This window comes from Mobula hypostoma, chromosome 3, assembly GCF_963921235.1.
Source record: "Mobula hypostoma chromosome 3, sMobHyp1.1, whole genome shotgun sequence".
NCBI classification, from domain to species: Eukaryota; Metazoa; Chordata; class Chondrichthyes; order Myliobatiformes; family Myliobatidae; genus Mobula; species Mobula hypostoma.
Genome location: NC_086099.1, coordinates 131,839,901 through 131,911,989, shown reverse-complemented (window position 1 = coordinate 131,911,989; position 72,089 = coordinate 131,839,901).

Sequence of the window (72,089 nt, the reverse complement as noted above, 5' to 3'; positions counted from 1 at the left end):
TGGTTTTTGAACTTTCTCACTATTTAGAAAATAGTCTATGCTTTTCCTCTTCTACCAAAGTGCATGACCATACACTTCCCGACACTATTCCATCAGCCACATTTTTGCCCATTCTCCTAATCTGTCTAAGTCCTTCTGTAGCCTCTGTGCTTCCTCAACACTACTTGCTCCTCCACCTATCTTCATATCATTCACAAACTTGGCCACAAAGCCATCAATTCCATCATCCAAATCATTAACATATAACATTAAAAATATACCTAACATATCATTACTTTCGTGGAACTATGTAATTGGAACCTAAGGTCTTGCTGTTCCATAACACTCCCTAGGTGCCCTGCATTCACTGTGTATGTGCTAGCTTGGTTTAACTTTCCAAAGTGCATCATGGTGCCCTCCTGAGAGATAATCAGGCATTCCCTTGCCACTTTTCCCAGTTGACCTAAATCTGGGTAACATGATGATGTGGATTAGCTTTGGTTATTGAAAAGAATAAATGGATTTTCCTTCAATTGGCAAAATGTCAGGCAATGCAGGGATCAGTACTCGCACCCCAGCAATGTTGTGTTTCTCTTGTGACCTACGGTGCCACCTTACAGTCAAAACTGTAATTATACCTCAGTGACTGGTACTTTATTTTCATTGGGACTACTTTATTTTGCTTAATGTAGTAGACTTTTTACCATAACAAATTTAATATTCCCAGTTTAAAAGCCAAAGTTTTATGTTAAACTGAAGAAAAGACATTTTCTAATTATTGCTAATCTGTACTATTTTATCATCTGGTACATGTGAATCTTGTTACTTCAAAGACTAATGTTAAAACATTTTTTAAAAATTAGATACTTCTGGCAAACAAACACTTTCAAACAAAAAGCCAAAAGATATATTTGATCATCAGATTCGAATTAGAGTCTCGATGTTGTGAGCTTAATAAGAACTAGGAGCAGGAGTAGGCAATCTGGCCTGTGAAGCATGCTCCACCATTCAACATCATGTCTGATCTGGCCATGGACTAAGCTCAACCTGTCTTTTCCTCATAACCCTTAGTTCCTCTGCCATGCAAAAATCTATCTAATTGTTTTAAACATGTTTAATATCATAGCCTCTACTGCTTATTTGGATAGGGTCGAGAATTCCAAAGATTTACTACTCTCGGAGAAAAGAAGTTTCTCCTCATCTCTGCCCTAGATCTTGATTCTGTGTTCCCTTGACCTCCGGTAAGATGGACTGCGCACTTGGTCGCAGCAGCTTTTCCGGGTCCAACAAATGGCGCAAAGTTTTGTCTGATGAGTTTCTCTTGTCATTGAAAGACCCTGTTGGACACTGTAATTCAAAATACTGGAAGTCTGGTTCATTGCTTCATTGGCAAGACCAACAATGGGGGAGTTGCATGGCCTTGGGTTGTTATATGGGCCAGGAACTCATGCTGCAGCATCACGCAGGGGAGGAGGCAGTGTGAGAGTGAAAGGAGATGCAGCCGGTGCATTGAAATCTGTGCTTTGTTGGGGCTGGCCCCTGCAGGCCATCTCTTCTGTCATTGTTGCTCTTCAGTCTTCACTCCCTGGAAAACAAGCTGGACTGCCTTTGTCTACAACTGACCCAGCACAAGATGAGGAACTGCTGCGTGCTTGTTCATGCAGAAGCATGGCTCCAAAGCAAGATCCCATGAACCATCAATATTTAGGCCATGCCATTGAGAGACTTGTGCTAATATTATTTTGTGACTGTATGTGCGACCGTAGCTGTGTGCTGAGGATGACTGTATGTACTGTGTTTTGTACCTTGGCCCTGAAGGAACACTGTTTGTTTTGCTGTATACATGCATATGGTTGAATGACAAGTAAAGTTGGACTTTAACTTGTTCTAGCTTTACTTACCAGTGGAAGCCACTTTCCTGCCTCTATCTTATCTATTATTTTCATAACTCTATATGTTTCTATAAGATTCCCTCTCAGTCTTCAGAACTCCTGTGAGTATAGTCCCAGAAAACTCAGTCTCTCCTCATAGGTTAAACCCATCTTCTGAGGAATCAACCTTGCGAACCTCCTCTGCACTGACTCCAAAGACAGTATGTTTTTCCTCGAGTAAGGAGACCAGAGCTGCACGCCGTACTCTAAATATGGCCTCTCTGGTGTCCTGTAGAGTTGCATCATAACCTCCCTGCTCCTAAATTCAATCCCTCTGGCAATGAAGACAGACATTTTATTTGCCTTCTTGAGAAGCTGTTGTACCTGCAAACCAACCTTTTGCAATTCATTCACAACAGCATGCTGCAATCTTTCACTATTTAAACAATAATCTGATCTTTTATTTTTTTCTTCCAAAGTGGAAGACCTCCCTTTTACCAGCATTGTACCCCATCTTCCAACGTCTTGCCCACTCACTTAATCTATCTATATCTCTCTCCAGGTGCTATATATTCCACACAATTCTTTTTTTCCATTCAATTCAGTTTTGTCAGCAACGTTAGATAACACTACACTCAGTCCCCTTTTCCAAATCATTAATGTATATTGTAAACAGTTGAAGACCCAGCAATAACGCTGCAGCACTACACTTACTGCTGACTTCCATTCTTTCTCTGCCTTCTAATGGTCAACCAATCGTCTATCCATGTCCCCAACCCCATGCCTTATCTCATATATGCAGCACCTATCTGGAAATCCAAGTATACAACATCCACCTTGTTCCTCTGCATCCACTGCGCTCACTATATCCTCAAAGAACTCCCATAAGTTTGTCAAACAGGACTTGCCTTTTAGGAATCCATGCTGTGTCTGACAGATGGAAACACTTAGAAACATAGAAACATAAAAAACCTACAGCACAATACAGACCCTTTGGCCCACAAAGCTGTGCCGAACATGCCCCTGCCTCAGAACCACCGAGGCTTTACCCATAACCCTCTATTTTTCTAAGCTCCATGTACCCATCCAGGAGTCTCTTAAAAGACCCTATCATTTCCGCCTCCCCCACCGCCGCCGGCAGCCCATTCCATGCACTCACCACTCTCTGCGTAAAAAAAACTTACCCCTCACATCTCCTCTGTCCCTACTTCCAAGCACCTTAAAATTATGCCCTCTTGTGCTAGCCATTTCAGCCCTGGGAAAAAGCCTCTGACTATCCACATGATCAATGCCTCTCATTATCTTGTACATCTCTATCAGGTCACATCTCATCCTCCATCGCTCCAAGGAGAAAAGGCCGAGTTCACTCAACCTATTCTCATAAGGCATGCTCCCCATTCCAGGCAACATCCTTGTAAATCTCCTGTGCACCCTTTCTATGGTTTCCACATCCTTCCTGTAGTAAGGCGACCAGAATTGAGCACTTCTATCCAGATTTTCGAAAGCTAGTACTGTACACCAAAAGAAAGAGAACTTTGACATGCTTTATATCATTTGGTTTGGGAATTGACAGAATCATCATGAAACTGATTAAAATACTGTTGTTGCAATAGAATTAACCTCATTATTATCTTTAGTCCAAACTAATAATGAATGAGAGTATTGGGGAAGAGATGATGACCACTGCCAATGGAGAAGAATGACACTGATGAAGTACAGCTGGAAAAAATAATCACTGCCCTTGGATAGTGAAGACTAGATATATTGAGGAAGACCTGAGTGGATTATTAAACTTAGTAGTCAGTGAAGAGACCAATGAAGAGACCAAAATTTCATGTAGAAAATCTGGTATACATGAATGTTGAATAAATAATAATTTGGAGTTAAAGGGAAATTATCTATAAGACACTAAGAGTGAAGATGAGACAGCCAAAGTCCACTATCTGAAATGGATTATCATTAGTGCAGTAAGTGCCTTTCTCTGCTTGAGATACAGCTTAACATGTCTGAGTTTGTGAAGCGGCAGGAATTACTGAATGACATAAAGGAGCCTTGAAAGTTGTGGGTATATATTATAGAAAGTTTGGAAGTGTTCTGGATAAGTAGTGGTAGTCCATGGGAAGGAGCTGGGGAATGAAGAAACTCTGCAACATGACACACAAACTGATTTCAGTATTAAATTGATTTGCAGCAACTTCTCTGGGTCCCAACAAAGGTGAATCGTTCATCTTTTATGTCTTTTTTATGATTGTAAGATATTGCTGGATATTAAGAACATCAGGTACTGCAGGTCTGCCCCATAAACGAATTGTTGGACGGCGGTGAAGCTAGATATGTTGTTTACACTCTTGCTGTCTGCTACAGTCACCCAAGGAGGAAGGCGTCTGATGCAGTGCATAGCTCTAATAGACAGTGCAAGTGGTTGCTTTGTGACTGCAGACCCTGATGGACATCGGTAATGTAGAATATTGCAATTCTGGTTCATTGGCGAGATCAATGGCGGGGATGCTGTGCGACCTCTGTTGCACCGACCAGGGCCTTGTGCCGCCAAATAGCCTGTTGCAGCTGCCCAGGCGAGAAAATGCCAGAGGTGAGTGTGGGAGAGAGCAGGGGCGTGGCGGGCACGATGGAGCCATGTTGGGCTGGGGGCTGGCTCTTGCTGTCTATGCTGTTCTCCAGTACTCGCTCGGTGGGAGACAAACTGGACTGCGCTTATTTGCGGCTGCACTAGCTCGTGATGAGGAATGCTGCATACTTGTTTTTGCAGAAATGTGCCTCCAGGACAACATCAGTCTGTAGGCCTTGTCACTCAGGGACTTGGCTATATGTTTTTTGTGACGGTATGTTTACTGCCATTGTAATTATATGTGCCGTACGCAGTGTGTGACTGTTGGTACCCAGAGGAACGCTGTTTCATTTGGCTATTTTCATGTGTATGGTTGAATGACAATTAAACTTGAACTTGATCTTGAATTGTGGTGAGAATGACAACTTGGAGACATGCATTCTGAAGTCTAATATTGTAAATTAAAATCTGTATGTATGGTGGATAGAAGTAGGAGTAAGAATGCAATAAATATTGGCAATTCCACACTCATGGAAAAGAATAAATGCTTATCCATCTATCACCAACATGTATACTGACGGTTACGCTGCCTCACTGATTACAATGCAAACAACATCATCAAGAGAGTGCGGATCCATTTAAAAGTACAAAGTGTAAAAGTGAAGCAAATCAAAAGTTATCATTTCAATTGGGATTCCATTAAGCCTTTGAAAGTGTACCGTGATGTACCTTGACTGGTCAAATTCCCATGGGATCCAGAATATTTGACTTAGGAAGAGGATGTCTGAGGTTCTGCATTTGGAGTTCAAAAGCTGGGATGAAGTTAAACATCTTTGGGTTCCTTTAAAGGACTGAAAAATATTATGAATTTGTTCCAATCAATGTTTTCAAGGAAGAGATGCATCTAGTTCTGGGAAACAAAGTGGGGGAATTACATCACTTTGAGATAGTTGACATTTGGAGAACAAAGTGATCAAGATTTCATGAAGTCCTGTCTGTGATGCATTGCACTTCTGGCATTTCTCACTACGGATACTAATAAGTCTCAGGACTTGTACTCACGCAGAAGTTCCAAGATTGTTCTTTGAGTTCCATCAGCTGTTTGTTCAGAAGAACAGCTGGATCATGCTGAGATTCCTCATTGTTTTCATTGGGAGTTTCTCTTGGATCCTGTGCCAAATTAGTGAATGCACTGATCTGAATTGGGATTGTTGGGTTGCTGGGAAGAGAAACAATAGGGTATATGAAGCAACAAACACAAAACACTGGAGGAACTCTGCAGGCCAGGCAGCATCGATTTGCTTTTGTTTTCAGTTATTTCCTGCATACTTAATGTTTCAATTCTTTACCTTTTTAACTAATATTTTACTTATAATTGTATTTTTACTTTTCAAATCTTCAGAAAAGGCTCTTTATTCCTGAAGGACTGTGAATATTGAATCTTCACTCATAAAAAAAGGTCAGCAGAGATTCACCAACTAATTACAGACCGGGGAATCTAGCATCTGCAACATGGAAATTATTGGAAAAAAATTCTAAAGGAGTCATCTGTATTTGAAGAGGCAGGGATAGGCAGCATAGATTTGTTAAAGGGAGCTCTTGTATGATTTTATTGAAATTTTTGTAGAAGTGACTCATTTTTACCTAGTTCATGCGGACTCCATTAGGTACCTTAACTTTTCTAAAATCCCATGGGATCCAGAATAATTGGAGAAATTGGATCCTAAATTAGGTTAGTAATAGGAGGCAAGGGGTGATAGTTTAGGGTTGTTTTTGCAGTTAGAAACCTGTGACTACTGGTGTCTGCAATGATCAGTGTTTTAACCCAGACTATTACATACATTCACAATTCTGATATCAAGGTAAGGAATGTGTTTGGTAAGTTCACAAGTGACACAAAAATTAGAGGAGTTGTTAGTGGTGAGGAGTGCAGTCTTTACCTACATGATGATGTTGATTAGATGAGCAGTGAAATGGCAGCTAGGTTTCAATACTTCTGGTAAGATGGGAGCGCGTGTAAATTCAGCGGCCTCTTGGGGGCCAACCAAAGGTGCTTTATTTCTTTGTTAAATTTGTTTTTTTTTATTATTGTAAGTCTATGCTGAACTCCAATAGCTACCTGTGCAGGAGGTCTACTGCATTACTGAGCTGCTGGTTGTTCGGAGAAGCCAGCTGGTGGTTCAGAGAAGGGGAGGCTGGCCGGCGGGCTGCCGGAGGAAAGACGGGCTGCTGGACCATGACAGGAGTGTCAGGTTGCCAGGCTGTGGGAAGTGCCGGATTGGGTTTGGGGGAGCTGACTTGGATGCAGACCGTGCTGCTGGCTGCTGCTCAAAGGCACCGGAGTTGGTGCGCAAAGGCGGCGTGCAGAGAAACTGTGATTGACTGCCTTGGACGTTCCTTTTGCAATCACAGGACCCTGTTGGACATTGATTGCCGCAGGCCTGTTTCCCTTGGTTGGTGGGGAGACCAGAGGCAAAGCAGCAGTGTCACCTCTGTTGTGGCAAGGACTAGGCCTCAAGCCATGGGCTTGCCCGCTGCTGGAGTCTAGGTGAGGGGGAGATGCCAGAGGCTGTGTAGCATGGTGTCCATGCTCAGTTGGGGCAGCCTCTTCCATTGGTGCTGCCCTCCGCTATTGGATCGGTGGAATCACAGGCTGGACTGCCAGGAACCATCAATTTGCAGGACTTGTCACTCAGGGTCTTGGACTCAAGAGGTGTCTTTTTTTTACTTGACTATGCTCTTTTTTTCCCTCTCATTATTTTGAATCTGTATACCTTGGCCCCAGAGGAAGACTGCCACGTTCAGCTGTATCCATGTATGGCTTGAAGGAAAATTAAATATGATTTGATTGAATTCTAAAAAAAATGTGAGGAGACACAGTTTGGGAAGACTTCCTCGAAGGCCTAGAATTTAGTGTGTATATCTATAGTCTTATTAGAGGGCCTTGGTGTACATATCTATGAAGACAATTGTCTTCTACACAAATACTGTAGATGCATTGGTTAAGTTACTTGCTTTCAATGTGTGATTGTCTTTGAGTTTCGAATAGTACTAGAAAAGGACAGGGATGTATCTGAAAAATTATAGAAAAGTGTTGATTTAAGTAAGTTGATAAGGCAGCTGGCCTAATTAGATTGGAATTAAAATTTTATAAATAAGTAATTTTCCTCCAGGGAGTAGAAAAAAATTTACAGAACATACAAATACTCTGAAACAAAGGGCATTCAAAGGTAATGCACACAGCAGATAATATCAAGTAGTAAACTGAAGTGTATGAAAATATCAAGTTCATAATATGGTAGCAAAGGGTAATGCAATTGATGGAAATGTACATAATTCACAACCACCGAGTTGGTGTTCACTTTAAAAGGCTAGTCTGATGTGATGACCAGCTTATGTAAAGGACAGTGACCGTGCTTTGTGTTCAGTGTTTGGATTACAATGCGTGAGCTGTTACTGATTTTCTTAAACATAAAACACCTCTGCAGTTTTATTTGCAAAACCCTACGTTGGTGACCCCGGTGCTCTAGGATGATTCCAGAGTCATTAAGCACATGGGCCAACATAGTCTCTTTGAAACTGAGGGAGTTTTCGCAGCAAAATGCTTTTGCTTGGTTTGTATAAGCCGAGGCCCCAATTCGTGCTGCAAGAAATCACTGCTGATGACACCAAATTCTACTATGTGGTATCATCGCTAGGCAACTCCACAGCTGCAAGAACAGTGAGTCTATTAGAACACCCACCTGAACATGATAAATACCGATCGTTGAACTCTCACGTTTTTCAGACTTTTGGACTATCGGGGTCTGACTGAACCAAACAGTTGCTTTCCTTGCCTGGCGTCAATGATGCTAAGCCATCAGAGCTAATGGACCACATGCTGTCTCTCCTGGGAAATCACCATCCTTGTTTTATTTTTAAAGAACTCTTCATGTAGCAAGTGCCTGATCAAGTTCATATAGCCGACACTAATGAACCCATGAAGGACTATAGGGAGCTTCCTAAAATGGCTGATAGTCTACACTCAGCATTATTCCTCCTTTCTCTGCTTCAATAAACCCAGTCAACAAGGCCTCCAATACAGGGAAGCATCAGAACATCAAAGGTCTGTGAACACTGTGGGTTCAAGCTGCCAGGACCGTCTACTGTGCATTACAGACACCATTTCAGGGCAATGCTTCCTGCGTGACAGGGGTGCTCAAATGAGTGTGCTGCCAGCATTGCCTATTGATGAGAAGACAAAGAGGGACAAAACCTCACTGGAGGCTGCCAATGGCAGCAGGATCCAGACTTACTGGACACGATGGGTGACACTCGGCTTCAGTGGGCGACGTCACACATGGGGCTTCATCCTGGCTAAAGTGGCTGGACTTCTGCTTGGTGCAGATTTCCTGTGTGCCCAAGGAGTATTAATCGATCTTAAGAACTGCCGCTTGTGGATGTCAAGGATTTTGGCTTGTTACCCTGCTCCCCAGGTTAGTTCCCCACAACGACTCTGTCAAGTGCATACAACATCGCATGTGAGTTTACTTGACTGCTGGGCGAATTCCCAAACTTCACCAAGCCCACATTCTCCAGTACAGTCCCAAAACATGGTGTTGAGCATATAATTTCTACAACTGGTCCTCAAGTCCATGCCTGTATGCATAGATTAGAGATAGAAAAGCTGGCAATCACAAAGGCTGAGTTTTCCAACACAGAAAGCCTTGGAATTATATGCCAATTGAATAGCCTTTGGGCTTTGCCCCTTCATGTGGTTTCCTTGTCTGATGGTGGTTACTGCCCATGTGGCGATTACTGAAACCTTAATGAGGCTAACACCTGATCATTACCACATCCAACACACATCAAATTTGCTGGTGAACGTAGCAGACCAGGCAGCATCTCTAGGAAGAGGTACGGTCGACGTTTCGGGCCAAGACCCTTCGTCGCCAGTAGAGTTGCATGGGAAAAAGCTCGTTTGGTATCATCAAATATCCTGGGCATGTCTGCTGACAAGCACGTGATTAGAGGCATTGGCTTTAAGTGCACTATATAAGGGGAGCATAAGTTCAGTAGCTCGCAGAATGAAGTGGTGATAGAAATTCACCGTGCCCAGAAACTCCTATAGTATTTTAGTAGTATGGGGCGGCGGGAAATCGATAATAGCAACTACTTTCGATGGAAAGGGTTTCACACCTTCTATGGAGATGTGATAGCCGAGATAGTCAATGCTACCATCAGGTGCTTGTGTGCCTGGAGTACATACCCAGAATGGTTGTGATAACCCCATTTGGTCTCTTTGAGTTTCTGCACATGCCGTTTGGGTGAAAACATGCAGCACAGACTTTAGAATGGCTGATGGACTCTGTATTAAAAGGTTTAGATTTTCTTTCTGTTTACCTGGATGACATACTTTTCGCCAGTGCAAAAATCCAAACATGTATCTCATCTCCACATGTGCATAAGCCACCATGGGTTGATTATTAACCCTGCTAAATGCCAATCTGGGTTGTCAACCATTGACTATCTTGGCTATCGCATTTCCATAGAAGGTGTGAAACCCTTCCCATCGAAAGTAGCTGCTATTATCGATTTCCCGCGGCCCCATACTATTAAAATACCACAGGAGTTTCTGGGCATGGTGAATTTCTATCACCGCTTCATTCTGCAAGCTACTGAACTTATGCTCCCCCTGTATAGTGCACTTAAAGCCAATGCCCCTAATCACGTGCTTGACTGGTCAGCGGACATGACCAGGACATTTGCTGATACCAAATGAGCTTTTTCCCATGCAACTCTACTGGCGTACCCCCTCCCTAATGCACCCACAGCCATTACCACTGACGCTTCAGACTATACTGTGGGTGCTGTGCACGAGCAGTTGATCAGAGGTGTTTGGCAGCCGCTCACCTTCTTCAGCTGGCAGCTTTGTCCCCCCGAAAGGAAATACAGCAAGTTTGACTGTCAGCTTCTCGGTCTCTACCTGGCTGTCCACCATTTTCATTTTCTTCTAGAGGATCGCCATTTCACAGCGTTCATTGACCAGAAAGCCCTCGTGCACATGATGGCCAAAATATCAGACTCTTGGTCTACATGGCAGCAATAAGAGCTAGCTCACATATCCGACATACAGCACATCAAGGGAAAACAATGCCGTGGCCAATTTCCTCTCATTGCCAGCTGTGAAGTCATACATATAGGGATTGACTATCCTGGCATGGCAACTAACCAAGTTACTTACCGAGAGGTCCAGGCTTACCGAACAGCCGTCACGGGCCTGCAGCTGGCTGACATTAAGTTCAGGGAATCTGGGGCTTCTCTCCTGTGTGATGTCTCAACCGTTCATCCTCGCCTCATTGTGCCCGCAAACTGGAAACAGACTGCTTTTGACTCCATACATGGCCTCTCACCGCTCCTTAAAGGCTGCTCTGAGGGGTTCCCTAACCGATAAGTGTTGGCATGATTGTCTCCCATAGGTCCTACTGGAGCTCAGTACAGCTCCAAGTGAGGACCTTGAGTTGTCTGTGGCTTTGGCATACATGAAGCCATTATGAATGCCAGGTGATTTTATTCCTGACCTCACGACTGCCTGGTTGTCTTCTCAACAGCATTTCACCCTCCTCAGTAAATTTAATTTCTTTTCACCTATTCCTACCTCGCATCATGGTGTGCAGAACTCTTGGGTTGCTGTTGACCTACATTCTGCCTCATTTGTTTTCATCTGCCATGATGCACACCAACTTCCCCTTAGGCCCCCTTAAGATGGCCTGTTCTGTATTTTGGAATGGTGTCTTTTGACATACATTAGAGGGGTAAGCCTGAATGTATTTTGGTAGATTGCCTCACACAGGCCCCACCAAGATTTAGAGGATTCCGCTACCACGCCTCTGTCGTCACAACGTGACTATGAGTGTGTCAACACACCTCTGGACAAGCCAGAGACACCTGCTCTTCCTCCACCCATGGAATATAGGACCCGAGCTGGGCAGCTCATCCTAGCTCTGGAATGGCTCACAATGCCCCTTTTAGTGAATTTAGCATAGGACAATGTAATTGGTGGAAACATACATAATTTGCAACCACCGACATTGAGTTGAGGTTCAGCTTAAGTGGCTGGTCTGAGATGATGACGTAATTATGTAAAGTACTTTCATTGCACTTTGTGTCAGTGTTACGAGTACAAGTGAGTTGTTACAATTTTTCTTAAACATAAAATGCCTTTGCTGTTTTATTTGAAGATTAGCTGTATAAACAAAGTACTTAGATTTATAATCAGGCGGAAGAACAGAAGGGATTAGATATGCCTTTTACATTAGAAGAGGTTGAAGAAGCTTTAGGATCACTCCAAAGTAATAAATCTCCAGGAGAAGATGGTTTTCCACCTGAATTTTATAAAAAGTTTGAAGATTTATTATTTCCTCCCTTTATGGAGTTAATACGTCAAGCAGAAAAAATACATAAACTTCCAGAATCTTTTTCAACAGTGATTGTAATAGTATTGCCAAAAAAAGACAGAGATCCTTTAAAACCAGCATCATACAGGCCTATTTCTTTGTTGAACACGGATTATAAAATAATAGCAAAAATTTTATCGAATAGATTATCTAAATATTCACCAAAATTAATACATATGGATCAAATGGGATTTATTAAAAATAGACAATTGGCAGATAATGTAATTCGGCTACTCAGTATAATTCATTTGGCACAGAAAAGGGAGGAGATGAGTATAGTAGCAGCCTTGGATGCAGAAAAAGCATTTGATAGATTGGAATGGGATTTTTTATTTAAAATATTAGAAAAATATGGGTTAGGAACATCTTTTATACACTGGATTAAAACTTTAAATACTAACCCTAATGCTAAAGTAGTGACAAATACTCAAATTTTAACACCATTCCAGTTAAAAAGGTCAACTGGACAGGGTTGTCCATTATCACCTGCTTTATTTGTGCTGGCGATAGAGCCATTAGCAACTAATTAGAATTGATCCAGATATTATGGGTTTTAGAGTTAATCAGGAGGAATATAAAATTAATCTTTTTGCTGATGATGTTTTGATTTACTTAACAAACCCACAGCATTCATTACCTAAATTATCTTCTAGATTGGATGAATATGGGCAAGTATCAGGGTATAAAATAAATTGGGATAAAACTGAAATTTTACCTCTTACTAAAGGAGACTATAGCCAATGTTGATTAGCAACCCAATTTAGATGGCTGGTAAATGGTATAAAGTATTTAGGTATAAGACTTGATAATGATGTAAAGAATTTATATAAATTTAATTATTTACCACTATTGAAAAAAATTCAAGAAGATCTTGACAAATGGATGATACTACCAATAACATTAGTGGGTAGAGTCAATGTTGTAAAAATGAATATATTTCCTAGATTACAGTATTTGTTTCAAACATTACCAATACAATTGCCACAGAAATTTTTTCAAGAGTTAAATAAATGTGTGAGAAAATTTCTTTGGAAGGGTAAGATGTCAAGAATATCATTGGAAAAATTGACATGTAAATTTGGGTTAGGAGGGTTACAACTTCCAAACTTTAAAAACTATTATAAAGCAAATCAACTTAGATTTATTGCATCTTTCTTTGATGAACAAAAACCGACATGGATTAGAATAGAATTAGATAAGATAGGAGAAAATATACCTGAAGATTTTATATATAAATGGGAATCTAAATGGATATGGGAAAAGAAAGAATCTCCTATATTAAAACATTTGATTGTTCTATGGAATAAGATAAATGTTGATAATGAAATAAAGAAATCTTTATTAGCAATGAGACCTTTGTCCCAAAACAGACTTATTCCTTTTACAATGGATAATCAACTTTTATATAATTGGTACCAAAAAGGGATTAGTTCTATAGGAGACTGTTATGAACGGGGTATATTGATGTCATTTGAACAACTAAAGAATAAATATAAAATATCAGATAACACTTTCTTTTGTTACCTTCAATTAAGGACTTACTTAAAAGGCAAACTGGGTCAAACAATGTTTTTGCCAAAACCCAATGAAATTGAAATTTTAATTCAAAAAGGAAATATTAAAACATTTATTTCTTGTATGTATAATTTGATTCAAAATCAGATGATTAAACAAGGAATCCACAAGTCAAAACAAAAATAGGAAACGGATCTGAATATTAATATTGATGAAACAAATTGGTCAAGACTGTAAACAACAGGAGTTCTACAGATGCTGGAAATTCAAGCAACACACATCAAAGTTGCTGGTGAACGCAGCAGGCCAGGCAGCATCTCGAGGAAGAGGTGCAGTGGACGTTTCAGGCCGAGACCCTTCGTCAGGACTAACTGAAGGAAGAGTGAGTAAGGGATTTGAAAGCTGGAGGGGGAGGGGGAGATGCAAAATGATAGGAGAAGACAGGAGGGGGAGGGATGGAGCCGAGAGCTGGACAGGTGATAGGCAAAAGGGGATACGAGAGGATCATGGGACAGGAGGTCCGGGAAGAAAGACAAGGAGGGGGGGGGTGACCCAGAGGATGGGCAAGAGGTATATTCAGAGGGACAGAGGGAGAAAAAGGAGAGTGAGAGAAAGAATGTGTGCATAAAAATGAGTAACAGATGGGGTACGAGGGGGAGGTGGGGCATTAGCGGAAGTTAGAGAAGTTGATGTTCATGCCATCAGGTTGGAGGCTACCCAGACGGAATATAAGGTGTTGTTCCTCCAACCTGAGTGTGGCTTCATCTTTACAGTAGAGGAGGCCGTGGATAGACATGTCAGAATGGGAATGGGATGTGGAATTAAAATGTGTGGCCACTGGGAGATCCTGCTTTCTCTGGCAGACAGAGCGTAGATGTTCAGCAAAGCGGTCTCCCAGTCTGCGTCGGGTCTCACCAATATATAAAAGGCCACATCGGGAGCACCGGACGCAGTATATCACCCCAGCCGACTAACAGGTGAAGTGTTGCCTCACCTGGAAGGACTGTTTGGGGCCCTGAATGGTGGTAAGGGAGGAAGTGTAAGGGCATGTGTAGCACTTGTTCTGCTTACACGGATAAGTGCCAGGAGGGAGATCAGTAGGGAGGGATGGGGGGGGGCAAATGGACAAGGGAGTCGCGTAGGGAGCGATCCCTGTGGAATGCAGAGAGAGCAGGGGAGGGAAAGATGTGCTTAGTGGTGGGATCCCGTTGGAAGTGGCGGAAGTTACGGAGAATAATATGTTTGGACCCGAAGGCTGGTGGGGTGGTAGGTGAGGACCAGGGGAACCCTATTCCTAGTGGGGTGGCAGGAGGATGGAGTGAGAGCAGATGTACGTGAAATGGGGGAGATGCGTTTAAGAGCAGAGTTGTTAGTGGAGGAAGGGAAGCCCCTTTCTTTAAAAAAGGAAGACATCTCCCTCATCCTAGAGTGAAAAGCCTCATCCTGAGAGCAGATGCGGTGGAGACGGAGGAATTGCGAGAAGGGGATGGCGTTTTTGCGAGAGACAGGGTGAGAAGAAGAATAGTCCAGATAGCTGTGAGAGTCAGTAGGCTTATAGTAGACATCAGTGGATAAGCTGTCTCCAGAGACAGAGACAGAAAGATCTAGAAAGGGGAGGGAGGTGTCGGAAATGGACCAGGTAAACTTGAGGGCAGAGTGAAAGTTGGAGGCAAAGTTAATAAAGTCAATGAGTTCTGCATGCGTGCAGGAAGCAGTACCAATGCAGTCGTCGATGTAGCGAAGGAAAAGTGGGGGACAGATACCAGAATAGGCACGGAACATAGATTGTTCCACAAAGCCCACAAAAAGGCAGGCATAGCTAGGACCCATATGGGTGCCCATAGCTACACCTTTAGTTTGGAGGAAGTGGGAGGAGCCAAAGGAGAAATTATTAAGAGTAAGGACTAATTCCGCTAGACGGAGCAGAGTGGTGGTAGAGGGGAACTGATTAGGTCAAGACTGTGTCTTGACGGTATGACAAATACAATAAACGTTCGACTTAGATTAGTACAATATAATTTTTTACACCAATTATATATCACCCCACAAAAAATAAATAGACTAAATTCAAATTTATCTGATCAATGCTTTCGGTGTAATCAAGAAATTGGTACTTTCTTACATTCTACTTGGTCTTGTTCTAAAATTCAACCTTTTTGGATAAATTTAAGAGTCTTATTGGAACAAATTACTGGAACTCAACTTCCACATAACCCTGTATTATTTCTATTGGGTGATATTGAAGGGATAAAACCGAAACTTAAATTGAATAAATATCAGAAAGAATTTATAAAAATTGCATTGGCAGTAGCCAAGAAGGCTATAGCAGTTACTTGGAAATCCGATTCGAATTTAAGTATGAATCGTTGGAACAATGAAATGGCTAGTTCTATTCCACTCGAAAAAATTACTTATAATTTAAGAGATAAATATGAAACATTTTTGAATATTTGGCGCCCATATTTACAAAAGATAGGATGGCATATTTAGTTGCTCCGATGATGAAGAACTTGGTCCCTTGGGGAAAGTAATAAATAAATATACTAAATTTATTTTGAATCCCATGGAACATGTGGAAACCTTCCAATATCCAGGCAGTTCTTTTTTTTTCTTCTTTCTTTCTTTCTTCTTTTTTAGGTAGGAGTATATATCGGGGGGAAGGGTTAAGGGGAGGGGTGAGGGTAGACATCATCTTTTCATGTATTCACTTTGAAAACTCAATAAAAATTATATTAAAAAATTTAAACAAAGATTTATAATCAGGAATAGGATGACAATTATCATATCTTTGGAGGTGGTATGTAAGGTAGTCTTGTAATATTGGTAACTAATATCTAAAATAATCTCTAGGAGTCACCTAAAGTTTCAGAGCTTGGTTTATACACATTATTGCAAATAAATAAATGAGTTCAAGTGGCATTTATGATGATGTCATTTTGTCACATATATTTGTGCTTGATTGACATGCAAATAAGCTTATTTGCAACAGAATCTTTGGAACTCACACAAAACCTGTTTGTCTCCTCAGAAACTATTTAAGTCAAATAATCCTTGTCCTCTGTGTTCTGCTTAATAAAGGAGCAAGCATGTTTGATGAAGCTGACTAAATTTTTTTAAGTAAGTAATGGATAGGGGTAATGTGAATAACTGCAGATGGTATTTAGTAATGACTGCCCTAGAGGGTTGCGTGCTCAAGGTAAAGCTTATTGAACTGAATTCAAATTATTGTCCTGGTTAGAAAATAGCTTGAAGAGTTAGAGACTGTTATAATTGGCAGTGTTTGCGATTATATCTATTCACTGTGTTTATTAATAGCTTAGATTGTGATATATTAATTCATTGGTCCAGTTTGCAGTTGACAATAAACAGCATTACCTAGAAGAATTAAATTACAATGATATATTAATTCATTCAGCAAACTAAGTTAATTTCAGTGAAGAAAAGCATGTTATCTAATTCGAATATGAAAATAATTACTTAGTAAATATTGAGATAAAGCTACAAAGGTAAGTTTTATTCCATCTACGTAGACATCAAGTGTATTAAAATAATCAAAAAGGCCAAAGATTTTCTGTCTGGTATATTCCAGACTTATTGTATAGTCATGATACTTTAAGTAGTTATGAAGTCTATTCCTTTAGATAGGGACATTGGCATTGGCTGGAGATTGATTAGGTTAATCCAACCCAGGATTGTGTGTTGTCATTGATACCAGCAGTTCTAAGCTATTCCTGATAAATGCTTAGGAGAAAGTGGTGGTAAACTACTTTATTGAATTACTGCTGTCTTTCTGGTAGAGGTATTCCCACAATTCCTTTAGATGGTGGTGGTGGTGGGGGGAGTGGGGTGGAGTAGTTCCAGATTTTAGACTCTGCAGCTATGAAGGATCAATGATATATTTCCATATGAGGATGGTGTATAACCTGAGATGTTCTCATCTAGTTGCCATCCTTGTATTCGTTAGTAGAGGTCATTTGTTTGCGGGATGGTCTTGGATTACCTGGACCAAGTAATTAAAGTGTATTTTAGATATGATAGGATGATAATCAGTTACGTTGCTCTTTCCTGGATAGTGTCAACTCTCTAGAGCATTGTTGAGCTACAGTCATCCACCCCTGACTTGTAGCCTGTTGATTGTGGAATAAATTTGGGATATTCAGATGTGAGTGACTTACCAGAGGATACCCAGGCTTTGTGGTGCTCTTGTGGCCACAAACTTTATATGGTTGGTCCAGGTGAGTTTCTGGTTGGTGGTGACACCCAGGAATGTTGGTGAAAGGGGGATTGGTAGTGAGGGGAAGTCTTCAGTAAGGAAGAATCTAGTCATTGAATTTCAAGGGTAGACTGCTAGACTCTTTCTTAGTGGAGATGATTATGGCTCATGACTTTGTGACTTAAATGTTAGTTGCCACTTATCAACCCCTGTTTGAGAATTCTTCAGGTCTTGCTGGATAGAATTTGCTGAGTAGTTGCAATGTGGACTTACCAGCAAACAATCCCACTTCTAACATAATGAAAGAAGGAAAGTAATTTCATCATCAATTCAGTGTTTTAGTCTACATTTGAACTAATGCTGTAATGAAGATAATTATCTCTTTCCAAAGTTTGAAATGTCAAATACCAGAAGGCCTGCATTTAAGGTGAGAGGGGGTCATTTCAAAGAAGATGCGAGGGGCAAGTTTTCACACGGAGAGTGGTGGGTGTCTGGAATGCACTACCTGGGGTGGTGGTAGAGACAAATACATCAGAATCTTGAGAGACCATTAGCAATGCCCATGTATGTGAGGAAAATTGACGGATATGGCTATTGTGTAGGCAGAAGAGATTAGTTTTGTTGGCCAACTAATTACCAACTTAATTGGTTGGTACAACATTGTGGGCTGAATGGCCTGTTCTTGTGCTGTACTGTTCTATGTTCTATGAAGTCTGAATGAGTGTGGTCCCAGTAAAACACAAAGAAGGTAATTTTATTAAGTTTGCCTCTAACATCCCCTTGGCCTTAAATTCATTATGTCTATTTCTGATAACTCTCTCCTCTTTCTCAATCTCTCTCTTTCTCCACCTCTGGAGGCAAACTGTCAACCGACAGCTTTTATAAACATACTCATTCTCATGATTATCTTGACAATACCTCTTTCCACCATGTCTCCAGTAAAGATGCTATTCCCTTTTCTCAGTTCCTTTGTCTCCACCCCATCTGTTCCTAGGATGCAGTTTTCCTTTTCAGGACATCAGAGATGTCCTCCTTCTTCGAAGAAAAAGATTTCCCTTCCTTCACCATTGATGCTGCCCTCACCCATATCTCCTCCATTACCTGAACATCCACACTCACCCCATCTTCCCGCAGCATTAATAGTGATAGAGTTCCTCTTATCTTTACCTACCACCCCATGAGCCTCCACATCCAGCATATCATCTTCTGCAATTTGCACCCTCTCCAAAGGGACTCTCCCACTAAACATATCTTTATCTCCCCACTTCTCTCCACTTTCCACAAGGATCGCTCCCTTTGTGATTCCCTTGTCCATTCATCTCTCCTCACTAATCTCCCTCCGGTACTTAACCCTTCAAGTGGCCTAAGTGATACACCTGCCCATACACCTTCTCCCTCACCTCCATTCAGGGCCCGAAATAGTCCTTCCAGTTGAAGGAACAATTCACTCGCAAACCTGCTGGAGTTGTCTATTGTGTCTGGTGCTCAAGATGTAGCGTCCTCTATGTAGTGAGACCCATCGTAAGTTGGGGGACCTCTTCATCGAGTACCTCCGCTACATCCCCCAAAAGCAGAACTAACCAGTGGCGGAACAGTTTAATTCAGATTCTCATTCCCATTCCAACTTGTCAGTCCATGGCCTCCTTTTGTGCCAGGGTGGAGGAGCAACACCTTTTCTTCTGTCTGGGGGTAGCATCCAACCTGATGGCATGAATACCAATTTCTCCTCATGGTAAAATAAATGTTTCCCTTCCCCTCTGCTCTTCTTCTATTCTCCACTCTGGCTTCTTACCTCTTCCCACCTGCCTATCACCTCCCCCTGTGTCCCCTCTTCTTTCCCTTTCTCGTGTGGAACACTCTGCTCTCCTATCAGGTTCCTTCTTCTCCAGCCCTTTACCTTTCCCACCTTCCTGGCTTCAACTGGCATCTTCTAGCTATCCTCCTTCTCCTCTCCCCACCTTTTCATTCTGGTGTCCCCCCCTTCCTTTTCAGCCTTGAATAAGGGTCTCAGTTCAAACATTGACTGTTTATTCATTTCCATAAATGCTACCCAAACTGTTCCCCAGCATTTTATGTGTGTTGCTTTTGCTGTATAAATTATTGATGAATTAGTGCCACTTGATGGCACTATTGACAATAGCTTCAAGCACTTTGCTGATAATTGACAGGGAAGTTTTAGCCAGATTGAATTTGTCCTGTTTTCACTGTGAACAAGACAGTTTTTCAGATAGTGCTCAATAGATTCCAGTACTGTAACTGAACTAGAGGTACAGAACAGACTGGAGACACTGAGGCGGCAATAGAGTCGCCAGGATTCTGTGTTGCCTTCCTGGTGCTAAGGTCGAGGATGTCTCAGAGCAGCAGCAGAATATTCTCAAGAGGGAGGGTGAGCAAAGGGTGGCACAAATGTCATAGGTAGAAAGGAGGAAGAGGTCCTGTGCAGTGCATGGGAAGTTTGGGAAGAGGCTAAAGTGCAGGAACTCCAAGGTAGTCGTCTTTGGATGACTCCCAGTACCACATACGCTCAGAACAGGAACAGGATGATAGTACAAATGAAAGGGAAGTCTGAGGGAGTGGCACAGGAGGCAGGGTGTCAGATTTCTGGATCACTTGGATCTCTTCTGAGGAAGGCACGACCTGTATAAAAAAGACCCGTTACATCTGAAGCAACACACATAAAAGTTGCTGGTGAACGCAGCAGGCCAGGCAGCATCTACAGGAAGAGGTACAGTCGACGTTTTGGGCCGAGACCCTTCGTCAGGACTAACTGAAAGCAGAGCTAGTTCGAGATTTGAAAGTGGGGGGGGGGAGATCCAAAATGATAGGAGAAGACAGGAGGGGGAGGGATGGAGCCAAGAGCTGGACAGTTGATTGGCAAAAGGGATATGAGAAGATCATGGGACGGGAGGCCTGGGGAGAGAGAAAGGGGGAGGGGTGAAGCTCAGAGGATGGGCAAGGGGTATAGTGAGTATATAAATAAATAAATAACCGATGGTTACATCTGAACTCAGGGACAAGTATCCTTTCGGGCAGACTTGCTAGAGCTGTTGGGGAGGGTTTAACCTATTTTGACAAGGGATGTGAACCAGAGCAATAGGGCGGAGGATGGGAGGTATATACAGGCCTCCAAATCGTAGCCAGAATGTGGAATACAAATTGCAATGGGAAGTAGAAAAGGCATGTAATAAGGGCAATGTTACAATCGTCATGGAGGATTTCAGTATGAGGGTAGATTGGGAAAATCAGGTTGGTGCTTTATCCCAAGAGAGGGAATTTATAGAATGCCTACTTTAGAGCAGCTTGTGGTTGAGCCCACCAGCGAAAGGCATTTTGGATTGGGTGCAGTGTAATGAACCAGACTTGATCAGGGAGCTGAAGGTAAAGGAACCCTAAGGAGACAGTGATCATACAAAGACCATAAAAGCGAAGGGAGAATCAGTGAATGTTCTGTACTTAGATTTTCAGAAGGCCTTTGACAAGGTGCTGTACATGAAGCTGCTTCACAAGGTAAGAGCCCATGGTATTACACCAAAGATACTAACATGGATAGAGCATTGGATGATCGGCAGAAGGCAAAGAGTGGGAATAAAACCTTTTCTGGTTGTTGCTGGTGACTAGTGGTGTTCGCAAGGGTTGGTGTAGGGATTGCTTCTTTATAGGTTATAGGTCAATGATTTAGATGACGGAATTGATGGCTTTGTTGCCAAGTTTGTGGATGATACAAAGATAGGTGGAGGGGCAATTAGTGTTGAGGAAATAGGGAGGCAACGGAGGGAATTAGACAAATTATGCCGATGGGCAAAAAAGGGACAAATGGAATACAGTGTTGGGAAGTGTATGGGCATACACTTTGGAAGAAGGAACAAAAGCATAGACTATTTTCTAAATGCGCAGAAAATTCAAAAATCCAAGGTGCAAAAGGACTTTGGTGTCTTCATGCAGGATTCCTGAAAGGTTAACTTGCAGGTTGAGTTGATGCAGTGTTAGCATTTATTTCTAGAGGAGTAGAGTATAAAGGCAAGGATGTAATAGTAATAGTTATGGTTTATAAGGCATTGGTGAGGCCTCACTTCGAGTACTGTGAACAGTTTTGGGCCCTTTATCTAAAAAAGAATGTGTTAACATTGGAGAGGGTTCAGAAGAGGTTCACAAGAATGATTCCAAAAATGAAAAGGTTATTGTATGAGAAGTGTTTGATAGCCCTGGGCCTCATTTACTGGAATTTAGAAAAATGTGTGCGGGGGGGAGAATCTCATTAAACCTATCAAATGCTGAACGACCTAGATGGAGTGGAAATGGAGAGGATGAGAGGATATCTCCTATAGTAAGGGTGTCTAGGAGCAGAGGCACATCCTCAGAATCAAGTGATGTCCATTTAGAAAGCAAATGAGGAGAATTTTCTTTAGCTAGAGGGCGGCGAATCTGTGGAATTCACTGCCACAGATGCATGTAGAGGCCAGGTCATTGGGTGTATTTAAGATATTGGTCTATAGCTTCCTGATTAGTCAGGGAGTGAAAGATTATGGAGAGTAATTGCCGTTGAGTGGGGAAATGGATCAGCCATGATGAAATGGCGGAGCAGACTCAAAGGGCCGAATGGCCTAAGTATGCTCCTAACACTGATTCACTAATTCACTGATTCTCCTTTGTCTATCCTGCTTGTTATTTCCTCAAACATATGATTGAATTCAGTTTGAGAGGGAGAAGATAAAGTTGTATGCATCAGTATTAAACTGGGGTAAAATGAATTACAAGAGCATGAGAGAGGAGTTGGCTAGAGTTGATTGGAAGGGGACGCTAGAAGGGATGATGGCAGAACAACAAAGCCTAGAGTTCCTGGAGGCAATTCGGAAGGTGCAAGATAATCAAATAAGTAACACAAATGCTTCATATAAATTACCCTCCCTGAAGCAATAGACTTCTAAACTTGCGTCAATCCATGAAAACAAGGAGACATAATGTATGAAATTGGTTTAGACATTTCTGGTTGACGTTAGATAAGAAGGGCTAATTATTGGTTGTTTTGTGTTGAGGTGTTGGATTATCCAAGTTGTGAGTTCATATCATTGTCGTGAATCTCAAAAACTGTGTTTGCAAGCTGTCAGAACTGGTGGCTAGAAATTTAGCTCCTGCCGTAAACCTGAAAAGTATCATAAAGCAATTAACTTGAGAACTTTCTTGTGCTATTAGAATTGGTCTACTGGTTCTACCTGGCCTTTTGATCTGTTCTCAGATGTTGAGCTGCTCTGTATTTCAGACAACCTTCTTTTTATCTGCCTGTGCTTCTAATATTTCCAGTTGGTTCTTCAGATGAAAATACTTCTGGAGATACTTATTTTCCCTCCTTTGTTTAGTCACCATATTGTTGGATTGCCTGAAGGCACTGTCCTCTAGAAGGTACCACAAAAACCCATCAGACTTTTCTATGTCAAAACGTACTCTGGGAGCTGGAAGTTTTGCATTTTAATTGTTAAATGAAGCAACAAAATGGGTCCTCACTCTCCTGATAATGAGCTTTAGGTATAATTATAAACACACAATGACTTGCAGCCCAGAATCTTAGTCTACCACTAGGGGTAGATTTTCTTTGTGCATTTAACCTAGTTTTGCTTTATAAGCAGTTGTGTTCTCACTACAGCTAATAAAAACAAAATTTTCACCCAGAAATGTGTTTTTAGAATAGTGGCCGCTCTATTTTGGAAAGAGCAAGAAATGAATATGAAATTAAAACATAAAATGCTGGTAATACTCAGCAAATCAGACAGCATTGTGGAGAGAAAGAAAACTAATTTTGCTCTGTGGTTTCAGCATTTTCTCTATACATTTCAGATTTCCTGTTGTTGTTTTATCAATATTCGCCATAGATTTATGAACATGAAATATGGTCTCGTCCTTGTCACGTATTTTTCCAATAATAAAGAAAAATCTATTCATGCTTGAAACCAAAGAGGAACATTTTCTAATTTACCTTTAGTCTTTGCACGTCTCAATATCCTTGCCTTCCTCAAGAACTTCCTCCAACCTCAAAACTGTCTGAGAATTACCTGTTTCCCTCACTTAGCCACTTGTAGCAAAGAAAAAATCAAGGTTATACATTACTGACCTTTTTTTATCTTTCCCTTAAACCATGGAACAACTTTCCCAAAACTTTCTTTCAATTCCCTCCTCTTCTGAAACAGATAAACATTAACCCCTGAACAAACATGTGGTTAGTTCTGTTATATATCCATCTGAAGACATAAAAGCTCTGCGACTCAGAAGGGAAGGGAGGATAAGAGGCAAACTGCAGTGATAGGAAATTCATTAATTAGGGGAACAGAAAGGAGGTTCGGAATGCTGGATTTTTGGATCATTGGACTCTCTTCAGCCATAAGACCATAAGATAAAGGAGCAAAAGTAGGATATTTGGCCCATTGAGTCTGCTCTGTCATTCAATCATGGGCTGATCCAATTCTTCCAGTCATCCCCACTTCCCTGCCTTCATCCCATAACCTTTGATGCCCTGGCTAATCAAGAACCTATCTATCTCTGCCCTAAATACACCCAAATACGTGGCCTCCACAGCCACTCATAGCAAAAAATTCCACAGATTTACCACCCCCTGACTAAAGTAATTTCTCCACATCTCAGTTCTAAAAGGACGACCTTCAATACTGAAGTCGTGCCCTCTTGTCCTAGAATCTCCTACCATGGGAAATAACTTTGCCATATCTAATCTGTTCAGGTTTTTAACATTCGGAATTTTTCTACGAGATCCCCCCTCATTCTCCTGAACTCCAGGGAATACAGCTCAAGAGCTGCCAGATGTTCCTCAAATGATAACCCTTTCATTCCTGGAACCATTCTTGTGGATCTTCTCTGAACCCTCTCCAATGTCAGTATATCCTTTCTAAAATAAGGAGCCCAAAACTGCACACAATACTCCAAGTGTGGTCTCACAAGTGCCTTATACAGCCTCAACATCACACTCCTGCTCTTATATTCTATGCCTCTAGAAGTAAATGTCAACATTGCAATCGCCTTCTTCACAACCAACTCAACCTGGAGGTTAATCTTTAGGGTATCTTGCATAAGGACTCCCAAGTCCCTTTCCATCTCTGCATCTTGAATTCTCTCCCCATCTAAATAATAGTCTGCCAGTTTATTTCTTCCACCAAAATGCATGGCCATAGTTTCCAACATTGAATTCATTTGCCACTTCTTTGCCCATTCCCCTAATCTATCTAAAACTCTCTGCAGGCTCTCTGTTTCCTCAACACTACCCGCTCCTCCACCTATTTTTGTATCATCGGCAAATTTAGCCACAAATCCATTAATACCGTAGTCTAAATCATTGATATATATTGTAAAAAGCAGCAGTACCAATACCGACCCCTGTGGAACTCCACTGGTAACCGGCAGCCAGCCAGAATAGGATCCCTTTATTCCCACTCTCTGTTTTCTGCCAACCAGCCAATGCTCCGCCCACGCTAGTAACTTCCCTGTAATTCCATGGGCTCTTATCTTGCTAAGCAGCCTCGTGCAGCAACTTGTCAAAGGCCTTCTGAAAATCCAAGTACACCATGTCTACTGCATCTCCTTTGTCTACCCTGCTTGTAATTTCCTCAAAGAATTGCAGTTGGTTTGTCAGGCTGGAAGGTGGGACCAGCACTGGAAGGAGACTAATATCCTGGCAGGAACATTTGCTAATGCCGCATGGTGGGGTTTAAACTAGAGTTGCGGGGGGGATGGAAACCAGAATGCCAGAACAGTTAGTGGAGATGTTGGTAAGACCTCAGACAAAGTCAGGAATCAAAAGGTTCAGCACGTTGCGACTAACATCCTGAGCTGCATATACTTCAATCCAAATAGTATTGTGGAAAAAGCAAATGAGCTGAGGGTATGGATCAACACCTCGAATAATGATATTGTAGCCAATAGCGAGATTTGGTTACAGGAAGTGGCAGGAATGGCAGCACAATATTCCAGGGTTCTGTTGCTTTAGACATGACAAAGTGGGAGGCATTAAAGGAGGAGTGGTGGCCTTGCTAGTCAGGGAAAATGTCACAGCTGTGCTCCATGAGAACAGATTGGAGAACTCGTCTAATGAGGCGTTATGGGTGGAACAGAGAAATAAGAAAGGTATGATCACGTTAAAGCAGCTATATTACAGACCACACAACAGTCCGAGGGATATAGAGGAACAAATTTGTAAAAAGATCACAGACTGTTGCAAGAAACATAATGTTGTTATAGTAGGTGATATTAACTTTCCACATATTGACTGGAACTCTCATACTATAAAAGGACCAGATGCGCCGGACTTTGTCAAACGCGTTCAGGAATGTTTCTAGTAGGTAGAAGTCCCAATGAAGAAGTGTGCAATACTAGATCTGCTATTAGGGAATGAGACAGGGAAGGTGACAAAAGTTTGTTTAGGGGAACACTTTGCATCTAGTGACCACTATGCCATTAGTTTCAGAGTAAATCTGCAAAAAGAAAGGTCTGGTCCATGGGCTAAGATTCTAAGTTGGAGAACGGCTAATTTTGATGGTATCAAAAAGGATCTGGCAAGTGTGGATTGGGACGGGCTGTTTTCTGGCAAAAATGTACTTGGAAACTTTAAGGCCTTCAGAAGCGAAGTTTTGAGAGTACAAAGCATGTATGTGCTTGGAGGAATAAGCGATACAGATAACAGGTGTAGGGAACCTTGGTTTTCGATAAATATTGAGGCCCTGGTTAAGAGAAAAATGGAGGTGCATAGCAGTATAGGCAGGTAAGAACTGCTTATGGAGTATAAGAAATGCAAGAGACCACATAAGAAAGAAATCCAGAAGGCTGAAAGAAGGCATGAAGTTACTCTAGCAGACAAGGTGAAGGAGGATTCTACAGCCATATTAAGAACAATAGGATTGCAAGTGACATAATTCGTTCTCTGGAAGCTCAGAATGGTATTCCATGTGTGGAGCCAAAAAAATGGGAGGGGATCTTAAAGAAATTTTTGGCATCTGTACTTACTCAGGAGACAGACTCAGAGTCTTTAGAAGCAAGACAAAGCAGCATCAACTTCATGGACCCTGTACAGATGACAGAGGAGGAGATGTTTGCTATCCTGAGACAAATCAGGGTGAATAAGATGTGATAAGGTGTTCCCTCAGACCCTACAGGAGGCAAGTGCAGAAATTGCTGGGGCCCTAGCTGAGATATTCATAGTCATAGTCATACTTTATTGATCCCGAGGGAAATTGGTTTTCGTTACAGTTGCACCATAAATAATTAAATAGTAATATGTAAATTATGCCAGGAAATAAGTCCAGAACCAGCCTATTGGCTCAGGGAGTCTGACCCGCCAAGGGAGGAGTTCTAAAGTTTGATGGCCGCAGACAGGAATGACTTCCTATGACGCTCTGCGTTGAATCTCGGTGGAATGAGTCTCTGGCTGAATGTACTCCTGTGCCCAACCAGTCCATTATGTAGTGGATGGGAGACATTGTCCAAGATGGCATGCAACTTGGACAGCATCCTCTTTTCAGACACCACCATCAGAGAGTCCAGTTCCATACCCACAACATCACTGGCCTTATGAGCGAGTTTGTTGATTCTGTTCTTAAGTGGAGAGGTACCAGAGGATTGAAGGATAGCCAATGTTGTTCTGCTGTTTAAGAAAGGCTCTAAAGATAAACCAGAAAATTATTGGCCTGTGAGTCTGACATTAGTTGTGGGAAAGTTATTGGAAGCTATTCTAAGGGAATGGATAGATAAGTACTTGGATAGACATGGACTGATTAAGGATAGTCTGTGTGGCTTTGTGTATGGTAGGCTATGTCATAGTCATAATCATAGTCATAGTCATACTTTATCGATCCCAGGGGAAATTGGTTTTCATTACAGTTGCACCATAAATAATAAATAGTAATAGAACCATAAATAGTTAAATAGTAATATGTAAATTATGAAATAAGTCCAGGACCAGCCTATCGACTCAGGGTGTCTGACCCTCCAAGGGAGGAGTTGTAAAGTTTGATGGCCACAGGCAGGAATGACTTCCTATGACGCTCTGTGTTGCATCTTGGTGGAATGAGTCTCTGGCTGAATGTACTCCTGTGCCCACCCAGTACATTATGTAGTGGATGGGAGACATTGACCAAGATGTCACCGGTACCTTAGCTCTCCCCAGGTCTACCACCAGCTCCTTAGTCTTTTTCCCATTAAGCTGCAGATAATTCTGCTCACACCATGTGACAAAGTTTCCTACCGTAGCCCTGTACTCAACCTCATTTCCCTTGCTGATGCATCCAACTATGGCAGAGTCATCCGAAAACTTTCGAAGATGACAAGGCTCTGTGCAGTAGTTGAAGTCCAAGGTGTAAATGGTGAAGAGAAAGGGAGACAAGACAGTCCCCTGTGGAGCCCCAGTGCTGCTGATCACTCTGTCGGACACACAGTGTTGCAAGCACACATACTGTGGTCTGCCAGTCAGGTAATCAAGAATCCATGATACCAGGGAAGCATCCACCTGCATCGCTGTCAGCTTCTCCCCCAGCAGAGCAGGGCGGATGGTGTTGAACGCACTGGAGAAGTCAAAAATCATGACCCTCTCAGTGCTCGCTGGCTTTTCCAGGTGGGCGTAGACACGGTTCAGCAGGTAGACGATGGCATCCTCAACTCCTAGTCGGGGCTGGTAGGCGAACTGGAGGGGATCTAAGTGTGGCCTGACCATAGGCCGGAGCAGCTCCAGAACAAGTCTTTCCAGGGTCTTCATGATGTGGGAGGTCAATGCCACCGGTCTGTAGTCATTGAGGCCGCTGGGGCGCAGCGTCTTCGGCACAGGGACAAGGCAGGACGTCTTCCACAGTACAAGAACCCTCCGGAGCCTCAGGCTCATGTTGAATACATGGCGAAGTACTCCACATAGCTGAGGGGCACAGGCTTTGAGCACCCTGGTACTGACACCATCCGGTCCTGCAGCCTTGCTTGGGTTGAGACGTTTCAGCTGTCTTCTCACCTGTTAAGCTGTGAAGCCCACCATGGTGGTTTCGTGTGGGGGAGGGGTATAGTCATGAGAGTAGGGTGGGGGACTGTGAGGAGGGGTAGGAGGGGAGAGTGGAATATGTGTTGGTTGGGGGCCGACAACAGATGGCTCATGTGGGGGATAGGCAGGGGTCACAATGTCAAATCTGTTAAAGAACAGGTTAAGTACGTTGGCCCTGTCCACACTGCCTTCCGCTCCTCTGTTGCTGTGTCTAACTAATTTTAGAGTTTTTTGAGGAAGTTACCAGGAAAGTGGATGAAGGCAGGACAGTAGATGCTGTCTACATGGACATTTGACAACGTTCCGCATAGGAGGTTGGTCAAGAAGCTCAGTCATTGGTTTTGTGGGAGAAACCAAAGAATGGTCATAAGTGCTTGCCTCTCTGACTGGGGACTTGTGACTAGTGCTGGGGTCGGTGCTGGGTCCATTATTGTTTGTCATGTATATCAATGATCTGGATGATAATGTGGTTAACCGGATCAGCAAATTTACAGATGACACCAAGATTGTGGGCGTAGTGGAAGGCACCCACAGAGGGATGCAAAAATGTTGCAAAAATGAGCTGAAAATGGCAGATCAAATGTAATGCAGACAAGTGCAAAGTATTGCACTTGAGTAGGACCAACCAGGGTCCAGGGTAGGTCTTACACAGTGAATGGTAGGACACGGAGGAGTGTGGTAGAACAAAGGGATGTGGGAATACAGTTCCATAATTCATTGGAAGTGGTGTCACAGGTTGATAGGTTTGTAAAGAAAGCTTTTGGCACATTGCCCTTCATAAATCAATGTATTGAGTACAGGAGATGAGATATTATGTTGAAATTATATAATATATTGGTGAGGTCTAATTTGGAGTATTGTGTGCAGTTTTGGTCACCTACCTACAAGAAAAATGTAAGTCAGGTTGAAGAGTACAGTGAATATTTACAAGGTTGTTGCTGGGACTGGAGGAGCTGAGTTATAAGGAAAGAATGAATAGGTTAGGACTTTATTCCTTAGAATGTACAAGATTGAGAAGAGATTTGAAAGAGGTATACAAAATTATGAGGGGTATCGATAGGGTAACTGCATGCAGGCTTTTTCCACTGAGGTTGGGTGAGACCAGAACCAGAAGTCATTGGTTAAGATAAACGGTGAAAAGTTTAAGGTGAACATGAGGGGAAACTTCTTCACTGAGAGGGTTGTGAGAGTGTGGAATTAGGTGCCAGCACATATGGTGCTTGCAAGCTTGATTTCAACATTTAAGCAAAGTTTGGATCAGTACACGGAGAGTAGGGGTGAAGAGCTCTATGATGCCAGTGCAGGTCGATGGGAGCAGGCAGTTTAAATGGTTTTGGTATGGACCAAAGGGCCTGTTTCTGTGCTGTACTTCTTAATTGCACTATGACTCTAAAAGGTGCTATATCTAGCTAAACTATCTGTTCAAGTTTTGGAAAAGTCTTTGTCAGTTTCACAATGGAAAACTTTGGAGAAAATTTGATTTAACACAACATACATAAATTTATGCTAGGAATGAGATATATTTATTGATGGTGGGAAGAATTTCTGGATAGATTTTGTGGTTTAAAAGCCTGTAGCAAATTATGCTTTAATTGGAACTTTAAATTTGACTAAGCATGATTGAGTCTTCAGCATTATATTTCTGATTTTAAAATATACTTGCAGATCTTTACAAGTTCCAAGTGTAATATATTTAATCAAGAAATAAATCTGGATGGAAAAGTACCAATGAATTTTGAAAACATTTGCAACTGAAGAATAAACTTTTGAAAAAGGACTTTGCAGAATGCATAACAGGTAAGTCTAAGTTACCAAATAAAGCATAACAGTTTGCTCATCATGGCTAAATATAGCATGACTTCTTGAAAGCGCTTTAATTGTTCCTTAATAGTAGATGTTTGTGCATATTTGAAGAATGCATGTTATGATGCTCTGAACACATCATCAGTGATCTAACCTGGGGTCATCCGGTGTTTTCGGTCTTTCAACACCCAGGCGACCCAGCTGTGGTTGATCAAGCCACGGCTTATGTTCAGGTAGCATGTTCTGCAGATCCCCATGGACTTGTTCCCTTCATCCAGAGCCACCCTGAGGCTTTCCCTACGGCCTCAGTAATGTTGCCAACAGTTCTCTGCCTCCTTGTAACATGTGATGCCCAATATGCTGAGGGCTCTGTGAAGGGACTGTCCAGTCGAAGCCCTGGCAGATCATTTCAGTGGCTATGCACCTTGCCTTCCATCCCTGCCTCTGACAGTCACTGACCAATTCCTCATATCCGGCAAGCTTCTTTCTCATGGGCCTCCTCCAGACACCCCTCCCATGGCACTGTCATCTGCAGCAGGATGATGTGTTTTGCTGCCTCTTGAGACCAGGAGGATGTCTGGTCTCAAGGTAGTTGCTGTGGGAACTTTAGATCTTTCTCCGAGTCAGTCATGAGCTGCCAGTCTTGAACGGGCGCCAAAATCCTCGTGGGTGGCTTTGCTCTTACTTCTGGTTGCTCTCTTACTCGTAAAAAGGTGGTGGCTCAATTGCAGGGTTGTGCTCATTTGCTGTTACTGATTCTTAAGAAGATTGCTTCTGCGAGGGTCTTCAATACCTGATCATGTCTCTGGTGATATTATCCCTCTTCAAGAGCTTTTGAGCAGCAGCTTAGGTTGTGCTCCAGGGTTCCTCTCCTGGGACACAACAGACAGTCTGGGACATCAACCTTTCCCCAGCTATGCAGGTTGGATGGGCTGGGCAAAACTTCATACTCCGCCTGGACAAAGAACTTGATTTGGTGTGGCTCTGCTCACCATGATCAGTCCATGTCACTTTCCTTTCCATGGCCTACTCCTGCCTGGTCCAAGCTCCCTGCTGCTTCATGCCTACTGTTTTGGTGGATCTCTCTTCATCCATGGCTGCTCTCACTTCCTCCGGGATGAGCCTGTGCTTCTCCCTCCCCTTAGCCACGTTATAACTGGGGACTGGGAGGCTTCCCAGGCCACCTCTTTCTCAGGTCACTGACCGCGCCCCCCCCTCCCCGCCCCAGGACATTGTGACACAGCTAAGATTCAGCCCGTAGCATGGCCTCTTCCGCTCTCAACTGTCTCCCAGTCTTCACAATGTCCCCTGCCTGGGCCACCTTTGAGTCGCTGGACACTCTATACTGCATCACCTCCCTTGCTCTTGTCAGCTTGAACTCTTCCTCCAAGGATTTCAAGGGCAGCCGCAGTTTTTCGTTCTTTCCATAGAGGGTGACGCTTCTGGCAATCCCAGACACCTTTACAGAAAGCTGCTGACCTTGCTCTCTACCTTCTCAACAGTGGAAATTGGAACTTCATATACCAACAGTGGCCAAAGAATCCTTGGTAGGATGCTGTACTGGTATATCCAGACCTTGAACTTGCCAGGTAGTCCTGACTGCTCATCTCCTTCTCCTGACAGGTTGCCTGGATTGACGATGTGACTTTCAGGCAGCCTTCAAACACCTGTTCCAAACACCCGGGCACTCCTGGAACACCTCCCTTCTGCACAGGTGCATCGGTGTAGCCATTGTTGGAGAGGAAAGCTGCCAGCCACCTTGCGACCATGCTGAAAAAGATCTTTCCTTTGATACTAAGCAAGGAGATGATTCTGAACTGGTTGATGCTCCTGGAGTCTTCTTCCTTTGGGATTAACTCCATCAGCAAAACACCACTGCTCAGCCTCTTTTCCTCTCCCCCAAATGACTCTCAGTATCCCCCACAGCCACTTAAACAGTCAGAGACAATGTCTATAGACTTTGTATGGACAAAGTCCAAGTGCTGATCTGGACCTGGCCTTCCTCACCACATCTTGCACATCTTTCGGTAATGGTTCCTTGCTATCAAATTCAGTGCTGGGTGGAGGTGGATCTACCAAGATGCTACGGTAACACAAATTTCTTCCTCTGTTGGGGTCACTGTAAGTGGACTGTATATGTAGGTCTAGTTCCTCCTTTGGAGTAAACCAAGGTCCCACTTAGCTTCTGCCCCAGTAGTTGTTTGGTGAGCCCAAAAGGGTTGGCCATGAAGGCTACTCACCTCCTGCCTTTCTCCATGCAGCATCTTCTCTGCCACTTGGCTCTGCACAGGGTCATAGGACTCTTCCTGAGGATGCTAAGCAGCTCTGCCAGAGGTAGTCGCTGCTCCTCACTGTCCTGCTCATATTGGCATTTCAGTGACTTCAATTCCTGGTGGATTTTGTGGATCTTGCCCACTCTCTGGTTCATTGTGTATTGTGCTCTGGCTGACTTCTGTTCCCCTGCACCAAACCTTCCTCAGCAAAATTGGCTATAATTGTCGTCCTTGCCAGCATTCATCTTTCAGCATCTCCCTTTGTTGTTGGGTCCAGCACCCTGTCGACATCCTCATCAAACTGCCCCCAGCCTGTCGTCTCACAGACCTATGGCCATTTTATTTTGAACTTTCTCAGATATTCTGCTTGTATGGTTTGCTGCAACACATGGAGGCTCTGGGCATTGTGGGGTGACTCTGGGCCTGGTTCCTCCTGCATCTCACCAGGTGCTCTCCCTGTGGACTGTGTCGCTGCTTCACCCACCCTGCAATTCATCCGGGCCTTGTGAATCTTCAAGCCTCGGTGTTCTTGCAGATCTTCCGCAAATGCCTTCCACACTTGTCAGTTTTCCAATTCCATGCTCCGTTAACTTTGGGTCTGTCAGATTGGGGTGCTCATCCTCCACCCCAACCACTGACTCTCTCAAGCTCCCCTGGGAGTGTTTTTCCATTAGATGTTTTCCACAGTTAAGGGTGAGACTATGTTTCTGTGCGTGTGAAAGGAGGGAGAGAGGAATGACTCAATATTGAATCTGGGTACAAAAATAATGGAATCCATGACAAAGTTAGCCAGCTGGTTTCTCAGTGAAAAGTATTAACTTCCCTGTTAGATATGTTAAATCCTTTTTTTTGTTGCTGTGGTACATGAAAGGAACAAAAATTATTTAATCACCTTCTGGCTAGAGGTAAAATGGAATACTGAGGGTTCAACTTTTAACTCACTGGGACTGGGGAAAACAAGTTGAGCTAGCAGAGCTCCTTATAAGTATTCAGGTTCTTCCACAGCTGTTAGAGATATGATCTGTCTTCACAATAAATTGAGCACTAAATGAGGAAAGCTATTAATAGCAAGTTCACACTGGGATCCAAAGCCGAAGACAGGACTATTTTTAACATGCATTTGTCATTTCCTGTAGGTGCCGTGAGGGAGCTGTTCTCCTCCATTATCTGCAAAAGGAGGTTTTGGATCCTTCCTGCCCTGCACTTCCCATCTGCTTCTCCATATCAAGGTTCCAAACATCAACACTGCTTGCATCATCTTGCTCACTTTTGGTTGTCCATCAAACCTTATCCAAATGATTATGACTTATTCACCCAATAGGGGATATTTTCCAGGGTCTGTTCTCAGTTTTGCTAAAGCTTCAGTGTGCAGAGTGTGACATTCCAGAGGGTTTTGCTTATATCAATGAATGAACATCTCCCACTTGAACACCCATTGATTTTATTTCTAATCCTTTACACCTATATCAAATAATTGTGTTTATTGATGAACATGTGTTCCGATTTTGCAGTTACGTTTTCATTTGAATTATATAATTTAAACTTCACCTTAGCATTTCAACTTGTTCTACAGTAGGTCTGCTAAAAAATCTCATTGACTCAATGGAAAACTTTAAAATGTTAAAAACGAATTGGTCTTTAGATGCAGGAGAATAGCCAGAACTATTTGGCATTTAGTTTCTTAGAAATGAATAGGGTTTCCAATGTCTTAGTTTAAAGATAAGTCTGAAAATAGAAAGTATCCTCCTACTGTCAGACTATTTACCCTGCACAGACAAGTAGAATTAATAAGACTTCTGATATTCTTAAATATCACTGTCGCAGAAGGAAGACAACCTGGTACTCTCCACTTTGTAAAGGAAATTTCATAATGACTATATTGCAGTCAACATATGATGTATGTGAGCCTCTTTAGTTTCTCTTTGAGTGTGTGACCTTAATTAATTGATGTCATTTCAGTAACCATGACATCTCAAATTTCTATCAAGATGACTTATTCAAAGCCTACCTCTAATGCACCTTCACACTGCTCGCCAGCATCCCTGTCTTTTCCCAAAATCTTCACTTCTCCTCTCCCACTAATTTCTCAATCCATTATTGTTAAAAATAGAGATAGTTTATGCAATATATTTTGCTTGAAGCATATAAAGAGTTTACATTTAAAAAGCTGATAGATTCGATTGGAAATTTTAGAGCAATTGCTTCTTTCTAGGTTAATGATGCTCATTGAGGAAATGAGAGAAGTATAGTCTGTGTAACCGTATCACAGTGTGTTCAAGAACTATTTGCTTCAATCTTTGTCAGTATAGTAGGGACTTAAAGCTTAAGGTAGGCTCTCACCTTTACAGTTGGTTTCTCATAAATAAGGAGTGTTCTTTCTTTATTTACAAGTTTATTGCAAGCAAGAATACATTTTCACAAAACTAACAAAATAAAATTGTATGCAATACTAAGTGTAGTTATTAATTAATTGAAATTGTCTTAGATTAAATACAAGATCAAGGATGTTTATTTTATTATGCACGGGTTCAAATAAACTTTTATCGATGCAAGTTATTGAAATACTTGATCACACAGTTTGAAGGTTAAGAGCACATGTAGAAGGAGAAGTATATGGGTTATGGGTATGTATCCTCAGTTGTTTTAATGAACAACTAAATGAAATGGTTTGAATGATATTATGTAACAATGAAAATTGTCCAGCCACCAACAAGTCTGATTGAAAATGCATGCATAATAAAACCTTCAAATTCCACATCTTTCCCTGTTATTTGAAAAAAATCTGTCATTGATTAAATCAAATGGCATTTTATCTAAACTAGTAGTTCAATAATTCTATTTCTTATCAGACAAATGTATGTAATATACATCCTGAAATTCTTGTTCTTTGCAAATATCTACAAAAACAGAAGAGTGCCCAAGGAATGTGTGACAGTAAAAATGTTAGAACCCCAAAGGCCCCCTACTCCCCCCCCCACACACAAGCTACAGCCAAAGAAAACCTTCCCCATCCCTACCCACTTGTGCAAAAAAGCATCAGCACACTCCAACCAACAAGCATGCAATGGTAAAACCTCCAATAAAGACCATGATCTGCAATACAACAAAAACTAATTGTCCACCTGACAATTTGACATACCACAGGCTCTCTCTCTCTTCCTAAGAAAGGGAAAAACAGGAGTCCCATTTCACAGCAAGAAGGGAACAAAACAATTCACTGATTTATGGTGTTAAAAGTCTGTAGTGCTGTTTTTTTTCTGAGTTCTGTGACCCGAGAATCAGCAACAATCTCTCATCCACCAACGAGAGAAAGAGAGCACAGTTCGCCAAGTACAGAGACTCTGTCAGCTGATCCACAGTTCTCTCCTGCTATGCTTCAGTCACAGCACCATCTTAGAATCAGCCTGTCAGAACTCCAAAGGCATACTCATCTTCTAGTTTGCGCCCTTGGGATATCGAAAAGCAGTCGGCCCCAAACTCCCGGGAGCAGGTCCCACCATCGTAAGGAACCAAAGTCAAAGTGTAACTCCATGTTAGGGTCCTCGACAGAACACCACCCATCTTGAAACAGAAAAGGAGAAACATCAAAGGTTGAAATTAAGCTGTTTTTGTAGATGGACATGAAAGGGTCACAATTTAGCACCATCATACTCCGCCTCTGCCTATGTCAGAATCATAGTATCATAAAGGTGTTTGCAGTGAGCCAGTGTCAGTGTTTTGGCATTTTTATAATGTACTAATAACAGGAGCGGGCTCAGAAACGTCAACTACAATAACAATAACACAAATTTATCATTGCAATTAGGGTAAAGGAACAACCCAAACCTTTCACAATGGGAAGAACAAGTAATGAACCAGAATGTGAAAGATTCAATGAGGTGGCATGGAACATGGTGAGCGAGATGTGTCTCATTGTGTTTAAAGCTGAGGAAAAGAGAGTGAACTCAGTAATCCAAATACTCCACCACCAATTAGATATTAGAAAGGAAGAAGGAAATGCATGGAGCCTGAGTTTGAAGAAAGTGAGCTATTCAGGAGATCATATTGGTCAAGAAGGGAAATTTTGAGGAAAAGCATGATAGGATTTTTAAACGACAGTGAATATGAATGTATGGGATAGGAGAGAGTAGTAAGGACCTCAGTTGAAATCAGCAGTGAAGAGGAGAGCATGTAGATAGTCTGAGTGTGTGTAAGAACTATTTGCATTAATCTTTATCAGTATAGTGGAGACTTGAAGCTGGTGGTAGGCTGTCACCTGGTGCTGCACAGAAAATGTGTGGTAGTTCATGGAGTTTAGTTCATGAATGCTGCCAATAAGAGCATCAGAATTGTTATTTGTTGGTGAAGAGGAAGGTCAAGGGTTTTGATTTTAAGGATAATAATTTAACTACAGGCAAGATGGAAACAATTTGAGAATACCCTACTGGAGGTGTTATATTTAAATGCATGCAGTACTCTAAACAAACTGGATGAGTTTTATAGTGCATTTGGAAATTGGCAGGTATGATGTTGTGGGCATCATAGAATCATGGCTGAGAGAAGATTGTAGCTGGAACCTAAACATCCAACGATACATATTCTAACAAAATGACAAGTAGGTGGGCAGAGGGGGATACAGTGGCCCTGCTAGCCAAAAATAAATCCAGAAGTTAAATGGGGTCAAAAGGAATGTTCTTACATTAAGTACACGATCCAGATATTAATCTTATTATGCAAGGGTTCAAATGAACTTTTATTCATGCAAGTTATTGAAATACCTGATCACAGTTTGAAGGTTAAGTATGGTCCACCATGCAGAAGAAGTATTATGTAGGTTGACTATGTTTCCCCAGTAATTCTACTGAACTAGTCCTTGTGTGTAGAGTTAAGGAACTGCAAGGCGAAAATTAGCCTTATGGGAGATATTTGCAGGACTCCAAATAGTAGTGAGGATTTTGGGTAAAAAATGCAACAGGAGATAGAAATGACATATAAGAAAGACAACGTTATGGTGTTCATGGGGGACCTCAACGTGCACATAGACTGGGAAAATTAGGTCAGCGCTGAATCCCAAGAGAAGGAATTTGTAGAATGCCTATGAGATGGGTTTTGAGAGCAGCTTGTGGTTCCACTAGGGAAATATACATTTCTGGATTTGGTATTAATTACTGAGCTTGAGGTAAAGGAAATCTTAGAGACAGTCCTCATAATAGAGAATTCATCCCGCAGTTTGAGAGGGAGAAACTAAAATCAGATTGATTGATATTACAGTTGAGTAAAAGTAACTACACAGGCATGAGAAAGGAACTGGCTGACATTCATTGCAAATGGACCCCAGCAGGGATTGCAGTGGAGCAGCAGTGGCTGGAGTTTGAGGGAGTAACTCGGAAGATGCAGGATCATTTCATCCTAAAGAGGAAGTATTCTAAAGGGAGGATGAGGATATTGTGATTGATAAGGACAGCATAATCTCTAAAGAGAAAGCATTAAATATTACAGAAACTAGTAGAAAACTAGAGGATTGGGAAGCTTTCAAAAACCAAAAGGAAGCAACTAAAAATAGCAATAAGGGGAGAAAAGATGATATATCAATGCATGCTATCTAATAATATAAAATAGGATGCTCTTTTATATTACTATTATTGCTTTTATATTTTATTCTCTTGAGAATAAAAGAATATTCCTTTAAATCAGAGATGAGTGAAATTTCTTCAGCCAGTGTGTGGCGAATCCGTGGAATTTATTGCCACAAATTGCGGTGGAGACTAAGTTGCTGGGTATATTTGAAGTGTAGGTTGATAGGTTCTTGATTAATGAGACACAAAACATAGGAGCAGAATTAGATCATTTGGCCCATTGAGCCTGCTCCGCCATTTTATTGTGGCAAATTTAGATTCACAGTGTCATAGAAAAGTACAGCACGGAAACAGGCCCTTTGGCCCATCTAGTCTATGCTGAACCATTTAAATTGCCTAGTTCCATCAACCTGCATCCAGACCATAGCCTTACGTTCCTCACCCATCCATGTACCTTGACAAACTTCTTTTAAACATTGAGATCAAGATCGCATCTGTCACTTGCGCTGGCAGTTTGTTCCACACTCTCACCACACTCAGTGAAGATGTTCCCCTTAAACATTTCACCTTTCACCCTTAACCTATGACCTCTAGTTGTAGCATCACCCAACCTCAATGGAATATTCCTGCTTGCATTTACCCTATCTATACTCCTCATAATTTTGTATACCTCTAACAAATCTCCTCTCAATCTTCTATGTTCTAGGGAATGAAGTCCTAATCTACTCAATCTTTCATTATAACTCAGGTCCTCCAGTCCCAGCAGCATCCTTATAAATTTTCTCTGTACTCTTTCAATCTTATTTTCATCTTTCCTGTAGTTGGGTGATCAAGACTGCATTCTTGGCCTCACCAATGTCTTATACAACTTAAACATAACATTCCAACTCCTTGTACTCAAAACTTTCATCTATGAAGGCCAATGTACCAAGAGCTCTCCTTATGACCCTATCTACCTGTGACACCACTTTCAATGAATTATGGACCTTTATTCCTAGATCACTTTGTTCCACTGCACTCCACAGTGCCCTACCGCTCACTGTGTAAGGCGTGCCCTGGTTGGTCCTCCCAAAGTGCAAAACCTCAACCTTGTCTACATTAAGTTCCACCTGACATGTTTAGCCCATTTTTCCACCTGGTCCAGATCCTGCTGCAAGCTTTGACAGAGTTCCTTGCTGTCCACTACACCCCCATACTTGGTGTCATCTGCAGTTTTGCTGATCCAGTCAACCACATTATCATCTAGCTTGTTGATATAGATGGCAAACAACAATGGACCCAGCATCGATCCATGTGATACACTACTAGATACAGGCCTCCAGTCAGAGTGGCAACTATCTACTATCACTTTCTGGTATCTCCCACAAAGCCAGTGTCCAATCAACTATACTACTTCATCAGTTGCTTGGCATTGAAAATATCAAACAACTGAGCCTTCTTGACCAACTTCCCATGTGGAACCTTGTCAAATGTCTTGCTGAAGTTTATGTAGACAACATCCATTGCTTTGTGTTCATCAACTTTCCTGGTAACTTCCTCAAAAGTCTCTATAAGATTTGTCAGACATGACCTACCACACACAAAGCCATGTTGACAGTCCCTAATCAGTCCCTGTCTACCCAAATATTCATATATCCGGTCCCATAGAATACCTTCCAGTACTTTTCTGACTACTAATGTCAGGCTCACCGGTCTATAATTTCTGGTTTTATATTTAGATCCTTTCTTAAACAGCAGAACATCATTAACTCTCAAATCCTCCGGTACATTACCTGTCACTAACAATGACTTAAATATCTCTGCTAGAGTCCACTGTAATTTCTGCACTTGCCTCATACAGGATCTGAGGGAACACCTTATGAGGCCCTGGGGATTTGTTCATGCTGATTTGTCTCAAGACAGCAAACACCTCCTCCTCTGTAATCTGTGTAGGGTCCATGACCTCGCTGTGCTTTGCCTCACTTCTATCAACTCTGTGTCTGTCACCCAAGTAACAGAGGAGCGTATCACCCCAGGGTCCTCACCCTTGAGTGGCAATGATGCTCTGAATGTGCTAGAAATATGATACATAGAACAGCTACACTGAATGTGTAGAATGAATGACACTAAGAATGTAAAGAATATTGCACTGTTCTTTTGTACATTTTTTATTATGAATAAAGTTTATTTTTGGAAATTAAAAAAAAACATTTATTGAGTTATTCAAGTGGAGACAACACATGGAAAGGTACTTCAGTCAGTCTGGAGGACACCATTAGTCATATGTGTACTGTGTGTGACACTTTATAATACTCAATTCACTTTGAAATACTTAATACTTCCCACAGACCTATTTGCAGCATAGACATTTCTGTTCAAAGTGCAGCTGTACTGCTTCTATAAAAACTTTAAGACGTGATATTGGAAGTCTTTCCCACTTAGGTTGACATGATATGGATAGATTTACACATTACAGAGCAAGCCTAAAAGGGGTATGGCATGGGTTGCTCAAAGCACCAAAAAAGAAGGGAATGCAACAGGCATCGTGAGTTCAGGGTACAGAAGTGGAAAATTGCAGAGTACGTACTCTGCTGTTTTAAGTATGTACTGTTTAATTTTAATCCATCCCTTATATCTTGCTTAATATGGAAATTAGAGTGGAAATATTTGTAGGAGAGGATATGCTGTTGGGACGGTACCTATTGAGGTCAGACAATAGCAAGTCGAGAACCCTGAGAGACCCAACTAGCCTTCGACTCTGATCACTACCATCCATACCTTTCACCCCCTGGAAGAAGCAAAGGATTTTGTCTGAGCTGCCCTCACTTAAAGATGCTTGGGGGAATTCAGAATTATGCCACAAGTTTGATGAAATTATTGAAATTCACCAGGTACATCCAAAGGATATGCACATGCCGGTGTGCCCAAACAATGAAGGTACTACACTGTGGACAGACACACTAGATAAGGCAGGTGCGATCATAGACGGAGGAAAAGGAAAAATACTATGGACAAAGCAGGGATAGTGAACACGTGCTATCCATAAAGCAGACAACATGGCCCACAGCAAGACAGCAGTGCCAGGCAAGAACAGGAGATGAGACAATGTTCGTGAATCATGTCAAGATGTCCCAAGGGTAGTGGACAACAGAAGCAGTGAAGCTGCCTGCACAGGTAGCAACAGTCAAAGTGAAGAACAAAGACTTCTATAACACCAGCTTCAGTTTTCTCCGGTGACCCTGAACACAGTCACAAAGCATAGTCAGAGTAGTTTTAAGGCATTGGGTTTAAGATGAAAGAGAGGAGAATTAAAGGGGATTTGAAGGGAAATATTTTGCACAGAGTAGTTGGTATCTAGTATGAGCAGTGGAGGTAGATCTGTTGGGATGGTACCTTCTGAGGTCAGACAATGGCGAGTGTCAGCCCCAGCTAACATTTGACTCTGCTTACTACCATCTGGGGAGAAGCGAAGCATTTTGTGTGAGCTGCCCTCACTTAAAGGTGCAGCTGCAGAGGCAGAGGCAGATTCTGTAATAATGTTTAAGATGTTCAGATATCCGAATGAGTGAGGCACAGAGGGAAATGAGATCAATGCCGACAAGTGGGATTAGAATAGTCATCATGGTTGGCATAGAAGTCGTCAGCCAAGGGGCCAGTTTCTTTGATGGACAATTTTATGGCTCCTGTGTGCTTTGGAGAATATAACAATGTAACATCATTAAACAATTATATCACATTTGTAGAAAAATATAGGTCTTTGATTGAGAATGTATATGATTTCAACGATAACCAAATAAAAATGAATAGATCTCAGTTTTTGTGTCAGTGGGGGCTGTTGATCACTGTTTGGGAAAGTAACTGTTTGAGTCTTGCTGTCTGGCATGGATGCTTCATAGTCTCCTCCTTGATGATTGGGACAAACAGTCTATGAACAGGGTGAATGGGATCCCTCACGTGATTGCTGGCCTTTTCCCGGCACTCTTCTGGATTTATGGTATCTGTCCTTGATGGTGGGTTTGTTGGTACCGGTGATGCGTTAGGCAGTTTTGAGTGTCCGTTGTACAGCCTTCCTGTCCATGGCTGTCTAGTTTCCGTACCATGCAGAGATGCAGCTTGGTAGCATGTTCTCTACCAGAATATCATCAGTATTGATGTGCATAGTCCAGCTCTCTGCAGCCTCCTCAGAAATTAGAGGAACTGAGGAGCTTTCTTGATTCTGTAGAATGTGTTCTGAGACCATGAGAGTTTGTGTGAAATGTGCACTCCCAGGAGTTTGAAGCTGCTTGCCATTTCCACTGCTGTGCCACTGATGTAAAGAGGGGTGTGAGGAGTGCGAGTTTTCCTGACGCCAGTAACCATCTCCTTTGTCTTGTCGGCATTGGGCAAGAGGTTATTTGCCTGGCACCAGGTCTCTTCCACCTCCTCTCTACAGGCCATTTCATAGTTGTTGGTGATGAGCACCACCACATTAGTGAACTTGACAATGTGATCATCTGAATCAGGTTTAATATCACTGGCATATGTTGTGAAATTCATTAAATTTATGACAGCAGTACAATAAAATGCTGGTAAGTGTAGAGGAGAAACTGAATTACAGTAAGTATATATAAATAGTTAATTTAAAGGAAGTAGTGCAAAAATAAACAGAAATAAAAGAAAAGTAGTGTTCATGGGTTCAATATCTGGATGTTTGGCCCTGCAGTCATGTGTACAGCAGTGGGCTCATCACTGCTGCATGCAGAGATGAAGCAACTTTGTATTACAGAAAATCATGATACAATCTGTTTACAAAGAACACAGCACCTCTAGCCAGAAGCACAAACAAGAGAAAATCTGCAGATGCTGGAAATCCGAGCAACACGCACAAAATGCTGGAGGAATTCAGCAGCTCAGGCAGCATCTAGGAAAAGAATACAGTTGATGCTTCAGGCTGAAACCCTTCAGCAGGACCCCAGGCTGTATCAGTAGATTTTTACAAATTTGCCTTTCAAATAGAACTAAACCTAAGGTTTGAAAGTATTCCTTAAGTGCTTGAAAACTCTTACATACAAGTCAATCTTGAAAATGGGCGAGGAATGTATATTTATAAAAGAGAGGTGCATAAACATCATACTTAAACTGGATTTTTAGATTGAAATCTGCTTACTGGATGTTGCTGTTCATTGTACACCCAAACATTAGTGAAAACTATTCCCTTCACTATTATTTTTTACTGTAGAATCCAGACCAACATCTTCGCTACCACTTCCTTCCTGTGGCATTCCACTGTAGTTGCATTATCGTCAGATATGACAGAAGTAAATTGCACTTGTGTTGGTAATAATCCGATTCGATTTACAGAAGTAGATTCTGTTGTTAGAATGTTACTAACTAGTACAATTGCTAAATAGTGGCAACAGTTTTGGAGGACTGTGAATGTCACTTGTTGGTAAATTTAAATAAACACTGAAATGTATTGATACCATTCAAATTATTAATTAGGTGAAATTGCCAAGCCTTCAGGTACTACAAGAGGTTAAAAGAAACCGCTTACAAAAACCAAAGCTGCAAAGATGCAATTTAAAATGTGGTCTCAAAACTGAGAGCTAGCCATTTTTAAATGAATAAATGTAAAACAAACATGGTAATTTCTAAGTATGAAGAGTTGTGTGTGTATTAGAACCTGGTTTAACTTCAGCATTATTATTTTGCTGTTAGAAGGTACCTGGCTTCCTCCCATGATTTCACACATGTGCAGTTTTATTCATGAGATAGTCCTGCATTATTTCGATATGGCCTGAATGTTAAAATGATCAGAACCTCATTCCGAAATGTTCATGTATTCAGCTCACCAACAACATTGTCCTAATAATGAACTTTCACTTGCATTCACTATAAATTACTGCAGTCTCCAGAAAAAACAATTCCGGCTGGGGAAAGTTTTGCAATATTTCATTACCAAGGTGGCCTCTTCAGTGTAATAACCAGGGTTATCCTGAAGCCAAAGAACACATCGTCCAAAATCAGTTCATATCCCAACTGACCCTCAGCTGTGTCTGTGCTAGTCTAACGCCAGCTAGCTGCTCTCCAGTGTAATTTCCAATTGACTCCTCCTCACTGTTCACTTACTGTGCAGTTGTAGCCAACTCTTCTTAAAGTACAGATGTACAGCCCTGTGGTTTCCAGTCACGTGTTTGGTAGCAACTTCTGCAAGTGATAGTGAAATGCTGCTATGCTATTTCAAAGTACTTTTTTGGAGTCAATAACTTCAGGAAGCTATAAAGAAGCCTGCCTGACTATCAAAGCTAAGAGAGCACCCACCCTCCATACAATTATTTATGTAGAAATAAAATTTGACCAATTTCTACTTAATACAATTCATAAAAAATTCATTTATTTTTTGTAAACGTGATTGCCTCATTTATCCTTCCTACCACTCTACCTTTACCTAGCCGTCCCCCACTCTGCCTCTCTGATTGCCAAAGAGCCTATATCTGTTGCCTGTTGCTCTATGAATCCTCCTCTTGCCCACCCGACTGCCTCTGTGACCTTAGTCTGATGTAGCAGGATTGATGAGCTCTGCATGACTGGAGCTGTACCACCTTAAGTAAGTTGTTATTACTGCTGCATCCAGTGATCGTTGTGCCTATCTTAATGATGTTTTCACCCTAGTCCCACTTACAGTACAGTACTTGGGTACTCACTCACCCGCTCACCCATGGCAGGTGTGTCTTTTTGCACAAACTCTGGACATGACAGAGAGAATTATTGGAGGTAGCACAGCTGAGCTGGCAAAAGAGGTGTCTCTGGAGAACCTCTGAGAGATAAATACAGGCAGCAAGAAACTTACCATTATCGGTTTAAAGCCAATTGACATGGCTAATGTTCAATGGAGGTGTGAGCCCAGGCATGTAAAGTCTATCCTATTTCTTGAAAACTCCTTTGAGGAATAATGGTATAGACTATAAAGTGAACAGTGAACAGCAGAACAAATAATTATCTAACATAAGATAAAGCAGCTACAGCCTGTAAACTTGTCTATTTTACATTTTAATTGAACACTAGTACTACACAGTTACAGGAACTAAGGAAGAAATAAAAAATCCAATTTGAGCAACACCAATAAACTGTCATTTTCCTTTTCACAAAGTCTTTCACACAGTCAAGACTTTACATACTATCTGTGTAGAGTTGGCAGGTTCTCTTGATGGCCATGTAATTTTCTTTGAGATAGTCTGGTTTGAAAGTCTAAATAAATGTATTATTCAAGTACGTATGCGTCATCTTGGTTCATAAGGTTGTCATAGCCAGAGGTGGTAGTGGGGATAAGCTCCCACTGCCTATAAAGTGCTCCAAATGTCATGCGTCACTAGCAGCCTCCGACATCCAAGTCCAACTCTCGGCCTACAGGTGTGGCTTAGCTACTAGGCCTGGCAGAACTGTTTAGAACTGTTTTCATTGACAAGAGAAGGGGCGAAGGCAGATCACCGGTGCCTCAAAACCAGTTGCTTCGGGCAGGTGGGGCTCGTCAGCCTTGTACGGCAGCCGGCCTTGGAGAAGGAAAACTCTGATTTTAAACCTCTGCTGCCTTGCGGCCATGCCCACTCATGGGAAAGGCTTCGGGAGTAAACTCCTTTGAGCAATAATGGTATAGACCATAAAGTGAACAGTGAACAGCAGAACAAATAATTATCTAACAAAGACAGATCTAAGGCAGTTTGATGTAGTTTACAACTTCACTCTGGCAACCTCTGTGACAACACTGGTGCCAAGCTCTATCGGCACTTGCCCTTTCCTTGGACTACATCAGTGACATGGAGAGGGGGAACTTGCTGCATGGGCAACAGCCGGTTCTTCAAACCTTCCCACCCAGGCTTGTGCCCTGGAGAGGACACAGTCCACCAGAGGCGCATCCCATGATTGCCTGGGATCAGCAGCTGCCTACTATACATCATCTTATATGACAACCTTGAGATTCATTTTCTAGCAGGTGTTTACAGGAGAATAAAGAAGTACAACAGAATTTAGGAAAACTATGCATAAAAACCAATGTGTGAATAAAAAAAATACTGAGAGCATGAGTTGTGGAGACTTTGAGAGGGATTCTGTAGGTAGTTCAGAGCTGAGATGAGTGAAGTTCTTTGTGCTCGTTTAGGAGGCTGATATTTGCAGGGTAATAACTGTTCCTGAACCTGGCAGTGTGGGACCTAAGGCTCCTTTATTTCCTGCCTGATGGTAGCAGTGAGAAGAGTGCATGGCCTTTATGGTGGGGGTCCTAGATGATTAATGCCAGAAGAGTGCAGCGGTGCTCCTTGTAAAAGTGCAAAATGGCGGGGAAAGCTCTGCCTGTGATGGACCAGGCTGTATCCACCACTTTCTATCTGCTTTCCGTTCCTGGGCATTGGTAATTCCATACCAGGCCATGATGCATCCTGTCAGGATACTCTCCACTGTGCATCTATACAAGTTTGTCAAAATTTTAGACGGCATGCCAAATTTATGCAGACTTTGAAGGGAGTAGAGGTGCTGTTGTACCTCCGCTGATATAATAATGGCACGGAATTTTTAAATTGCTGCAAAAAGTTGGGTCTGTTCTGTGGATTTATGTTCTAATTTGGAGAATGGCCAATTTTGATGGTATCAGAAATGATCTGGCAAGTGTGGATCCGGACAGGCTGTTTTCTGGCAAAAGTTTTCTTGGAAAGTGGGAGGCCTTCAAAAACAAAATTTTAAGAGTGCAAAGCTTGTACGTGTCTGTCAGAATAAAAGGTAAAGTTAATGCATGTAGGGAACCTTAGTTTTCAAGAGATGTTGAACCCTGGTTAAGAGAAAAAAAGGAGGTGCCTAGAGGTAACAGCAAATAGAGAAAATGAGCTGCCTACAGAGTACAAGAAATGCAAGATAGCAGTTAAGAAAGATATCAGGAAGACTAGAAGAAGACATGAGGTTGCTCTGGCAGACAAGGTGAAGGAGAATCCGAAGGGATTCTACAGATATGCTAAGAGCAAAAGGATTGCAAGGGACAAATTTGGTCCTCTAGAAGATCAGAATGGTAATCTATGTGAGGAGCCAAAAATAAGAGGGGAGATCTTTGCAATTTTTGCATCGATATTTACTTGGGAGATGGATACAGAGTCTATAGAAATGAGGCAGAGTGGCATCAACTTCATAGACCCTGTGCAGATTACGAGGAGGAGGTGTTTGCTACCAGTAGGCAAATCAGGGTGGATAAATCCCCAGAGCCTGACAAGGTGTTCCCTCAGACACTGTGGGAGGCAAGTGCAGAAATTTTAGGGACCCTAGAAGAGATATTTAAATCATCCTTAGCAACCGGAGAAATACCAGAGGATTGGGGGATAGCCAATATTGTTTCATTGCTTTAAAAAGGCTCTAAACATAAAGCAGTTAATTATAGGGCGGTGAATCTGACATTAGTTGTGGGAAATTTATTGGAAGATATTCTAAGGGATCGGATATATAAGTATTTGGATAGACGTGGACTGATTACGGATAGTCAGCATGGTTTTGTGCAGGGTAGGCCATGTCTAACCAATCTTAGAGTTTTTAATGAAGTTACCAGGAAAGTGGATGAAGGCATGGCAGTGGATGTTGTCTACATGGACTTCAGCAAGGTATTTGACAAGGTTTAGCATGGGAGGTTGGTTATGAAAGTTCAGTTGCTTGGCATTCAGGATGAGGTAGTAAATTGGCTTAAGCATTTGCTTTGTGGGAGAAGCCAGAGAGTGGTAGTAGATGGTTGCCTCTCTGACTGCAGGCCTGTGACTAGTGGAGTGCCGCAGGTGTTAGTGCTATGTCCTCTGTTGTTTGTCATCTATATCAATGAATTGGATGATAATATGGTAAACTGGATCAGCAAATTTGAGGATGACACCAAGATTGGGGGTGTAGTGGACAGTAAGGAAGGCTATCATGGCTTTCAGAGGGATCTGCATCGGCTGAAATGGGCTGGAAAATGGCACATGGAATTTAATGCAGACAAGTGTGAGGTTTTGCACTTTTGTAGGACCAACTAGAGTAGGCCTTACACAGTTAACGGTAGGGTACTGAGGAGTATGGTAGAGCAAAGAGATATGGGAATACAGGTACATTTTTAATTGAAAGTGTCATCGCAGGTAGGTAGGTTTGCTAAGAAAGCTTTTGGCACATTGGCCTTCATAAGTCAATGTATCGAGTTCAGAGGATGGCATGTTACATTGTGTGCAGTTTTGGTCACCTACCTACAGCAAAGATTTGGGCAACGTTGAAAGAATGCAGAGGAAATTTACAATGATGTTGCTGGGCCTGGAGGACCTTAGTTATAAGGAAAGATTGAACAGGTTAGGACTGTATTCTTTAGGGTGCATACGATTAAGGAGAGATTTGATAGAGATATACAAAATTATGAGGGGTATAGATAGGGTAAGGCAGGCGGGCTTTTTCCACTGAGGTTGGATGGGACTACAACTGGAGGTTATGGTTTAAGGGTGAAAGGTGAAAAGTTTAAGGGGAAAATGAGGGAAAACTTCTCCACTCAGAGGGTCAAGCGAGTGGGGATTGAGTCGCCAGCACAGGACATGTATGTGAGCTTGATTTTAATGTGGAACCAAAATTTAGATAGGTATGTGGATAGTAAGGATCAGGAGGGCTATGGTGCTGATGCAGATCATTGGGAGTTAGCTGTTTAAATGGTTTCAGGATGGCCGCAGGTCCTGTTTTTGTGCTATATTTCTCTATGACTCTAAGGGCCTTTTTGTGTTGTATACATCATTTAATGACTCTGACTGAAAATCTACATATTAAAATATGTCTTTAAAAATATTTTAAGATTCATTAGCTCAGTAGATCTATTTAGTATCAGGGAACATACACAATATACAACCTGAAATTCTTACTCTCTGAAGACATCGGTGAAACAGAAGAAAAACCCCAAAGGATGAATGGCAGAGAAAATGTAACAACCCTGAAGCCCCCGTTCCCCTCCCACAAACAAGCAATGGCAAGCAGCATCAATCCTTCATCTCACCCCACTTACTCTAGCATAAAGTTTCAGCATTCCCACCTCCCTCCATGCCAGCAACAGCAAAGTCTCCAAAGAGAGGCCATGGCCAACAGTATATCAAAAACTAACTGTTCACTCCAACTTTCTTGACATGCCACAGGCACTCTGTCTCACTAAGAAGGGAGGGACAGATATTGCTCCTTTCACAGTGAGGAGAGACAACTATTTCAATGTTATAGACATCGTCTATTTCAGATGAAGCATTGCTTTTTATCTCAAGTTCCCCGGCTTGAGAATTGGCAGCAAACTCTCCCTCACCATCAAGAGATTACCAATTGCAGAGCCCTCCAATAGCCACTCATACTGTCTTTGATGTTCCAGCTGCTGCTGCACTATAGTTCACGACATCGCCAAAAGTTTGTGCCCACAGAGCCACATGTGGCCCCAAAGGCGCCTGACTTCAGGCTGAATGTGGACATACCTATTGTGTCTGTGCAGTTGTGCTAGGAAGTTTATGAACCCTGTAAATCTTTCTCTGTTTCTGCATAAATATGACCTAAAATGTGATCAGATCTTCACGTAAGTCCTAAAACTAGATAAAGAGAACCCGATTAAATAAATAACACAAAAAACATAATACATTACACTGAACAAGAATGGTATTCATGGAAGAACACCAGGAGAGAAAACACTGCTCTCCAAAAAAAAATCATTGCTACACATCTCAGGATTGCAAAACACCACCGGGATGTTCTCCAATGCTTCTGGGACAATGTTCTGTGCACAGATGAGACAAAAGTTGAACTTTTTGGCAGAAATGCACTTTGCTATGTTTGGAAGAAACAAGGCATTGCATACCAACACCAAAATCTCATCCCAACTGCAAAGCATGGTAGAAGGAGCATCATGGTTTGGGGTTGCTTTGCTGCTTCAGGGCCTGGACAGCTTGCAATTGTTGAGGGAACAATAAATTCAAAATTGTATCAAGACATTTTACAGGAGGATGTAGCAGTCCATTGTCTGAAGCTTAATAGAAGTTGGATAATGCAACAAGACAATGATCCAAAAAACAAGAGTAAATCAACAAAAACAGAAAGGTTTAAAAAGAAGAAAATTTGTGTTTTAGAACATAGAACATAGAAGATAGAATAGTACAGGCCCTTCGGCCCACAATGTTGTGCCGACATATGACCCCTGCCTCCCAAATAACCCCCCAACTTAAATTCCTCCATATACCTGTCTAGCTGAAAGTTAAAGTTAAAGTCTGTCCCAAGCCATGTGGCCCATCAGGCCAGTGCTTATGCTGGTTTCTGTGGTGTGAAGCGACTGAGAGTTTGAGACACCTCGCCACGCCCCCCCCCCGCTGGATAGGACGCCAGTCTATCGCGAGGTTAACCCCCAGCGTTTTGCCGGTACCCATTTTCAGCTGGGTGGACAGGATAAGTGTGTGGTTAAGGGCCTTGCGCAAAGTCATAACACGCTGCCTTGGCCGAGATTCAAACACACGACCTTCAGATCGTGAGCCCAACCCCCTAACCACGTGGCCATGCGCCACACTATACCTGTCTAGTAGTCTCTTAAATTTCACTAGTGTCTCTGCCTCCACTACAGACTCAGGCAGTGCATTCCACGCACCAACCACTCTCTGAGTAAAAAACCTTCCTCTAATATCCCCCTTGAACTTCCTACCCTTTACCTTAAAGCCATGTCCCCTTGTATTGAGCAGTGGTGCCCTGGGGAAGAGCTGCTGGCTGTCCATTCTATCTATTCCTCTTAATAGTTTGTATACCTCTATCATGTCTCCTCTTATCCTCCTTCTCTCCAGAGAGTAAAGCCCTAACTTCCTTATTCTCTGATCATAGTGCATACTCTCTGAACCAGGCAGCATGCTGGTAAATCTCCTCTGTACCCTTTCCAGTGCATCCACATCCTTCCTATAGTGAGGCAACCAGAATTGGACACAGTACTCCAAGTGTGGCCTAATCAGGGTTTTATAGAGCTGCATCATTACCCCGCGACTCTTAAACTCTATCCCTTGATTTATGAAAGCTAACACTCCATAAGCTTTCTTAACTACCCTATCCACCTGTGAGGCAACTTTCAGGGATCTGTGGCCATGTACCCCCAGGTCCCCCTGTTCCTCCTTACTACCAAGTAACCTGCCATTTACTTTGTACTCTGCCTTGGAGTTCGTCCTTCCAAAGTGTACCACCTCACACTTCTCCGGGCTGAACTCCATCTGCCACTTCTCAGCCCACTTCTGCATCCTATCAATGTCTCTCTGCAACCTTCGACAATGCTCTACACTATCCAGAAAACCACCAACCTTTGTGCCATCTGCAAACTTGCCAACCCACCCTTCTGCCCCCACATCCAGGTCGTTAATAAAAATCACGAAAAGTAGTGGTACCAGAACCGATCCTTGTGGGACACCACTAGTCACAACCCTCCAATCCGAATGTACAACCTCCACCATGACCCTCTGCTCTCTGTAGGCAAGCCAATTCTGAATCCACCTGGCCAAACTTCCCTGAATCCCATGCCTACTGACTTTCTGAATAAGCCTACTGTGTGGAACCTTGTCAAATCCCTTACTAAGATCCATGTAGATCACATCCACCGCTCTACCCTCATCAATATGCCTGGTCACGTCCTCAAAGAACTCTATCGGGCTTGCTAGACACCATCTGCCCTTCACAAAGCCATGCTGACTGTCCCTGATCAGACCATGATTCTCTAAATGTTCATAGATCCTATCTCTAAGAATCTTTTCCAACAGCTTTCCCACCACAGATGTAAGGCTCACTGGTCTATAATTACCCGGACTATCCCTACTACCTTTTTGGAACAAGGGGTCAACATTTGCTTCCCTCCAATCCTCCAGTACCATATCTGTGGACAATGAGGAGATAAAGATCCTAGCCAGAGGCTCAGCAATCTCTTCCCTCGTCTCGTGGAGCAGCCTGGGGAATATTCCATTAGGACCCAGGGACTTATCCATCCTAATGTATTTTAACAACTCCAACACCTCCTCTGCCTTAATATCAACATGCTCCAGAACATCAACCTCACTCATATTGTCCTCACCGTCATCAAGTTCCCTCTCATTGGTGAATATCGAAGAGAAGTATTTATTGAGGACCTCGCTCACTTCCACAGCCTCCAGGCACATCTTTCCACCTTTATCTCTAATTGGACCTACCTTCACTCCTGTCATCATTTTGTTCTTCACATAATTGAAGAATGCCTTGGGGTTTTCCTTTACCCTACTCGCCAAGGCCTTCTCATGCCCGCTTCTTGCTCTCCACAGCCCCTTCTTAAGCTCCTTTCTTGCTACCCTATACTCCTCAATAGACCCATCTGACCCTTGCTTTCTAAACCCCATGTATGCTGCCTTCTTCCACCTGACTGGATTCTCCACCTCACTTGTCACCCATGGTTCCTTCACCCTACTATTCTTTATCTTCCTTACTGGGACAAATTTATCCCTAACATCCTGCAAGAGATCTCTAAACATCGACCACATGTCCATAGTACATTTCCCTGCAAAAACATCATCCCAATTCACACCTGCAAGTTCTAGCCTTATAGCCTTTCTTCCCTTCTCCAATTAGAAATTTTCCTGTCCTCTCTGATTCTATCCTTTTCCATGATAATGTTCAAGGCCAGGGAGCAGTGGTCACTGTCCCCCAGATGCTCACCCACTGAGAGATCTGTGACCTGACCTGGGTCGTTACCTAATACTAGATCTAGTATGGCATTCCCCCTAGTCGGCCTGTCAACATACTGAGACAGGAATCCATCCTAGACACACTTAACAAACTCTGCCCCGTCTAAACCATTGGAACTAATCAGGTGCCAATCAATATTAGGGAAGTTAAATTCACCCATGATAACAACCCTGTTATTTTTGCACCTTTCCAAAATCTTCCTCCCAATCTTCTCCTTGGTATCTCTGCTGCTACCAGGGGGCCAATAGAATACTCCCAATGGAGTAACTGCTCCCATCCTGTTCCTGACTTCTACCCATACTGACTCAAAAGAGGATCCTGCTACCTTAACCACCCTTTCTTTAGCTGTAATAATATCCCTGAAGAGTGATGCCACCCCTCCTCCCCTGTCCCCCCTCTCTATCCCTTTTAAAGCACTGAAGTCCAGGAATATGGAGAATCCATTCCTGCCCTGGTGCCAGCCAAGTCTCTGTAATGGCCACTACATCATAATTCCATGTACATATCCATGCTCTCAGTTCATCACCTTTGTTCCTGATGCTTCTTGCATTGGAGTACACGCACTTTAGCCCTTCTACCTTACTACCTTTACACCCTTTATTCTGTTTCTCTTTCCTCAAAGCCTCTTTATATTTTAGAACTGGCTTTACTCCATGCACTATTCTTACAGTTCTCGCATGACCTTTATCCTCCTCCACCTCACTATCTGCTCTAACACTCTGGTTCCCTTTCCCCTGCAAATCTAGTTTAAACCCCCCAGAGCAGCACTAGCAAACCTTCCCGCAAGGATGTTAGTTCCCCTCCAGTTCAAGTGCAACCCATCCTATCGGAACAGGTCCCATCTTCCCTGGAACAAGGCCCAATTGTCCAGAAACATGAAGCCCTCCCTCCTGCACCAACTCCTTAGCCATATATTTAGCTGCATTATCTTCCTATTTCTAGCCTCACTAGCGTCTGGCACGGGTAGCAATCCTAAGATTGCAACCCTGGAGGTCCTGTCCTTCAACTTTGCACCTAACTCCCTAAATTCTCTTTGCAGAACCTCCTCCTTCTTCCTATTCATGTCATTGGTCCCTATGTGGACCACGACATCTGGCTGCTCATACTCCCTCTTGAGAATATTGAGAACTCGATCTGAAATATCGGATTTGGGATGTCCGGGTCAAAGTCCTGACCTTAATCCTATAGAAATGTTATGGAAGGACATGAAGAAAGCATTTCATGCAAGGAAGCCCACAGAAATGGCCTAAAATTCCTCAAGCTGATGGGCAGGACTGATCAACAGTTACTGGAAACATTTGGTTGAAATTATTGCAGTACATGGGAAGTCACCCCAGCTACTGAAAGCAAATTTTCCCTAACTTTTTCCAACAAGTGCCGGTAATATTGGATCATTTTTATCAAGAAATAAAGGAACAAGTATTATTTATTTAATTGGGTACTCTTTGTCTAGTTTTAGGACTTAACGTGAAGATTTGATCATATTTTAGGTCATATTTATACAGAAATAGCGAAAATTCTACAGGGTTCACAAACTTTCTAGCACTACTGAACATGTCAATTAAATAAGTGCATGCATATAGGAGATGGCTTTAACTAATGTATTCACATTGCAGAGAGGGAGAGAGATAGAGAGAGAGAAAGAGAGAGGGAGAGTAAACAACGTGCATGTGTAGACTTTAGATCAAATAATGCTAAGGGATGGGTTATTGTTCTAAAAGAAGTAGATCCACACATTACATTTCCTCCCCCTTTAGGTTAATGCAACATAAAACTGTATGTGTATAAAACATTCAATTTCCCTTTCATAAACCCATATTCCAAATAAACATGCTTTCACAATAACAGCCCATAACTAACTTCACGGCTCTGAAGGTTCAGTCTTTTGGCTGGCACTCTGTTTCTTTTAGGATAACACCTCTGGCCCTGTGAGGTGGCATCAGGTTTGGTAAGTGTCTGGTCAATGATGACGTTCTCATCGCCCCTCTGGACCTGTGGAGTGGCATCAGGTTTGATAGGTGTCTAGTCAATGATGAAGTTCTCATCGCCCCTCTGGACCTGTGGAGTGGCATCAGGTTTGACAGGTGTCTAGTTAATGATGACGTTCTCATCACCCCTCTGGCCCTGTGGAGTGGCATCAGGTTTGACAGGTGTCTAGTCAATGATGACGTTCTCATCACCCCTCTGGACCTGTGGAGTGGCATCAGGTTTGACAGGTGTCTGGTCAATGATGACGTTCTCATCACCGCTCTGGACCTGTGGAGTGGCATCAGGTTTGACAGGTGTCTGGTCAATGATGACGTTCTCATCACCCCTCTGGACCTGTGGAGTGGCATCAGGTTTGGTAGGTGTCTAGTCAATGATGACGTTCTCATCACCCCTCTGGACCTGTGGAGTGGCATCAGGTTTGACAGGTGTCTAGTCAATGATGACGTTCTCATCACCCCTCTGGACCTATGGAGTGGCATCAGGTTTGACAGGTGTCTGGTCAATGATGACGTTCTCATCACCCCTCTGGACCTGTGGAGTGGCATCAGGTTTGGTAGGTGTCTAGTCAATGATGACGTTCTCATCACCCCTCTGGACCTGTGGAGTGGCATCAGGTTTGACAGGTGTCTGGTCAATGATGACGTTCTCATCACCCCTCTGGACCTATGGAGTGGCATCAGGTTTGACAGGTGTCTAGTCAATGATGACGTTCTCATCACCCCTCTGGCCCTGTGGAGTGGCATCAGGTTTGACAGGTGTCTGGTCAATGATGACGTTCTCATCACCCCTCTGGCCCTGTGGAGTGGCATCAGGTTTGACAGGTGTCTGGTCAATGATGACGTTCTCATCACCCCTCTGGCCCTGTGGAGTGGCATCAGGTTTGACAGGTGTCTAGTCAATGATGACGTTCTCATCACCCCTCTGGCCCTGTGGAGTGGCATCAGGTTTGACAGGTGTCTAGTCAATGATGACGTTCTCATCACCCCTCTGGCCCTGTGGAGTGGCATCAGGTTTGACAGGTGTCTAGTCAATGATGACGTTCTCATCACCCCTCTGGCCCTGTGGAGTGGCATCAGGTTTGACAGGTGTCTGGTCAATGATGACGTTCTCATCACCCCTCTGGACCTATGGAGTGGCATCAGGTTTGACAGGTGTCTGGTCAATGATGACGTTCTCATCACCCCTCTGGACCTATGGAGTGGCATCAGGTTTGGTAGGTGTTTTGTCTAAGACAACGTTCTCAGTTTCTGGTGACACATTGCTGTCAGTGACATGATTATCATTGAGAGGTAAGTCGGGTGACTGTAATGTGTCCATCTTGTTGGATGCAGTCAACTCAGGTGTTTTCTTTGGTTCAGCATCCAGTATCTGGCCCACATGATGTCTCCATATCTGATTTCCAACTTAAAGACTCTGTGGAAATCCTGCTATGAATGTAGTGTCTGGGAGGTGCTCACAGCTGGAAGCAGCCTAGAGGAGGCTACTGACATCATCACTGTCTATATACTTGTCTGTGAAGACATGTTCGTTCCCAAAAAAACTGTCAAGGTATTTTTCAATACCAGGGCACAGGCTCAAAATTGAGGGACGACCCTTTAGAACAGAAGTAAGGAGAATTTTTGTTTAGTCAGAGAGTTCAAATCTGTGGAATGTTCTGCCACAGACTATGGTGGTGTCTAAGTCTGCGGGTATATTTAAGGCTGAAGTTGGTCGTTTCCTGATTGGTCAGGGCATTAAAGGATATGGCGAGAAGGCAAGTGTATGGGCTGAGTGGGATTTGGGATTGGCTATGATGGGATAACAGGGCAGACTCAATGGGCTGAATGGCCTAATTTTGCTCTATGTCTTACGGTCTTATGGTCACGAAGAATCTGAAAAACACACTTAACCTGAAGAAAACAGCCTTTACCTCTGGCAACAGGACTAAGGCTAAACTTATTCAGGCGAGACTAAACTAAGAAATAAAACAAGCCAAAGGGTCTATAAAGAGAAAGTGGAAAAGCTCTTCCAAAAGGGCAAAGCTAGAAATGCCTGGAAAGGTGTCAAGATAATGGCTGGCCTCCGTAATCACCAGCCTCCAGTCTCCTAGGTTGAAAGGAATGTGTAGAGTTTGCAGAACAACTGATTAGATTAGATTATGAGGATACACAGTCCTCTTTTATTGTCATTTAGTAATGCATGCATTAAGAAATGATACAATGTTCCTCCAGCATGATATCACAGAAACACAAGACAGACCAAAACTGAAAAACTGACAAAAACCACATAATTATAACATATAGTTACAACAGTTCAAAGGATTACCATAATTTGATACAGAAATGACCATGGGCATGGTAAAAAAAAGTCCCAAAGTCTCTCAAAAGTCCTATCATCTCACGTAGACGGCAGAAGGAAGAAAAACTCTCCCTGCCATTAATCTCCAGCGCTGCAAACTTGCCAATGCAGCACCCTGGAAGCACCCGACCACAGCCGACTCTTGAGTCCGTCCGAAAACTTTGAGCCTCTGACCAACCCTACGACACCGAGCACTGAGCGCTTCAACCCTGTCCCCGGCCGCCAAGCAATAGGCAAAGCCGAGGATTTGGGGCCTTCCCCTCCGGAGATTTTCGATCGCACAGTAGCAGTGGCAGCGAAGCGGGCATTTCAGAAGTTTCTCCAGCTGTTCCTCTGTGCTTCTCACGTCCGTGTCCATCAAATCAGGATTGTGCACGGTACCCTACTTAACAAATACAGCTATCATTCCGGAGCGGCTGCGCGCGCTGCATCGCACCGCCATCTTCTCCTGTGACTGAACAGCTCTTACTACAGGTTTGATCAGCACAAGTTCACACTGGAGATGGAGGAGCTGACCACCATTCTCCTATTGGATGCACTCAGCAGCACCAATATAGAGTTTCATCTGAGAGAGGTGGAGAGAGTACTAAAGAGAAAAATCCCCAGTAAAGCACTAGGTCCAGACAACATCAGTGGACGGCTACTGAAACTGCTGTAGATCACTGTAGGTTTTCTGTCATCTTTTCAATCACTCTCTCTCTGAACATTCCATACCAACCATTTGGAAAGCCGCCATCATGTGGCCAATTCCCAAGAAAAGCAATAATGACTATGTCCTTTTGCTCTAACATCACTGGTGATAAACTCCTTTGAAAGGCTCCTCCTACCACGACTGTGGGCGATGGTATGTGTGCTCGCTGACCCACTCCAGTTTGTTTTTATAACGTTAATGTCCATACCTACACCCACCCGGATAACTCCAAATCATTTGTTAGGATGTTGTTTGTGGACTTCTCCAGCGCACTTAACACCATGCAACCTCATCATGGGACAGAAACTCCAGCAAATGAACGTAAACCCCCACCTCATACTCCTCAGCCTCTCCTTCCCTACAGACAGACATCAAAAAGTGAGATATAATGGCTGTATGAGCACCAACAGGCACTTTATCTCACCAGTCCTGTTTACACTGTACACAGAAGACTGCAGTAGCTCACACCCAGGCATACAGTACACCAAGTGCTCAGGTGACATAGTCATCATTGACGCTACCAACTCTGCATCAAAGAGGAAATGAATTCATTTGCTGGGTGGGGCACAAACATCTATCTGGACCTGAACCCCAGTAAAACTAAGGAAATGGTGGTGGACTTTAGAAGACAGCAGTGCACTGTCCCAACCCTGGAAATAAGTGGCCAGTCAATAGAGCATGTTGGAGAATACAAGTACCTCGGCACAACTATAGATAACAAAATCATGTTTAAGACCAATGGTGGGTTGATAGTCTCCAAGTGCCGACAACGGCTATTTTCCTTCAGGAAGATGTGGACTCTTCAGGCCCAGCCATCGATTCTCCGGAGTTTTTATAAATACTTCTTGAACCAATACTAACCTACAACATCACGCACGGTTCGGAGCAATGAGAACGATCAACCCCAGCCCACTCCACAGAATTGTCAGAATAAGCAGCAAAACCATTGGCCAGAAACAAGATGCACTCAGCAGCATCCATAAGAGACGAACAATAAAGAAGGCTTAACAAGTAACGGAGGGCATTACACATACTACACTCTCATTCCATCTGGATGCTGTTACAGGCCCCTGCCCATCAGCACCAGAAGAGCCTTATCCGGTTTTGTGCCTTCCTCCATTCACCTCCTCAACACCCAATTTTGAGTACATAGTATGCATCGCACCTTTGACAGTAAAAACGATCAGTTTTATTATGTGTATTTGTATTTTAAATCACACGCATTAATTCTTAGTATTTATTATCTGTTGTGAGTATTTTATATTGTGTTTAACTATTTGTAGTGTGGTGTCGTGTATCTTGAGCTCTGTGATATTGTCCTTACCACTGCAAATATGAAGTTCCTCATGGAAAATAAAGTGAATTGAATTGAATCCACTGTGTACATCAGTGGTCCAGTTTTTGTAGCTATCCTACTGGGTGTCCACTTGTCTTCACTGTAATCACATGCTAGGATATCCTGTCCAATCTCGAAGCTCCTTGCTGCTCCAGTTGGCAGCTGGCTGAACTGTTCATTCTATACTTCCCTCCATAGGTCTGGTTTCAGGAGGTCTATGCGAGATCTCAAATTCCTGCTCATGAACAGCATTGCAGGTGTTTGATTTGATGTTGCATGAACAGAGTTTTGATACACAAAAAGGAAATTGTCCACCTTGTTTACAGAGAAATGTCCTCCTTGTCCATTGCTTTAATGGACTTCTTGAAGGTTTGGATAAGCCTTTCAGCTAACCCATTCATTGCTGGGTGGTGAGGAACTGATTTGAGATGGCTGATACCAGTTTTCTTCATGAAGTCAGAATTTTTCTGGTGTGTGTTGTGGTCCATTGTCACTCAGAATTGGTTCTGGTAAGTCGTTTCTAGTGAAGATAATCCTCAGAGCAGAGACAGTCTTTGCTGAGGTGCTTGACTTCATTGGTATAACCTCCAGCCACTTCATATGAGTATTCACAGCAACTAAAAATATGGAGTCCATGAATGGTCCAGCAAAGTCAATATGTACTCTTTGCCATGGTGATGATGGTTACTACCATGGGTGTAACGGTGTCTGTGAGGGTGCATTTTGAAACTTTTGGCATCCTGAACAGTTTTTGGCCAAGTCTTCAATCTGTTTATCTATTCCCAGTCATCACACGTAGCTCCGGGCAGGACTCTTCATCTTGACCACGTGTCCTTCATGCAGGTTCTCTAACACTCTGGTGTGCAGTTTAGAGGGAGCCACAACAGGAGATCCACTTACCAGGGTTCTTTGACATACCGACAGCTGATCTTATTTTGCTGAGAGCTCTGGAAACATAGGGTTACCATGAGCAGGCCATCCTTGCATGGTGATTTCATAGAACTTTGACAATGTTGGATCATTCCTTGTTTCCCTTTGTATTTCGGAATTTGTTACTGGCAACTGGTCCACCAATGCATTGTGGAGCACTTCTGCTGGGTCACAGTATGAAGATTTTTCTTCTTCTGTTGCCCACAGTGGAAGACATGATAAGCTATCTGCATTGCTGTGTTGTTTGGTACCTTGAACTCTATGTCATAAAGTGGGCTCCTAGGAATAGTGCCCAACATTGTAACTGGGAAGTAGTCATCACTGGAATTCTCCTCCAGGGATTGAAAATGGACACCAGGGGCTGGTGATCGGTCACTAGTGAAAACTTTTATCCATAGAGGCAATGGTGGAACTTCTTTATTCCCCATACAAGACTAATGGCCTCTTGGTCGATCTGTGCGTACTTGCACTCTGTGCTTCTCAGTGATCTTGAAGCAAATGCATTGAGCATTCAGGTCCATCTTTCATAATATGTGTCAAAACAGCTCCAATGCCATAAGGGGGCACATCACACGCCAATCTGATGGGCAGGGATGGGACATAATGGGTGAGCAGTTCATCAGATGTTATTAGTCTCTTTGTTTCCTTAAACGCTTTTTCACATCTTTCTGACCATTCCCACTTTGCTCCTGTCTGCAACAGTGGATTCAGTGAATGCAGCACTGTAGCAATGTTGGGGAGAAACCGATGGTAGTAATTTACCAGGCCCAAGTATGACCTCAGTTGTGACACATTTTCCAGTTTGGGTGCCTATAGCACTGCTTTAGTCTTCTCTTGTGACTTATGTAAACCATGCTTGTCAATGATATGTCCACAATCAGATATTATTATTGAAAAATTCACTATTCTCTCTCTTTGCATGCAGACCCTACTCACTCAGTCTGGTAAGCACTTTACCAAGGTTCTGGGGGTGCTCTTCATTATTCTTGCCAGACACAATGATGTCATCAAGGTAATATTGTGTTCCTGGGATATCTTGGAGCACTTAGTCCATCTCTCTTTGTCAAATTGCTGGAGTTGACGCAATGCCAAAGACGAGACAGTCCCTTGTGAGTGCTGATTGTGAGGAACTTCCTGCTTGACTCCTCAATCTCCATTTGCAGGTAGGCTTGTGACAAGTCAATCTTTGAAAACCTGTCCCCACCTGCCAAAGATGCAAAAATGTCTTCTATTCATGGCAGGGGATACTGCACAGTATGCAGTGCAGGTTTGATGCTCACCTTGAAATTCCCACCTCTGATCCGACATTTCCTTTCTTGATCACTGGGACAAGAAGCATTCCCCAATCACTCCACAACCTTGGAGAGAATTCCAGATGTCTCCAAGCTCTGCAGTTCAGTATCCATTTTAGGACATAGTGCCTAAGGCACTAGACGTGCTTTATGGAACCTTGGTGTTGCTGCTTCATTCAATTCAATTCCGGCCTTCCTGCCTTTGAGTTTACCAATTCCCTTCTCAAGCACCTTCTTGTTAGTATTAAGCAGCTGTGCCACTCTCTAGTTAATGTTACTATTTGGGCTCCAGTTGCCTGTTGATGTCACACTGAGGGCTTTGACTGAGCTCCAGTCTAGTTGGATTTTTCTCAACAATTCACACCTGAAAAATGCGAGACATTCACTTTTCAATACATAAGTTTCTAACTGCTGTGCTTGGATGCCAAATGTCACATTCACCTTCAGTTTCCCTGTGGGAGACACATTTTTCACCTGTGTCAGTCTTTAGCATCACTGAGGATTTCTCTAATGGTAACTTAGAAAACAGTCTGTAGTAGTCACCCTCTGGAATTATAGACAAAGTTGATCCTGTATCCAGCTCCATTTTCAGTTTTACACCAGACACATCTATTGTGATCCATATTATATTGCGGTCTGTTACAGTTAAACTATGCAGTTCTAGGTATGACAGTTCACCTTTGGAGATGCTATGTTGCCTGATTATGTTTTGCATTCAGTAACTATGCAGTGCTAAGCGTGACAGTTCACTTTTGTCAGACTCTATGTTGTCTGATCCTGTTTCACATTCAGTAACTTTATGCATTTGTTTAGTTTTGTTTTTGAGTCTTTTCACTTGGTTGTGCTTTTTGTGTGCCCTGCACACTCTCTCTATGTGACCTTGTCTGCGACACTTTCTGCAGACTTGTTCTTTGAACCAACAGTCAGGGAGGATTTGCCACATCGATAACATTTTTGGCTTTCTTCACCATTCAGGGACATTTTCTGCATTTCACATTCTAACCTCCTTTTCTGCAGTTTTGCTGAATCCTTTGTTGCAGTCTCTAACGATATTGCAATGGTCAACGTCCATTCTAAGGTTAGGTCTCTTTCGGACAGTAGTCTCACTTGAGTGCTTTGTCTATACATGCCATATACAAGCCTGTCCCTTAATGCATCAGAAGGTCCATCTCTAAAGTCATGGCACAGGTTTCCCCCACCATCCGAAGGTAGAGCGTTCCTGTGAAACGGTTCGTAAGCCGGAATGTCGTAAAGCAAAGAAGCAATTACTATTCATTTATATGGGAAAATTTTGTGAGCGTTCGCAGATCCAAAAATAACCTACCAAATCATGCCAAATAACACATAAAACCTAAAATAACAGTAACACATAGTAAAAGCAGGAATGATATGATAAATACACAGCCTATATAAAGTAGAAATACTTTTCCACAATCATTGCCCGAACTGTTCTCCGTAGCGAAAATCTCAGCAAGCGCTCTTGGCAGAAACACGCGCAAGCGCTCTCCAGTAACCTTTAAGCTATGAAGCTGCCAAATCATACCAAATAACGCGTAAAAATACACAGCCGATATAAAGTAGAAATAATGTACGTACAGTGTAGTATCACTTACTGGAATCAGGAAGACATTGAGCACACTGATGATGGTGTGTTAGACTGAGTCGTCGGAGTTTGGGTGGTGCAGTGGCCCCTACCCTCCGGGCGGTGAACCGATACCGATCCGCAAAGCATGCAGGGGCAATCGCCTCTGATCTGGGCCGACAATTATGTGCCGGATGGCACCTAATCAATTAGCTTGTTTATTTCGGCTTTTTTCTTAAAGATGTGCTGTGTGCCTCCTGGCTACCGCTGCATTCTCCGCGAATCGGTATCTGTCCGTGGCCTGGGGATTGGGGTGGTGGGACACTGGGGTGTCATCTCATCGTCGTCTGTTTCCATTCGGGCAGGCAGGTCATCTTCTTCTATCTCTGCCTGCTTCGATGTCAAAGGTCGAGGTTCGTCGTCTGCTGTGACTGATGTGGAAGGCTTGCTGGACTGCTGAGCCTCACGCATTTTAGATCATACAGTTCTTTGTAAGGACTCAAACCATCTTGTAAATATGCCTTAAACCGACGTACCCTTTCAAAATTAAAGTCGTACTTTATCATTACTCATTCGGTTTCGATTGTTACCCTTTCTTCTTTCAACTGCATCAGCTCTTCATCTATCAGTTCTTGGTCATGGGATGCCAAAACCTCTTCAACATCATCTCTGTCAACTTCCACAAGCCAAACTCACTTTGTCCTGACTTCGTTCACCATGATCGAACGCTTAATTATGTCTAGTTTTACGCTAAGTGTAACACCCTTATGAGCTCTTTTAGGCTTTTCCGATACCTTAGAACTCATCTTGCAAACGGCTGCTCACAGGCACGTGTTTAAGCAATGTTGGCTAGAATGCCGTTCCGAATCCGGGGGAAGAGCGGCTGCTCGGGGCATGCGCTGCTTTTTATCTCGCACTGATTTTTTTCGCATTCTGCTTTATCCGCGCACTGCCTTTTTTCATAACAGTGAAAACACCTTCCGTTAGCGAAAACAGGGAACTAATGTAGGTCTTTCATAACAGTGAGGTTTCATAAAGTGAACGTTCAAAAAGCGGGGGACACCTGTAATGGGAAAGTTTGTGCAGTTCTGCAATGTATTCAGAAAGGCTTTCATCTTTTGACTGGTTCCTTTCGTAAAATCTGACTCTCTCAGCTATTACCAGCAGTTTAGGGCTCAAGTGATTTTGTAAAATTTCATTAAATGTCTTGCTTGCTGGCTTTGCAGGGAGAGAAGAGATGTTCTTGAGCCCATTAAGCTATGAACTGTAGGGTCTTTCTTTTGCTCCTCCACGTTGTTCACGTCACAATACATTTCAACCCTCTCAAAATATGACTCCCAGCCGTTATTTGCATTATCAGATTCAGCAACTTTCCTGACTGATGCCAATGCCACGTTATTTTCACTTCAAGTTCAGTGCGTCTTTCACTGTTACTCACAAGTTCCTTTGTTAGCATCCATGACGGCTTTCTCGTGCTGTATAACTCTCGCTGTTTTGTCCCGTAACTGTTGGTGCAGTTAGTAATTTTTTCTGACATTCAGGTTTACACTCGCCACCAATTTGTTGCGTTGACTGCTTTTGCTTGTTTATGATTCAAAGATTCAAAGTGTATTTATGATAAAAAATGTATAAATTATACAACCTTGAGATTTGTTTGCCACAGAGCAAGAAGCCTGAAAGAACCCAATTAAAAAAGTATAAACAGCAAACCCCAGTGCACAGAGAGAAGAAGAATAAAAACAAAAATCATGTAAACAATAGAAGTGAGCAACTATAACAGCATTCTGAACCAAATTAAGTCCATAGCTTCAAATCTGCAGAGCAGTCCAGACTAGGCCCAAAGCCTCGGTATTCAGTTCAAAGGTTCAAAGGTTCAAAGGTACAATTTAACGTCAGAGAGATGTATACAATATACATCCTGAAATGCTTTTTCTTCGCATCCATCTATGAAAACAGAGGAGTGTCCCAAAGAATGAATGACAGTTAAATCCCCCCACCCCCGTGCGTAAGCGGCAGTGAGCAACAAGCTCCCCCTCCCCCCCCACCGGCAAAAGAAAAAGCAAGCATCGGCATCGCCGCCAAGCACTCAAGTGTGAGCAAAGCAATAGCCAAGACGCAAACTTGCAGTTACCCCAAAGACTACACATTCACCCGGTATTCAACATACCACAGGCTCTCCCTCTCCCTAATAAAGGAGAAAGAGGTATCTCTATTTTCCCAGCGAGTGAGGAGACATAACAAACAACTCATTGGTTTATAATGTTAAAAGTCCATTATGTTGCTTTGTTCAAGCTCTGGGCCTGAAGATCGCAAAGATCCCGGGTCTCCAGGCACACAGCAGATATTCCGACTCCCCAAAAGACACACGGGTCTCCTGTCGTGACACTGACCCTCAATCCGCCCGTCTCCAGTGCTCTGAGATCCTTGGCTTCCAAATTCGAGCCAGACTCTTGGGCCAAGTCTTTGGCGTGCTGCACAACGGCCAGTTATGGAACCCCGAGAGTGGGTCCCATTCCTGCAAAGAACCATAGTCAGCGTGTAACACCAGGTCAGGATCTTCAAAAGAACCCTGAAAGGGAAAAATAGAGATATTAAAGATAGAAATAGAGCTGTGTCCAAAGATGTGAGCAAAGGAGTTGCCGTTAGGTGCCATTAACCCTTCTAAGCTCCGCCTTCAATTGTATTCACTGTATTAGCCTGGCAGATCACTGCAGAGTTTGCTGCCACGAAGCACAGCATCTCGGGGAAGACTCACAGCATCAGCATAGTGGAGAGAGGAGACATCAGTCTAGCTGGGTCAGCATTTATATTGTCCAAACATCAGAACACACGACTTAGGGTTATTATCCAATCAGAGCCAGGAAATAAAAGTTTATATATTGACAATATCCTTTGTGATCAACATCAAGTTCGGCCAAAATTGTTTATTCCAGAATTACCATCCCATGACCTGATGATACATTATTATCCCATTTCATCATTATTGCTACGATTGCAGAACTATTCAGTTCCTTACCTGTACCTTTTTCAGATTTTGTTCATTATTTCAATATATTTTTATAGATAATTTCCAGTAATGTCAGCAGATTCAAACACAGTTACTGAGGAGTCTCTGAAAGTCAAAACAATATAACTACATATGCTGGAAATCTCAAACAAAAGCATAACGTGATGAAAGCAGGTCAGAAAGTGTCTGTGGAAAGAGCAACCAAGTTAACATTCTGGGTTTCAGGTCAGACAAATTAAGTTACTTGAACCGAAATGTTAACACTATTTCTCTTTCCTCCAGGGCTGCCTGAGCTGCTGAGTTTTTCCAGCATGTTATGTTTTTTCTTTATTCCCTAGGATTTCTCATTGACAACATTTTCAGCATCTCTCAAAAATTTACTTCAAAACACTCAGTTCCCTGCAGTAGCAATAACAAAACATCTGAGATTGTGTTCTGCTTGGATCTTTGCTTTCAGACCTATATAATTTGTGGTGACTAACAACTTGTTTTTAGGGCCTGCCCAGTAAAATCTGGAATTTTTTGATTACAAACAAGTACTTAGAAGGCACAGCAGGACCTCCATTTCTGAAGAAGATTGTGGCAAGCAAGACTCCACACCCCCATCTTACCTGTGTTTTACAGGAGCACGACTGAGAACATCCTGACAAGTTGCACCTCCGTCTAGAATGGGAGCAGTCGAGCATCGGCCTGGAAGTCCCTCCTAAAAATTGTGAGAACAGCTGAGAGGATTATAGGGGTCTCCCTACCATCCACCAAGGACATTTATCAGCAGCGCTGCATATACAGGGCGCTTAGTATCATTAAGGATCCCACCCATCCACCCAGCATCCTCTTTGACTTTCTACCATCAGGCAGAGACCATGATGTATAAAAATAAGAGTGGTGAGGATGAGAAACAATTTCTTCCCCCAGGCTATTAGGCTTCTGAACTGATGGCTGCATCATATTCAAAATGTTACTGGTTAATCTGTTTCATACCTTACAATATTTAATATTAATGCACTTTAGTTTGTTGTTCATCTATAGATTTTATCTTTACCTTCTTAAGTTATCAAGTGTTATGTGTGTTATGTGCTTTCCACCCTGGTTCAAAGAAATGTTGTCTCATTACTGTATACATTATATACAGTGCCTGTAAAAAGTATTCACCCACCTCCCCAGAAGTTTTCATGTTTTATTGTTTTACGACATTGAATCACAGTGGATTTAATTTGACTTTCTTTGACACTGATCAACAGAAAAAGACTCTTATGTGTCAAAGTGAAAACAGTTCTCTACAAAGTGACCTAAATTAATTACAAATATACTTTATACTTTATAGTCGCCAAACAATTGATACTAGAACATATAATAATCACAGCGATATTTGATACTGCGCTTCCCGCTCCCTGGAGTACAAATCGATAGTAAATATTAAAAATTTAAATTATAAATCATAACTAGAAAATAGAAAATGGAAAGTAAGGTAATGCAAAAAAACTGAGAGGCAGGTCCGGACATTAGGAGGATACGGCCCAGATCTGGGTCAGGATCCGTTCAGCAGTCTTATCACAGTTGGAAAGAAGCTGTTCCCAAATCTGGCCGTACGAGTCTTCAAGCTCCTGAGCCTTCTCCCAGAGGGAAGAGGGACGAAAAGTGTGTTGGCTGGGTGGGTCGTGTCCTTCATTATCCTGGCAGCACTTCTCTGACAGCGTGTGGTTTAAAGTGAGTCTAAGGACGGAAGATTTATTTGTGTGATGTGCTACTGAGCCAGTATCCTGGCAAAATCTACACCATGAAGACAAAAGAACACCCCAAGCAACTCCTTGAAATGGTTATTGAGAAGCACAAGTCAGGAGATGGATACAACAAAATTTCCTAGTCACTGAATATCCCTTGGAGTACAGTTAAGTCAATCATCAAGAAGTGGAAAGAATATGGCACAGCTGTAAATCTGCCTGGAGCAGTCTGTCCTCAAAAACTGAGTGACCGTGCAAGAAGTGGACTAGTGAGGGAGGCCACCAAGAGACCTATGCCAACTCTGGAGGCATTGCAAGCTTCAGTGGCTGAGATGGGAGAGACTGCGCATATAACTGTTGCCCGGGTGCTTTACCAGTTAAAGCTTTATGGGAGAGTGGCAGAGATAGCCTCTGTTGAAAAGAGCACATGAAATGTTAGCTAGAGTTTTCCAGAAGGCATGTGGGAGACTCTGAAGTCAGCTGGAAGAAGGTTCTATGGTCTGATTAAACCAAGATTGAGCTTTTTGGTCATCAGAATAAACATTATGCACATCATCAAAAACACACCATTCCTACCGTGAAGCATGGTGGTGGCTGCATCATGCTGTGGGGATGCTTCACTGCAGTAGGCCCTGGGAGGCTTGTGAAGGTAGAGGATAAAATGAATGCAGCAAAATACAGGGAAATCCCAGAGGAAAACCTGATGCAGTCTGCAAGAGAACTGCGACTTGGAAGAAGATTTGCTTTCCAGCAAGACAATGACCCCAGCGTAAAGCCAAAGCTACATAGGAATGGCTTAAAACAACAAGGTTAATGTCCTGGAGTGGCCGAGTCAGAATCCAGATCTCAATCCTATTGAGAATTTATGGCTGGACTTGAAAAGGGCTGTTCACTCATGATCCCCATGCAATCTGATGGAGATTGACCAGTTTTATAAAGAAGAACGGGGAAAAATTGCAGTGTGCAGATGTGCAAAGCTGGTAGAGACCTATCCACACAAACTCAAGGCTGTAATTGCTACTGGATTTGCATCTACTAAAAACTGAGTTGAAGGGAGTGAATAATTATGCAATACATTATTTTGTGTTTCTATATTTGTTATTAATTCTGATCACTTTATAGAAATCTGTTTTCACTTTGACGCGAAAAAGTCTTTTGCTGTTGATCAGTGTCAAAAAGAGCCAAATGAAATCCACTGAGATTCAATGTTGTAAAACAATGAAACATGAAAATTTCCGGGGGGGGGGCGCGTTGTTGAATACTTTTATAGGCACTGTGACTGTATGTAATTAAATGACACTAAACTTCACTTAACTTGACTTAATTTGTTAATCTGCCTATATTTAAACCATAACTGAAGTGCCATATGCTAACTTTACCTTGCATAAAATAGCACAATTAATATAGAAACCTTCACTTGGCAGTCTTTTTCAGCAGCCATCATATGTACATTATTGGGGAAAATTCTGCAGGTGCTAGAAATCTGACATATGAACAGAAAATGCTGAAGACACTCAGCAGGTCTGGCAACATGAGTGGAAAGAGATTCAGTTCTGGGTCATTCAATATGAGCTGACCAATGTTGATTAGATGGGACACTAGCAGGGCTGATGTCAGAACAGCAAAGGCTGAAGTGTCTGGGAGCAACTTGGAAGGTGCAGGATAGCTCCCTCCCAAAGATTAAGACGTATTCTAAAGGACTATGAGGTAACTGTGGCTGACGAGGGAAATCAAAAAATGCATTAAAGGCAAAGAGAGGCCATTTAGAGCAAAAACTAGTGCAAAGTTAGAGGATTGGGAAATTTTTCAAAACCAATAGAAGTCAACTATAAAAGTCATAAGGTGAGAAAATGAAATATGGATATAAGCTAGCCAATAATATAAAAAAGGATAACAACATTTTTTCTCAAAGTCATGAAGAGTAAAAGAGGCGAGATTGGACGTCAGACCACTGGAAAATGATACTGGAGTGGTAATAATACCGGATAAAGAAATAACAGGTGAACTTAATAAGTATTTTGCCTCAGTCTTCACTGTGAAGACACTAGCAGTATGCCACAAATTTCAGAGTGTCAGGGGACTGAAGTGAGTGTAGTTGCTATTACTAAGGAAAGGGTGTTTAGGAACCCGAAAGGTCTGAAGGTAGATAAGTCACCTAGACTAGATGGACTACACCCCAGAGTTGTAAAAGAGGTAGGTGAAAAGATTGTGGAGGCATTAGTAATGATCTTTCAAGAATCACTAGATTCTAGAACAGCTTTGGATTACTGGAAAATTGCAAATGTCACTCCACTTTTCAAGAAGGGAGGAAGCAGAAGAAGGGAAATTATAGGCCTGTTGGCCTGACTTCTGTGGTTGGGAAAATGTTGGAGTTCATTATTAAGAATAAGATTTTGGGGTATTTGGAGGCATATGATATTCTTGGAGTAGCATGTGAACCTGCACTCTTGCAGAAAACTATGGACCAGCTGCTGCAAGAATTCGCAGACACTCAGGGTTACCTGGATGGCATCATTGTTACTGGTAAGGATGACAAAGAACATGTTCAAAATCTCATGCAGTGTTAAAAAGATTTGAAGATTACGGGCTCAGAGCATGAGACAAGTGTGAATTCTTTAAACCAAGCATCATTTAAGCTGGTCACACCGTTGATGCAGAAGGAAATGGTGATGTCAGACACTGTACCCACACATTATGATCCACATCACCCCTTGAAGCTTGCCTGTGATGCTTTGCCTTATGTTATTAATGCAGTCATGTCACATGTTGTGTATAATGGAAATGAACACCCCATAACCTTTGCAACATGTTTCATTACTGCTGCAGAGAAAATTTAAACATGGATTAACTGAAAGGCGGCGAGCTTGGTTTGGGGAGTAAAACATTTCCACCGGTATTTGCATGGGAGAGAATTACCCTCGGTACTGATCATCAACCACTAATGTCCATGTTCAATTCACAGAAGGGTGTTCCACTAACAGCAGCAGCTCGAATGCAGAGATGGGCTCTGTTTCTTGGAGGACACAATTGCCAGATCAAATTCAAGAGGATGACCAATCATAGAAATGTTGATGGATTGTCCCATTGATCCTTGGAAAGAAAAATACCTGAAATCTTTACGAAAGCGGACATTCCTCTCGACTTATTCTCCCTAATGCAAATTGTAAGTCTCTCTATTATGAGATGATCCAAAAAGGGGAGCCAGAAAACAAATAGCACACTGCCTCAGGTGCACAAGGCCACCCAAAGTAGTTGAAATGTGCAGTGGAAGTCCCAGTTTCCCATTTTTACCAGCGCCAGGATGAACTTGCCATTGACAAGGCCTGCCTAATGAGGGGATTGAGAGCTGTTGTACCATCCAAGCTGAGAGCTAAATTGTTGGAGGAGGTTGCGTCTAGACATGATCAAATTATAGCATTGTCCTGAAGCTTTGTCAGGTGACCTGGGAGAGGTCAGCAGTTCGAGCAGCTAGCCGTGTACTATCTGGGATGCCAGTACATCCAGAGCAGCAGCACCTCTCCATCCCCAGGAATGGCCTGCATTGCCGTGGCAGAGGATTCATGTGGATTTTGCCAGACCATTCATGGGTACAAATTTCTTGGTAATAGTGGATGCAGCTACAGAGTTGTTAGAAATGTTCCCAATGGCCTCCACTACAGCCTTGCACACTGTTGATGTGTAGAGAAGCCTCATCTCTAGGACTGGTGTTCCAGAACACTTAGTCAATGACAATGGACCACAGTTTGCTGTGGAACAGTTCCAGTCATTTCCAAAAATTAATAGAATAAGACACATTACACCTGCACCATACCACCTGGCTACAAATGCCTTGGAGGACATGTTTGTCCAGCATCTAAAGAATGTACTGCGAGCAATGTCAGCAGATCACACGACACTAACAATGAATCAGAAGCTCGCCAATTTCCTCCTTGCATATCACAATGCAGCACATTCCACAACCAACAACTCCTCATCTATGCTGTTCCTGGATCATTCCTTGCACTCACACTGGAATCTCCTCAAACCCAATCTCAGAAGGAGTACGCAGGACAAACAGCTGAGACAAATTGAAGGCTCCTCAAACAAGGAGGTTTGATGTTTCACTCCAGGACATGCAGCCCTGGCAAGACACTACAGAGATGATCAAAATTGGATACTCGGAAAGAATAAGAGTGGAACTAGACCACTCTCCTACTTAGTGGAGATTGCGTCTGCTATCATCTGGAGATGACATGTCAATCAGTTGAGAAGAGCAGAGTTAATTGTAAGTGCACAGAGCTTGTCAGAACCACTT